The sequence below is a fragment of the Podarcis liolepis genome, assembly GCF_965112155.1.
Source record: "Podarcis liolepis genome assembly, chromosome: 13".
Classification (NCBI taxonomy): domain Eukaryota; kingdom Metazoa; phylum Chordata; class Lepidosauria; order Squamata; family Lacertidae; genus Podarcis; species Podarcis liolepis.
The window spans coordinates 30,606,086-30,662,008 of record NC_139573.1 but is presented as its reverse complement, the minus strand read 5'-3'; the positions used below and the strand labels follow the sequence as shown (position 1 = coordinate 30,662,008).

At 44.1% G+C, this 55,923-nt stretch overlaps 2 protein-coding genes and 1 long non-coding RNA gene across 5 annotated transcripts; 2 read left to right on the top strand and 1 right to left on the bottom strand.

Moving 5' to 3' along the window:
• Positions 1 to 3,136: 3,136 nt before the first annotated feature.
• LOC310692554 (uncharacterized protein) lies at positions 3,137 to 31,940 on the top strand. Its single transcript, XM_083473502.1, has 14 exons — positions 3,137 to 3,753; positions 5,444 to 5,526; positions 5,692 to 5,848; positions 7,083 to 7,265; positions 7,333 to 7,458; positions 9,825 to 10,042; positions 20,812 to 21,541; positions 22,536 to 22,618; positions 23,631 to 23,787; positions 25,758 to 25,919; positions 27,266 to 27,391; positions 28,462 to 28,676; positions 29,263 to 29,297; positions 31,585 to 31,940. Exons 1-14 carry the CDS (start codon positions 3,220 to 3,222, stop codon positions 31,686 to 31,688), a joined length of 2,913 nt encoding a protein of 970 aa, XP_083329628.1. The 5' UTR covers positions 3,137 to 3,219; the 3' UTR covers positions 31,689 to 31,940.
• Positions 31,941 to 33,834: 1,894 nt separating this feature from the next.
• Positions 33,835 to 41,436, bottom strand: LOC310690860. Of its 2 annotated transcripts, none has more exons than XR_014518223.1 (3): positions 40,955 to 41,436; positions 37,141 to 37,306; positions 33,835 to 34,299 (listed from the first exon to the last, which is right to left on the bottom strand). It is a non-coding gene; the product is annotated as an uncharacterized lncRNA (long non-coding RNA). The 2 variants fall into 2 exon arrangements; XR_014518224.1 differs by lacking the exon at positions 40,955 to 41,436 and adding an exon at positions 38,795 to 39,064 and having other exon boundaries at positions 34,061 to 34,299.
• Positions 36,913 to 52,047, top strand: KRT222 (keratin 222). 2 transcript variants are annotated; one of them, XM_083470267.1, is made up of 6 exons: positions 36,913 to 37,111; positions 44,535 to 44,663; positions 46,513 to 46,733; positions 47,169 to 47,248; positions 48,231 to 48,339; positions 49,640 to 52,047. In XM_083470267.1, exons 1-6 carry the CDS (start codon positions 37,016 to 37,018, stop codon positions 49,851 to 49,853), a joined length of 849 nt encoding a protein of 282 aa, XP_083326393.1. In that variant the 5' UTR covers positions 36,913 to 37,015; the 3' UTR covers positions 49,854 to 52,047. The 2 variants fall into 2 exon arrangements, with proteins under 2 accessions (XP_083326393.1, XP_083326392.1); XM_083470266.1 differs by having other exon boundaries at positions 36,917 to 37,111; positions 47,169 to 47,200.
• The last annotated feature ends 3,876 nt before the right edge of the window (positions 52,048 to 55,923 follow it).

Genomic DNA, 55,923 nt, shown 5'->3' with positions numbered 1-55,923 from the left:
TACCTTGGAAGTTGAATGTAATCCATTCTGGAAGTCTGTTCAACTTCCAAAACGTTCAGAAACCAAAGCGTGGCTTCTGATTGGCTGCAGGAAGCTCCTACAACCAATCGGAAGCCACGGAAGCCCCATTAGACGTTCGGGTTCCAAAGAACATTTGCAAACCGGAACAATCACTTCTGGGTTTGCTGTGTTCGGGGGTCAAATGTCCGATTACCAAGGCGCTCGGGATCCAAGGTACTACTGTATTGCTTTTCCACACTGCAGCTTTTCATAATCCAAGTGAGCTCCCCCCCCCCACACACACACACACTTCCCAGCAATCAACGATCTCTGCGGAAGTGCCCTGGGGCTGATTCACACTGAAATGCGGGCAGGTGCCCTTCTTGTACTGAGCAGTGCGAATTTGTTAAAAACGGAGAAAACAGCTTTATTCAGATTCACGACATGCTATTAAAATGAGGAGCAGCTGTTAAACACCGAGATGTGATTGTTACATGTCATTAGGACTGAAGCAGATTAAAGGCTGTCGACTCAAATCTTTACGGGTGCAGAAGGAGTCAAACACACGCTTATCGTTTTGCAAACACATGTAGGTGCGCTGATCAGCGCACAGCTCTCTCATCATCTCCAGGATGTTTATCCAGAAGAAGGGAGGAGGGAGAAGCCTCTTCTCAATAACTAGATGTGTTTCGACTTGCTAGCCTTCAGCAGCAGCGTAACTCAAGAGGTGTACACAAATCACAGCAGAGCAAATCATCTTATCTTCCAGGCTCGCAAATATCCGTTCGCTCCCTTGACAGAACAGCGCTTACGGCAAACCAGATGTCTTCATTGCAAGTGCATATCGCAGTTCAACGTGCCACAGCCCACCTGGGCACTCGTGGCAAACGTTCTGAGCCACAGGCTCGCCACGCTGCAATTTGGGCTTCAAGATGCATGTTGCAAGCTGCTTTCACTGTGGTTGCCTGGGCAATGGCCCTCGGCCTGTAGCAGAGGGAGAGGAACGGGCCAGAGCGAAAGAGGCACTAGATTGCTGTGGCTTCTACTCACCCTGCTGATGTTGCCACTTGCTCACCCTCCAGTAGAAATAGGCCAATCTGTCAATTTCTCACCGTTTTTCATTTTTACAATCTTAAGGACGGTTCTTCACTTTTCCATATCATTTTGCTTGGTTTTTTTTTCAAGGAAAACACTTCAGCATTTTAGTGCAAAGTAATCCAAATATGTTAGGGACGCAGGTGGCGCTGTGGGTAAAACCTCAGTGCCTAGGACTTGCTGATCGTATGGTCGGCGGTTCGAATCCCCGCGGCGGGGTGAGCTCCCGTCGTTCAGTCCCAGCTCCTGCCCACCTAGCAGTTCGAAAGCACCCCTAAGTGCAAGTAGATAAATAGGTACCGCTTTATAGCGGGAAGGTAAACGGCGTTTCTGTGCGCTGCGCTGGTGCTGGCTTGCCAGAGCAGCTTCGTCACGCTGGCCACGTGACCCAGAAGTGTCTTCGGACAGCGCTGGCTCCTGGCCTCTTAAGCAAGATGAGCGCGCAACCCCAGAGTTTTTTCTTGTTTTTTCTCTTTTTTTCTCTTTTTTCTCTTCTTATCTTTTTTTTCTTTTTTCTTTTTTCTTGGAATCTTACATTCAGTTCTCTACATTTTTGACATCAGTTTGCATTTTTTAAAAAAAGACCTCATGAAAATTTGTCAGCGTTGTAGTGCCAACTTATCATAATTTAAGCATCTTTGTATGAATCCCCCCCCCCAATATACACATTTGTGCAAAGCAATTTCCCCTAATATAATGCATTTGTGGTGGGGGTGTTTCACTAATATATATGCATTTCTATGCCCAGCTATATGCAATTTACTTGGCTGGAGCTCCGCATCGCAAAATTCGGAGAAGTATGAATTTAAAAGGATGCCGTGTTTCAGTTTGCCATCTTTCTTTCCCTCAGTTGTACTTTCTGCCGAAGATCTTGTGCAGCCCATTTTCACATTATCAAATGGAGGGGGGCAGCTGATAAGAAAGTGTCATTCCTAGCTCTCAGATTCTGGCCCCCAAAATGCGAACAAATATCTCAGTCCCACAGATAGCCGCAAACCCTTGAAAACCACTCGATTATTGTTCAACTGGGAAATGCCGTTCAAACCACTAAGCAATGTGATCATTATTTATCGATGCCCAAGAGAATATGTTTTGCCACATTATATAGTTAGGGGAAGGGGGAAAAACTGCACTGAAGTGAAGGTTTTGCAAAATAACAATAGGGTTCGGTTCAATTCCAAGTGCATTGGGATCAGAGGGTGAATCAAAAAGAATAATGTTTACTTTGGGATTGAACGTTTTAAAAGCCAAAGAGATGCAAAAGAGGGAATTTGATTGCTTTGTTCTTCTATATGCATGATGTTCTCAGAGAAGTGCTACTAAATCATTATTAGTACCCTGGTGATCCATATGTGAATTGACTTGCCCTCTTCTTAATCACAGATTAAAGAGAAATTCTTGAGCTTGCTAGTGTGAATTTATAAATCCAATCAGCTCCTGGGACTTGCAAAGACAGGCTATATAACAAATTAAGTTCTCAGATCAAAGTGGGGTTTTTTTAAAAAAACAAAAATAATAATCCAAGAAGCAATTAATAAATCAAGCAATTGGCAGCGTTGAACCAAACCATGACAAGCTATCTGAGATCCGTTTTTCTACTAGATTAAAACAGTATACAAAAGAACCCTCCCAAATTTAAGAGTTTAGTGCTTGTTTCGTTTATACATGTCGCTTTGCTTGGCGTCCTCTTTCAGTTGAGAGAGATTTTGCCTGGGGGCTTGAAATGTTGAAGAGAATGCAATATAATAACCAAACTTAAAAGAGAAAGAGGAGGTGGAGAGAAAAAGCCGAAAAAGGGTTTGCTCATCACAATTTCAAAGATAAAAAGGAAAGCAAAACATGTTTTGGCTCCATTCCATCTGGGATTCTGGCATAATATAATAACCCAAGGATACATATTTCTGCAGAGTTGGACCTGGTAACATTTTTTTTTTAATTAGACAGAACAATTATCTAATTATGAAGGCACTGACTTGGCAAAAGCATGCGCCGTGCCAGGACGGGGCGGAAACACACAGCTAACACCACATATAAGCCTTAAAAGCCCACCAACTCGACACACTCTTTCTAATCTGCTTGCCTTGCTTGTTTCACGGGACAGAATCTTCCTCTTGCTCAGACACCATGGCTCTCTCTGTCCACACTGGCTCTTCCCGACAGCTCTCCTCGTACAGTGTTGGCGGCGGGGGCGGTGGGGGGTCTGTTAGACTGTCTAGCGGCGTAGGGTTTAGCGGCGGCTCCAAATTTGCCGGAGGTTACTCAGCAGGTGGTTACGGAGGAGGAAGCCTGAGTGGAGGGTATGGAATGGGCTTGAGTGCAGGTCTGGGTGGTGGGTATGGAGGGGGCTTGGGTGGCGGTTTCGGGGGCGGCCTTGGCGGTGGCGGCGGTGGCTTTTCGAGCGGATTTGTGAGCAGCATGGGCGGCATGGGCGGCGGCTTTGGGGGAGGGGATGGGGGTCTCCTGAGTGGGGATGAGAAGCAGACCATGCAGAATCTCAACGACCGCCTGGCGAACTACCTGGGCAAAGTCCACGCTCTGGAGGAGGCCAACACAGAGCTGGAGCGCAAGATCAAGGAATGGTACGCAAAGTACAGCACTCCAGACACCAGCCGAGACTACAGCAAATATTTTAGCATCATCGAAGATCTTCGGAACCAAGTAAGTGATCGGGGTACTTATGCAAAGTTTTCTGACTTGGATCAATGCTTCGTCCAACAAGAACAACTTTCTGTGTTCCATATACAGTGGTACCTCAGGTTAAGAACTTAATTTGTTCCAGAGGTCTGTTCTTAACCTGAAAATGTTCTTAACCTGAGGTACCACTTTAGCTAATGGGGCCTCCTGCTGCTGCTGCGCCGCCGGAGCACGATTTCTGTTCTCATCCTGAAGCAAAGTTCTTAAACCGAGGTACTATTTCTGGGTTAGCGGAGTCTGTAACCTGAAGCACCTGTAACTTGAGGTACCACTGTATAGGAAAATAGAAAGCTGCCTTATAATGATTCCAACCATTGATATATCTACCTCAGCATTGTCTACACTGGCTGGCAGCAGCTTTCCAGGTTTTTAGCCAGAGGACATTCCCAGCCCTACCTGGAGATGCTGGGATTCGAACCTGGGACTGTCTGCATGCAGAGCAGATTGCTCTACCCACTGAGCTACGGCTCCTCCCCATTAAGTCTCAGAGGGAGTATAGTCTGCAATATTCCTCATAGTCTGCAATATTTCATTGGTGAATTGCCCCCCTTAGGCATCTGAACGTTACATGTGCTTTACTGGCAAGATCTTAATACCCTTCTCAGCAGAGCCTTAATCTCTGGATATGTGTCACTGTCCACACCCCTCCTATCACGTAATTAAATTTGCGAAGAAATTAAGCGAGTAGTAACCGATTATCACGAAAATTCATCAGCATCTTTGTGCGGATTTTGCCTAATATACACTTCCCTACAAAATGATTTCCCCTGATATAATTCATTTCTATGTGATTTTAACAAATGTGTGCATTTTTCATCATGCTTTTCCCTACTGTATGCATTTTCGTGGCTGGAGAACTGCAGTGAAAAATTCAATTAAGTGCAAAGTTTGAAGGATGGCTGTGTTTCAGTTTGCACCCTGCCTTGGAAAGTGCAGATTTGGTGGATTTGCCTTTAAATGTGGACTCAATCCAGTTTCTTCCCCCATCCCTAAAAAGGGGGGACATGGCAGAATGCATCAAATTACACATGATGAATTGGAAGTGGATGGGAAGACTTCCCCCTCCACCATCATCACTTTTATAACACCAGGACCTGGAAGCTGAATGGTGAGGGATTCAGGAACAGAGAAAGAATTCCTTCGTACAACACACTGCTATCGCAAGATGTGGCAAGTGTTGCCAACAGGGATGGTATTAAATAGGGGCTGGAGAAATTCATGGAGAAGAAGGCTATCAATGGCGAATATTCATGAAAGGTCTATAGTCATTGCCTGTACTCGCAAAGGCTGTGTGCCTCTGTATGCTGGTATCTGGGGAATCAGTAGGGAGAGTGTTGTTGCTCTCATGTCCTGCTTTGGGGCTTCCAAAGGCAGCTGGATAGCCACTATAGGAACAGAAGGCTAAACTAGACGAGCCTTTGGTCTCATCCCACAGGATTATTGCTGCATTCTTCTGGTTGCCTTTTGTGACTCCTCTTCCTTCTCCTCCCAATCTTCCTTTCTAAAAATGGTTTCAAAAGAAATGTCCGTGTCACTCCACTCTATGACCTTGGTGTAAAGTGTCCAAGAAGAGGAACTAGGGATGGTGGTGATGTTTGGTTGTTGTTTTCCCCTAAAAAGTACTGCAGCTATCTTTCCTATGTGTTCCTTACAGATTGTGAGACACACCATTGAGAATGCTGGGGTTGTTCTGCAAATCGACAATGCTCGGCTGGCTGCTGATGATTTCAAACTTAAGTAAGCATCAAATTCTGGGCAAGGGAAAGGAAGGAAACAGAAACCCCAGCACCTCTGTTGTGCACCTTGCTCCTGCCTCATTCCCAGCTTTTTGAAGGCCAGCAGGAAGCAGGAAACCATAATTTGCCACAATTCTGAAATCTCATTCTTACGTTATCTTTGAAGGTATGAGAACGAATTGTTCCTGCACCAGAGTGTGGAGAGTGACATCAATGGCCTGAGGAGAGTCCTGGATGACTTGACCATGACTAGGTCCGACCTCGAGTTGCAGATCGAAGGCTTGAATGAGGAGCTTGCCTACCTCAAGAAGAATCATGAAGAGGTAGATAGAAACATGCCTCTTAAAATGCTGTGCCGCATGGTAGCAAGAAGGAGAGATGCACTTTTAGCCTTGAATAGGGGTGTAAGAAGGCATCATTCCCAATTCCACCTTGCATTTGTCGCACACAGCACTGTTTCCTTTCTGCTGCAGTTCATCTTCCACCCCAAACTACATTATTCATCTCCTGATCCACCATGGCGGGATTATTAATGGACATAAATTGCATTGTCATTGTGTTATCCCACCATGTTCATTTCAATGCAAAGGAAAAACTATGCAAATTGGGCGTAATCAATTCCATATGATAGATGGATTTCCAACAAGTAAGAGAACATTGGCCATTTACACTCCCAGTTCTGTTTTCATTGGAATTCTCTGACACCCCGACCCTGGAAGCAAATAGTTTTAGCCTCACCAAGCCATATGGGAGAAACAGGGCCGACAACGCATATCTCACTCAACCCAGGCATGATGTGTGGGGCAGATCAGTGGCGAAAGGAAAACAGAGAGACAGAGCAAGAAGCTGTTCATCTAAAGGGAAGAAGGATGCCTTCTTATTTTGAAATCTTGCTTTTAGAGAAACTGCACTGTATTATTAGTGAAGATGGCAAAATAACATTAAAATAAACAAATGCATTGCTTTGAAGTGGTTAGAAATATATGCAGTGCTGACCGGATTTACCAAAGGGAAAGGCTCTCCTAATATGCATTAAAAGTGGTCTCAGACTGCTACCATATGGGAAAGTTTGTTTGCTTTCAGGGTATGGCTGCCATGCGTCCAGGTTTTCCCAGACACATCTGGGAATTGGACTGTCAAAATGGTGTCTGGGTGGATTTTTGCCAAATTGGCAAAATATCCAGGAAAACCCGAACGTATGGCAACTAGGGTGATTTTTAAAGGAAAATGCTTTAAAAAGCCAAAAATTTTACATGTTCCCCCCCAAAGCTCAACTTCTGGGAATATGTCAACCCTACTTTCAGAGCCAGCCCTACAGTTAGGCAGAGTGAGGCAACTTGTGGGGCGAATAGCAGCAGCGTCCCTACCCCCGTTGTTCCTCTGAGCCATTCACCTCTGTTAGATGGCAGAGCTGTGGATGCACATGACCTGTTCTGCTAAACTAGCCTGCTGCCTCCACTGTGGTGGAGGATACTATTCCATCACCAGGGATTGTTGCCTTTTCATGGTCTGGTTCATGCTACATGCTGCTAAAAACCCACTGGGCTTCTCTTGCAGGAACTGATGAGCTTCCGAGGGGTAACCAGCGGAGACGTCAACGTCGAAATGGACGCCGCTCCCGGAATTGACCTGACCAAGCTACTGAACGAGATGAGATCCCAGTATGAGGAGCTCGCGGACAAGAACAGGAGAGAGGCAGAAGAGCAGTTCAACAAGCAGGCAAGGGTGGTTCTGAACTCCGCCTAAAACCTTAGGCGATGGCCCGGTTATCGAGCCCACTTCATACTTCTTCTCCTTGGTCCTCCAGGTTGGAGCTCTCAGGCAGGAGATATCGGCCAACGTGGACCAGCTGAGCACGGGCAAGAGTGAAGTTACGGATCTGAGGCGCACGCTGCAAGGCCTGGAACTGGAACTGCAGGCTCAGCTTGCCATGGTAAGTGGATCACAGCAGCAGGAGGAGTTCTTTCAGAGGGTTTGTGCTACAGCTGTGTACATTAGGCTGCTTTCAAGATCTCTCCTGTGGTAAGGAGGTAAGTCATAGGATCAAAGAGTTGGAAGGGACCCAAAGAGTCCATGGATGCACCTACACTCCCCCCTCCTAGAACAGCAGTACATTATAACGTTCAGTTTACTGGAGTCGCTTGATAGGCACAGAATAGATGCCCAAAGAATGATTTCAACTTGAAGTGCAACAAAACTGAACTGCAAGATTTCACTTTCTGTTAGAAACGCAAGCAATCCTGCAAAAAGCGTCATCGTTTGCGGGAATTCGGAATCCCATCTAAGAGAAGAAGCAGTCGGACTCTTTTCCTCATCCATCTATATGCTACTATTATCCAGACTCTCATTATCACTTTGCAAGGGGGTGGAGCCTATAAATTTTCATGGCATTCCAGTGAGTGACATTATCGCTCCTGCTAGGGGCGGGGGGAGTCCCAAAGCTGCATTCCCCTGTTTTCCCCATCCACCACACCTCTGAAATACTGTGTTGTGTTCTTTAGAACCGGGCGTGCCAATTCCCATGTAGTGAGAGACGCCACCGTTTGGCACCGGAGCTTGTTTTGCAAGCCTTCCAGCAAATACTGGAATGGTATTTCAGCACTCCTGCTGAGCTGATCCATATATTGAGCCATCCCAAAGCGATAATGAGCCATCATCACATCAACATGTGTAGGAGGAAAAGGAGAACGTTCATCAGAGGAGTCACCTGGCTCAGAATGCTGCAGCACAGTTGCCAACAGCAGAAGAGTTTGAACCTAATATCCCACATTTCACTCCCCTTAAGGAGTCTCAAAACAGCTAACAATCTCCTTTCCCTTCCCTCTCCCACAACAAACACTGTGTGAGGTGAGTGAGGCTGAGAGACTTCAGAGAAGTGTGACTAGCCCAAGGTCACCCAGCAGCTGCATGTGGAGGAGTGGGGAAGCGAACCCAGTTCACCAGATTACGAGTCCACCACTCTTAACCACTACACCACACTGGCTCTCAGCAGGGAGACCCTGTCTGCATAGTGACGCCTCTGCTCAGAAGTTCAAGGTTTTAGCCCTTAGCAGCATATATGCCCACTCAGTCGCTTCAATCTGCAGAACTGACACGGTTACAGGTGCCACATATAATACCCATTCCACAGTGGTAAGAAATTGATCTTTTAGTGTGGAACTTTGGAACTCCTTGCCTATTGACGCCAGACAGGTGTCTTCTCTGTATTCTTTCTGTGACTATGCTTAGGCAAAGCTATCCAGACATGTAGAAGTTACATGTGTTTTATCTCTGTCTAGCTGTTGTTGGTTTAAAACAACTTTTAAAAGTTTTAAAATACTTGGGGGGATTTTAGCAGTTTTTATCAAGAATTTCAATGTTTTCTTTCATCTTTTTGTAAGCCACTTAGATGTTTTCTTGCCATTGCATTTGCGGTGCTTTGCACAATGTCTGCAGGAAATGTAATCTAGATGCAAGAAGGGGGGGACATAATTTGGGTTATGTCTGCAGTTTACTTAGACTTCCATCCTATACCCATTTATGTGAGAGTAAGCCCCACTGAACCTAATGGGATCTACCTCTGAGCAAATGTGTCTGGGGTTGCTGTGTTAGTCTTATAAATCTGCTGGCCTGTGTTAAAAAGATACAGAAGCAGAAAGCAACCAGTGTGGTGTAGTGGTTAAGAGCGGTAGTCTCGTAATCTGGGTAACCGGGTTCGCGTCTCCGCTCCTCCACATGCAGCTGCTGGGTGACCTTGGGCTAGTCACACTTCTCTGACGTCTCTCAGCCCCACTCACCTCACAGAGTGTTTGTTGTGGGGGAGGAAGGGAAAGGAGAATGTTAGCCACTTTGAGACTCCTTAGGGTAGTGATAAAGAGAGATATCAAATCCAAACTCTTCTTCTTCTCTTGGCTTTTGAATCATTCCAAAGAATCAGAGTTCTCACAGGGCTGTTTCAAGTGGAAGTCACTGCGTGAGTGAAAGGACTTCCGCTTGCACAACAGAGCTTCCCCTCCCTTTCCTCCCCATATTTTCACCCTGCACATCCTCCCAATCTGTTCTGGGGGTGTCCCCAACCCTCCAGAGCAGAGTTTGCAGGGGGGGCAATGCAAGAGAAGAGATAGCAGAAATTCCACCACACAAACAGACATCATTCCGCTTCCCCAATGACTTTGGTGGATATAACATTATGCTATTTATTGGATTCAACCCATGGGAGTGTTTAGAATAATCATTTTCTTTGCTGGAACTTCATCTCTGTTAATTTTGCTGCATTTTTACGCCCTTTTCTTTCTTCCTTCCTCTGCACCTTCGGAACAGAAACAATCCCTGGAAGGCACTTTGGCGGAAACAGAACGAAATTACTGCAACCAGCTTGCGCAATTACAGGGTCAGATCGCTGGCTTAGAGGAACAGCTTCTGCAGATTCGGGCTGAGATGGAGAACCAGAATGCAGAATACCAGCAGCTGTTAGGCATCAAGACACGCCTGGAGAAGGAGATAGAGACCTACCGCCGCCTACTGGACGGAGAAGGGGGGTAAGCGTTAGACATGACAGATAGCCAGATCTGACTCAGAACCAATTATGAGGCCCTGTAGATCTGACCAAAGGACAGTAGCTTCACAATAGCAATTTGCATAATATGGATGCATTCACTTCTACTGTACTGAATGGGAAACCTGCCATTTGTTAAATTAGACCAGATTGCACTTGTATTTAGAAAGCTTGCAGAGCTGGAGGTGATTCTAAATATCTGCCTGTGCAAAATGCAGAGGAAGACCTACGTTGGTCAAAATTTGCACACCGACTTTCCATATTTGGTAGAATCAATGTGCGGGGTTGGAATCTGGATCGCACCTACTGGCCCCACCCTTCAAGCTCCATGAGTTGAATGGGAGGGCTGGTCTGCACAGATCTCACATACACAGTGCATTGAAGACAGTGCCAGCCCATTCCAATCCTCCCTCCACGTACTGATTCTCATCTGCTTAGGGCTATAAAAAGAAATGATCTCCATTACGCATCTGAGCTGATTATAGGAGCCAACTCCTAGGAGTCAAGGTCCCTTCACGGCCCCCCTAAAATATTCGAGGGGCCACCAAATTGATGGGTATTGCCATTCAAATGGTGTGTGCCCCCCACATATCATGATTGATTATGCAGGACGGGACTCTCCTGCCCCCCCCCCCATATTTTATTCAAGTTGGCACCCCTGGAGCTGATTATCATCACATTATATTACCTGACTGTAGTAAATTGGTGGTCATGTTTACATTCTCTCTGAAAAATGATGCACAGTATACCACTAAAAAAACTTACATTTTTTTCCTTGACAGTGGTTTTGGGTCTTACGGATCTTCGAGCCACAGTAGTTCTATGAGTTACGGAGGCTCTGGCAAAGGTAATGACAGATATCTTTATATACATTAAAAATGCACAGCTGAAGGTATGACTGCAAACTTCTCAGTGATGCATAAAAGCACCCCCTCTTTCCCCGCCTGTTTCCCCCCTTGCGTCCCAAATTTCCTTGCCTGCCTCTTTCCCACATTTCAACAATACATCGCCTCTCTTAGTCCCCCAAACTATGCAAGGCTTTTCCAGTTCGCTCTTAGCAAAGCAGGTGAACTACAGCCCTTTCTTGTGGGTCCATCTTTTCTTCAACTCTGGGTCCACAGCCCAAGCCAATGTCACATGGGGGACATCTATGGTCAGCAGTAACCATAGACCACAATGGCAAAACATGTGGCTGTCAGGGAGGGCCATGCAACCTGCGTGGAGCAGGAGGGAGGTGGCCACAGGCATAACCCCACTTCCCTGTTGATGTGTGATGGTGTCTATCAGTTACCTAGTCTTGGAGCCTCCCTGCTGACGCCAATGTTGCTGCCGCTTACCTAGATGGGGTTCAGGCAGTGCAAAAACTAGTTCAGAGCTGCATTGTTCCGATCTGGTGCTCCTACAGGTGTGTCCACGTGGCTTCAACCACACAGCCCAACCCTGCTCCATCCCTCCATGTAAGCTGCAGTGACACCGGTGGCAGGAGGTCAACTTCCCCCCACCAAGAGCCTGCAAGGAGAAAGACAGTTGTGGAGAAGCAATTTGGGGAACAGAAAATGGGTGGGTAGGGAAGGTCGTCTTGCACCTCAAATTCACTCCCATCAACCCACATTCTAGGGAATTGGCAGCAACCCAGTGTTCCCAGTTGAGGATGCAAAGTCAGGCCCTATCTTGGGTGCTTGATGATTATCTGCTTGTATAAAAACAGGAGCGTGAAAAGCAATCATGCAAAGCACGTCAAGGACCTGCTATGAAGCCTTGTTCAAACACAATGTTTTAATTTTGCTTTCTTTCTTTTTTAAAAAAAAAAAATCCAGAGTCGACAAAAACAAGAATGGTTAAGACGATTGTGGAAGAAATGGTTGATGGCAGAGTCGTTTCGTCCCAGGTCAAATCAGTCGAAGAGAAGCCGACTAAATAACCATCAAGAATCCCTTTTTCCCACGTCATGGCAGAGCAGCAAGAAAGGAAGCCTTCAAGAGAAATCATTTCTTCTTTAGAAAAGCCTCTTTCTAGAAGTCCCTCACTTCTTTCCTCTCTTTTTTAAAACAAGTCATCAAAGCGCATTCTGAAATCTAGATTTCTTTTAGCTGTGGTAGTTCAATAAACCTTTTTTTACTGTTTGCATACCATACCTAGTTTCACACGGTTCCAACATTCTCTTACTGAAGTCATGAAGGGCAGTAAGAAGCTCAGTGTTTTAATAGTGTGCATTAATTTTATCTACAAACAAGCACATGCAAGCATAGAGATGATCTCTGCACAGCCACCATGAGAGAGGCAACCCTTCCTCCTTGCCCAAGCAATACTTCTCTCTGATCACTATTAACACCAAACTAATTAACATTAAGCACGAGGCTAGCCCTTAAGTGCAGGGTTTTTCCTTTCTCTTGTAACACCAAAGGATCAAGATCACAGTGGAAGTTGCAAAGAATTAAAGTCCCCTTAACCCCATGCCAGAGTCCCAATCTGGATTAAAGCCTCATGCCTAGTATTGGTAATAGGGAAAATATTACATTTAAGGGCAAACCATGTGATTGAAATAGTGTGTCGTTTGGCCCTGTGGTGTCAACAGATACTTACTAATTCCTTTAAATCCTTAGCTATGTTTGGCCCAAGACACAGGATCCATTGAGTATTTAAATTCAGGGAGAACTGAACAGGTGGCAGATATTTTGACAAGTAGCACACCCACAAGCCCATTTGTGCACTTGAGCATGTTCAGTACTGGTATGGAGTGGACAGGCCATTTTAGTAAAAGTAGAAGCAGACATCTAAAACATGGGTAGGCAAACTAAGGCCCGGGGGCCGGATCTGGCCCAATCACCTTCTAAATCCAGCCCGCGGACGGTCCAGGAATCAGTGTGTTTTTACATGAGTAGCATGTGTGCTTTTATTAAAAATGCACCTCTGGGTTATTTGTGGGGCATAGGAATTCGTTCATATTTTTTCCCCAAAATATAATCTGGCACCCCACAAGGTCTGAGGGACAGTGGACCAGCCCCCTGCTAAAAAGTTTGCTGACCCCTGATCTAAAACATCCTGTAACACTGCATACTTAAATCACAAACACTTTCCAAGCCAAGCGGAAGCTTTGCAGAGTCTCTACAGCTGTTTCTTGTGCACCATGTAATTGCTGCAAAGAGTGAACGGGAGAGCCGTCTCTGCAACGGGGGAGTCATGGAGACTAACACCTCACACTGCATGGTGTTCACAGTGACAAATGCCAGCATATGCATGGCAACCCCATTCACCATGACATAATTCCAATACAAAATACTATTGAGCAGCCAAGCTGTAGTGCAAATTTCCATATTAGTCGTTTCACCAAATGGCATTGACGTTGCTGCTTGGCTTAGTAGCATATGCAGCACATAGATGCCTCCACATCAATGGCTACTGGTCATGAGGGTGATGCTCTACATACCTCTACAGTTGCTTCTGAATGCCAGTTGCCACAGGAGAAGAGAGTGCTCTCGTGCTTGGGTCTTGCTTGTGGGTTTCCCACAGGCATCTGTAGGAAGAGAATGGTGGGCTAGATGGGCCTTTGGGCTGACCTAGCAGGCTCCTTTTACATTTACGTATCAATAAAGTGTCACTTAGCTATGTGGCACTCTGCAAAGACTAGAGACATGGAGATTGGAATCTGAAACAGACCCAGGGAGACAACAGAAGAAGGGAAGGTAGGAAGAGAAAATGTGATCATTTCAATTTCGCATGCATTGGCTTAGTTATAATGAAGCATCTTCCTCAAAAGCAATTGCCAAAGCAGCCGTTCTGTCATCTGTAAAAATCCTGGGCTTCCAGTAGCCACTGTTACAACACAGGTCACACCCAACTGTGGCCCTTTCTCTCTGGCGATCACCTGTAGCCGAGTAAGATTGTCTTCCATAAACACGGTTTTAACAGTGAGTCCGTAAGTGACTGTGGAGGCCAAGTCTGGATCCACACGTCCTTCCACAGTGGGGGCATAGGTTTTTGGGCAGGAGCTGATCGCGGTGTGGATTTGCCAAGCGTGCCTTCCTCTTAGCACATTTCTCCCTTGCGTCCTGAGTTCAAGCGTCTTCAAAGCCCATCACACCTTTGGTAAAGGCTGTTCTGCAACTGGAGCGCTCGCAGGCCAGTGTTTCCCAGTTGTTGGTATTCATACAACTTTTTTTAGATTTGCCTTGAGAGAGTCTTTCAACCTCTTTTGTTGACCACCAGCATTACGCTTTCCATTTTAAAGTTTGGAATAGAGTAAAAGAAAGGCAAAAGGGAAAGTGTCAGAAAGATATTTTTACACAATCCCAAAAGGGTCTGGTGAAGGGCTTCCTGGAACATGTTTTTAAGGCATGAGAAAACAACAGAGAGCAAGACTACAGCTTGCTCTCCTTCTCCTAAAAGGTTGGGCAAGATGACCCTTGGGACCCCTTCCAACACTACAATTCTATTCTTCAAAAGAAATAATTGTGATGATGTGAACCAACATGTGCCTGTCGAAGGGATACAGTTAATTAGTGTTTATTGGCCCTGATCCAGAACAGGAGCAAAAGGCTGTTATCATAGTTAACATCTTCTGTTAATTATAACGAGCCAAAGTTCTCAGAAAAGATGTCTGAGGGAGAGTTGGATCCTGCAGGTTTCCTTCTCGACAGGCAGAAAGAGAGGTCTGCATACAGAGGACAAGGCCCAGGGTCAGAGCCCGCCAAGGCAACCATGGAAAGCTTGGCAGCTAGTGCTGATCCACCACCAGTGGCGCTCCAAGTGGGGAAGGGCCAGGGTGTCCCACGGCCATTTCTGGGGAGACTGTGGCTCTGCAGAACACTACATCCCATCTCTGCTTGCTATCTTTAGGAAAGGGGTGAATAAGACTCTGGTCCACAGAGGTCTGATGCTGGAGCTGCTCCTGGTGGCTAGATTAGAAATTGTACATCAAATGAAGGGTCTTGTGACCTCTCTTTCAATGCTTGGTATGCAAAAAGGCCTGCCTCTTAGTAAGAAGTGGACTCAAAACTGCCAGGAAGCAAGGGGAGGAAGAAGCAAAAGGCAAGTTCTCTGAGATGTGGTTTCAATTTATTGTTTAATGCTCATAATAAAGATTAGATGCTCTAGCCTCTGAAAGTCTCATCTTTCCTTTTGGTTGGACTCAATAGTTTCAGCCAGACCTGCAATTTCAGGATGCTAATGAATTTTCTGCGCTGAATCATTGTCTGCCCTATTTTTGGTGTTACTAAGGCAATTTCGTTGTTTGCTTTTTTGTGAGAAGAGTTCAGTAAAACTTCAGTGGTTTTTTTTAATAAAAAATATCTCATACCTGTCTCAAGAACAAAAGCAGTGGGGTTGGTGTGAATTGGAAAGAAGGACACAAAAATCCATCTGCAAGTTGAACTAATTTCCGAAATACAAGAATGGTCTTGTATGTTCCCAACAGGAAGCAAGAAAGAGCAACCTATCGGAAACCCCTTGCCCCACAAAAAGAAAAAAAAACCCGGAACAAGTTTCTGAAAAATAAGCAAATGCTGGCTTTGCATAATTTGTTGTGATAGCCTAATTCAAATGATCTCTGTGCCGAATTATAATAAGCACAAATCTGTCAGGCCACAGAACCCAAGGAAATGTTCGCAGTTTCAGGAAAGGATTGGCTTTAATGCGCCAATACTGCTCCCTAGTGAACCGGTGGAGATGCTGTTGCTAAAATCCTCTCCCTCCTTCGCTCTAGGCTTTTTCTCACAGTACAGGCAACCACATTAAAGAGTTCGGCGCTGGCGAGATGCCGAGCGGCCGGTTTAATCTCTAGTGGGGGGGAGAGACCTGATTATAATAACAACTGCAGTTGAGTCAGAACATGGCTCTTATCGTACAACTTTGCAATCAAGTCAGTAACCACCTTTGATGGGGGCGGAGAAACTAATCAGAGTGGAATGACAGCATTCACTTTGGCAAGACAGACTATGAGTAGACTCGAAACACCAGCAGGATGCAACGAAGAGTTCTGTTAAGTGCATGCTTAAAAGGGCATGCTTTCAACTGTCTCCTCTTTTTCCTACACAAAAATAAGCTGTGTCCAAACCCCCCAAAATAACAATAATAACCCAGATCAGGCATGTGGTATGAGGGAGAGGGTGCAAACTCTTCTCTGTGTTGTTTTCCCAGCAAAAGTATTACAGATGAACAAATCTGTCAATATCAATTTCTTTTCGTTCCTCGTTCTTCCAGTCTTAAATCCAGTTCTTCCATATTTCTACATCAGTTTGCATTTTTTTAAAAAACCAAACAAAAGTCTTCATGAAAATGTGCCAGCATTTTGGTGTACATTGCTTCTAAAATATGCATTTTTGTACGCAAGTTTACCAAACACACGCATCTTTCTTTAAGCAAATTTCCTGAATGCACTTTTGTACATTAATTTCACTAATATATGTATTATGTTGCATGGTTTTCCCCAATATACACATTTCTGAGTTGGAGAACTGCATCTCAAAATTCAGAGAAGTGTGAATTTTGAAAGGTAGCTGTGTTTCAGTTCGTGCATAAATATTTTTCAGGAAGTGAAAATTACAAAAATAAAGTGTGAACCAATCTGAATTTCTCCTCCATCCCTACCTACTCTGTATAACAATCCCACAGGAGCTCCAGCTAAAGCAGATGTGGGGATCCTTTGTAAAACTGCTAGCACATTTGCAAAGCAAAGCAGGGTCTGGTATGGTTTCAAGCTGGATGGGGCACAGTGTGTTGAAATTCCTACATTGCAGAGGGTTGGGCTAGATGACCCTCGAGGTCACTTCAAACTCTTCAATTCTGTGATGGTGAACTACAACTCTCATCATCCTTGACCACTGGCTGTGCTTGCTGCAGCTGATGGGAGTTGTAGTTCAGTAACATCTGGCAGGGCAAATGATTCTCAAGCCTGAGCTGAAGCGTTGCTCTGAGAATTCTGAGCTACATGGGATATTGATATAACTAGTGGTGCCATCAGTGCGGGATTTTGAGGGTGCTCAGTGACAAAGTTTAGGGCACCACACAGCAGAAAGAGCAGCCAAACACAGCAAGACTATCTTACTACATTGTCAAGTGATTGAAGCAATAGGCATTATCATCTGTAAAACACACACCCAGCACAGCTGCTCACAAAACCTGTTAACTCCAGAGTCTAAAATTATACCACAACACTGGGCATAACTCTATTGTAGAAGCCTATATCTTCACCACACTGCTTAAAATACAGTGGTACCTTGGTTCTCAAACTTAATCCATTTGACTCCCAAAACGGTTCGAAAACCAAGGCTTCCTGCACTCAAGCAGAAGCTGCGTCAGATGTTCGGCTTCCGAAAAATGTTCACAAACCGGAACACTCACTTCTGGGTTTGCAGCGTTCAGAAGCCAATTTGTTCAGGAGCCAAGCTGTTTGAGTACCAAGGTACCGCTGTATTAATTTCTAAGAGGTTTTCTTTCAAGCTAGTGTTAGGAACATATAGAAGCGGGCACAGGATTGGCTTGTGCTTAAATTTAATGACACGTGAAGGAGAAAATGCTAGGGAAAAATGAGGAGGACAAGCTTTCTGAAGTAGGCAACAAGCAACAAAGCAGACACATTGAGAAATCCATTTGTAAATTCAAAACAGCAAGGCATTTCTCTGCTACTCCTGCTACTAAAGAATGGGCGCTGCCATTGTAGAAAAAGAAACTCCACTGTGTTTTGTTATTTAAGCTATTGATAATCCTTGGGTTTAAATATCCAGTGTGATCAAACTCAGTCACACTTTAATACAAATAAATTAAGAAAGGCTGTTATGGCCTGGCATCCAAGCTGTGGGAAGTGTACATAATGTACACAATGTTCCTGCAGATCCTTGTGAGTTTAAAAAGTGAGTTTAAAAAATGCTCACTGCCACACCAGGGGCAATTTTTTGGAGCATTTTTTAAACTCACTTTCCCACTTAGGAAGGGGTCCAGGGCAACTATCAAGCGGAAAGTAAAACGGAAAAGTAAAACAATCACTTCCCTGAGCATCAGCTATTTTGATTCTGTAGCAACTGGGAATTCGACTCCATTGAGGATTTTGCTCTTGATGTCACCTAGTTAAGTTCCAAGTGGGCAATCTGCTGTGAGAAAAATCAGAGAATCATAGAAGTGTAGAATTGGAAAGGACCCCAAGTCCCATCTAGTCCAGCCCCCTGCAATGCAGGAATCCCAGGTGAAGCATCCATGACAGATGTCCATCCAGCATCTGCTTAAAGACCTCCAGTGAAGAAGAGTCCACAACTCTCTTTCACACCAATGTGTGGCTCTCCTGTACTTCCCTGAAACAAGTGGGGTATGTAAAGAAAACGTTGAGGTCTAAAAAGAACGCACTGCCCAGTTATTCCATGTGGAATCATTACGAGTAATTAATCTGAATTTATGCCGTCCTCCTGATGCTGCCAGCTCACTTGCTGTGCCGCATCTTCAAGCGGTAAATCTAATTTAACTTAATGTACGGTAAGGTTTGCAGTTCGTAAGGACATAAGAAATGCCGAGCTGGCTCAGGCAAGAGGCTCATCTACTTCAGCATCCTGTCCTCACCATGGGGAGCCAGATCCATATAAGAAACCCACAAGGAGAACCCAATTGCAACATTACTCTCCATCCTTCTGATTCCCAGCAGGTAACATTCCGTGGCATGCCGTCTCCCACAGTGGAGGGAGGAGCATTAGTGTAAGAGGAACATAGAATCATGGAATTGTAAAGTTAGAAAAGTTCATCTAGAGCAGCCTTTCTCAACCTGTGGGTCCCCAGATGTTGTTGGACTACAACTCCCATCTCCCCTAGCTAGCAAGGCCAGAGCTCAGGGATGGTGGAAGTTGTAATCCAACAACATCTGGGGACCTACAGCTTGAGAACCACTGATCTAGTGCAATAGCTGCTGCCAGCTACGTACCTCTCCACTGAAAAGGACTTCCTTAATCTGGTTTGCTTAGTCTTCGATGTTTTGCCCTTGTGTTGCTCCAAATATTCACCATGGACTCCCATGTCCATTGAGGCACTCACAAAACAATGAAACCAACATCAGACACTTGCAGCTTTCCTATCGTTTTTAGGGAGTGAACAGCTCTTGGGTGCCTTCAGAATATTCCAGTTCCAAAGGAACGTCGTCCCTAACTCCCCATGGAACATGTGCCCCAGGAGCAAATCTGGGGTGGGGGGGGGCTTCAATTCTGTGTACATATACTTGGGAGTAAGTCCCAATGAACTCATTGAGACTTGAATCCAAGGAAAGATGCATAAGACTGTGCTGTAGGGATGGAGAGAAAATGTAGTTTCCGTTTGCATTTTAAGGCGAACCCACCAAACATGCACTTTCTGAAAAAATACATGAACCAAACTGCAGTCGTCTCATCGAAATTCACATTTCTCTGAATTTTGCAATGCAGTTCTCTAACCAAGTAACGTGTATTAAAATGCAAATGAGGCAATAGTGTGCATAAAAATGCACATGTTTGTGTAAAGAACATACAAAAATGCATTATATTGAAGGAAATTATTTTCCATAAATGTTATACTATGGAAAGTCACATAAAAACATGCATATTATGAGAAGTTTGCACTAAAAAGCTGGTGCATTTTTTAAAAAAAATTGCACACACACAAACCGATGTGAAAATATGGAAAACTAAACTTAAGACTGTAAATTTTTACTTGGGAATAAGTCCCACTGAAGTTAACAGAACTTATTTCTCAGAGCTGCACTTTTCACAAAAACCACAATTTTAATGTGTAGTCACAGTTCTTTTCCATGAGGGCCATAGGCATGCCTCTTGGAGCATTTTTGCACAGGATGCAAACATCTGTTTACCCACTTTTCATATCTGCACTTCAAACATCATACCTACACTGAGCAGAGAGCACATACATTCCAGCTGAAAAATGACTCTCCTCCACCTTCTATGTCACATAACTTTTTACAGGTATGCAGAAAGGAAGCGAAACAGCTCTTTCTGTGCTGTGGGTGAAACACCATTTTGTAACTCCCAGCTCTGCCACAGAAGCCCCCCATCTTGCAGAAACTCCCCATAAGAAACAGCAAGTGGGCATTCATTTGCCATTTTTAATGATAATGGGTGATGCTCCACATTGGGTTGTGTTAAACTTTTACTCAGAGCAGATTTGCTGAAAGTTGTTGGCCATGACTAGCTTGGGTCTGTTCAATTCAACAGGTCTACTCTGAGTAGAAGTTACTTGGATGCAGCCCATTGTGTCCCTCAGTTCAGGATATTTTGCGCCTCAGAGATGTTTGGAGAGGCTTTATAAGAAGTCCAGAAGTGTGGAAGAGTCTTTACAATGAGAAGCCTTCCATGTCCATATTCCTTCGGCAGCAAGGGGTTGCTACTGGTAAGCGTGAACGAAGCAAAAGGTTGAACGAAGCAAAAGAGAACATGATCCCATTAGAGCAGATATTCCCTCCACACAAAGAGAAAAATTGTGGCTGTAAGGCAAACTCTGAGGTCCGGCAGAAGTGCTGTTAAGTGAATGACAAGACATACAAACAAGCGCCTGTCACCTAGAGATTCGCTCTGGGAACACAGAGCGTTATGCCTAGGGGTCTAGGAGATGAAGGAGAGAAGAATTACTCATCCGCAATTACAATATCGTAATGAATTTTTAACTTTGTTCCACCCTACTCCACCCCCCGGCATAACAAACGCCCTTGAGGCACCAAACTGCAAATGGACACCGTGTTGAATTAGGAGGGGGGAGGCAGGGATGAAAAGCTGTTGAAACTGAGATCCGCTGAGTTGACAAGAAAAAAATAAATGCCACAGGTAGGAGGCATTACAAAAGCAACACCCTCACAACCCTATATATAAAAGGCAGAGGAAACCGCCCCGTTAGCACACTGCCTGTCTGTCTGTCTTTCCTGACTCTCCTTCGCCTTTTCCTCGCTGCTTTTTGGCATCCCTCAGCTAACATGTCTACTCGGATATCAACCTCCTCGAGGAGAATTTCTTCCTTTGTCAGTGGGGACGGAGGTGCCAAAATGGGCAGCGTTGGAGGAGGCAGTCTGTACGGTTTTGGCGGGGGGTCCATGGTCGCTCTAGGCAGTGGCTATGGAGGGCCTGCGTGTGGTGGGTTTGGTGGACCTGGCTTTGCAAGCGGAGTTGGCTTCGGCGGGGGGTCTGGCTTTGGTGGCGGGGCTGGCTTTGGCGGCGGGGCTGGCTTTGGTAGCGCCTCTGTGGGAGGCGGTGGCTACGGAGCCAGCTACCGCTCCAGCTCAGCGGTGTCCTTGGGCGGTGGCTATGGAGGGGCCGACAGCGTCTTCCTGGCTGGGGCTGAAAAGGAGACCATGCAGAACCTCAACAGCCGCCTGGCAAACTACCTGGAAAAGGTGCGCTCTCTGGAGGAGGCGAACGCCGAGCTCGAGCTGAAGATCCGCCACTGGTATGAGAAGAATGGGCCCGGGGCTCCTGGAGTGACCCGCGATTACAGCAAATATCACCAGATCATTGAGGATCTGCGCAACCAGGTGAGGAAACCAACGCTGGGTAGAAGCATCCCCTAAGTCACACCTAAACGAATGGAATCTGTGTGAGTGTGTGAGGGATTTGCTGTTGGACATCTCCCCTGCAATTCTGCACAGCTTGTTAAAGTGGCATTGGAGGAGCCAATTATGTACAAAACGAGATAATGTGCATATATGTGACTGTATACTAAAGCAAGCAGATCAAGATGACGAATTTTTAAAAATTGCTTTACTTGTTTTATCACTCATAAATGTATGCAGTGTAATCGGGGGGGGGGGGGAGTTCAACATGGAGGGTTTTTCTTTCTTTCTCAGCACTAGGAACCCAAATGCAAAATTATAATGGGATGAAACTGGCATAGGCATAGAAAGCTGCTTTATGCCCAGTCATTTCATTGGTCCAGGCAAGCCAGTAGCTTTGGCTCTCCGGGCTTTAGAGAGGAGCCTTACCTGTAGATACCAGAAAATGAACTCAGGGACATTTTTTACAAGTGAAGCACATGGTTACAATCCTCAGCTACAAGCCTCAATCTGCTTAAGCAGGATGAGGTGCCCAATCATTTAAAACTCTAATGAATGACATTTCTTCAGAACAATAACAGTCTGAATTACTGGTGCCTATTTCTGTTAGTGATAAAGGTCTTGTCCACATATTAATTCAACTGAAGGACTGGAATAGAAGCCAAATTAGTCTTGGTTTGTTTGTTTGTTTGTTTGTTTGTTTGTTTGTTTGTTTGATAATCAAGTTCATGTAACAAGGGAAATTCAGATGAAATTCAAGTGCTTTAGCTGAATAATTGTAAAAGCTAACATTGTCTATTCTTATTCTTCGTATTCAAAACATTGGGGAGATTTATTTTTCTTAAGTCAGTTTTTATTTGCACTACTCTACAAATCAACCCTGATTATGTACGAAATGCATTAGCTGTTAATCTGGAAGTGGGCATTTTCCCAACACAAAATAACCTTGTTTTATTCTTTTAATATTTCGTTCCAGATCGTCAATGTGACCATTGACAATGCCAATGTAGTCTTACAGATTGACAATGCCAGGCTGGCTGCTGATGACTTCAGACTGAAGTAAGCTAAATGCAAAACTTTTCTGCTTTTTTTTAAAAAAGCAAAATGTTGGTTCTTAAGTTTTTCACCCCACTCCTTTCAGTAGCATTGGGTCATTGGGGTCTACTTAATTCACCAATAATGTAATGCAAGTTGGAAATCAAAATCCCACCTCTAATGCTATGGTCTGTGATGGGCAGCTGTTAAAACTGGGCGAATTTGGTAATTATCAGCTATGTAGAAAAATGAGTAGAGATACACAATGCTACTTCTTCTGCTAGAGACAGTAAGACTATAGTGATACACATGATATCAAGTCCACCTTTTACCAACCCAAATGTTTGTTTGCTTTTGTCTCGATCCAGTGAAATAAAACAGTGCTGGGACGAGCTGGGTTTTGAAGCCCTGTCTCCCAGGTGCAGATCTAACAACTCATCTGCTGGCTCTTAGTAAATATCTGCTGTAATTATCTTAGAGTCCAAAGGGATCTCACCAGGGCATCTATCTAATCCCCTCCAGCTCCCAGCAGCCTTCCATGCCCCATCCCACATTGTTCGGAAGCTCCCATAAAGGATTTTGGGGTGATTTCAGAGGATGCAAAACCCTCCTTCTGTGTACTTTCTTGCAGGAGTGCCAGCTTCGCCCCGTGACTGTGGGTGTCCGAGGCCGTGGGTGTCATGCAGCATGCATGGCCCTGGCACCAAAATTTGTGGGTGCCCGGCCTCTTCATGGGGAATTTTGTGAGTGCTTAGGACCCCAGGAAGTTGGCACCTCTGCTTCCTTGAGTTAAGCTTCTCACTCTGGCCATTGAAAATTGAAGAACGGATAAGCTCACTGTAATGGACTTTGGGGCTATGGGGCTAAGGATCGGACTTTGTGCTGCATTCATTGTGTTTGTGTAAGCTACATAACCCAATGTTTCAAGCGCCTTCAATCCCGATCTTGCTGTTTTGTTTGCTGTCTTTACAAGCGGCTAATCTGAGCCATCTCCCGATATATCTCATAGCTTTGTATGCTCACTTGCCCCTTTCAGGTTTGAGAACGAGCTCTTCCTTCGCCAGAGTGTTGAAGGAGACATCAATGGTCTGCGCAGAGTGCTTGACGACTTGACCATGAACAGGTCCGACCTGGAATCACAGCTTGAAAGCCTCACAGAGGAACTAGCATACCTTAAGAAGAACCATGAAGAGGTAACCAAGTTTCGTTTCACCACCATCACCCCTTTTCAGGAGTCTTTCACCCTAATCCAGTCCAAAGGCAGGACTATGTGAGTCTTTGGGATGCAGGACAAGTGCCTAGCACAGTGCTGCAGATCAAAACGTTTGTTTAGACAAAAGGAAGCTCAAGTTCATTCTTCACTTAGCCCCAAAGCTTACTAGAGTACCTCCTGGGCAAGTCAACCTCTGCCTAACCGACCCCACAGAATTAATTCAATTATAATAGTCCACCTAAATCCAAGAATGAGGAACATCACAAATATTTCAACTTCTTGCATGAAGTCAATAGAAGAAGAACAGCATAATAATAATAATAATAATAATAATAATAAGTATTAAAACCAGCTTAGACAACCCTTCTTACAGTACCTGGTGTGGGCTTTCAAAAGCTTTCAGGAGGACGGAAGTGTAATTGTAAAGGCGAGGAGGTAAGACTTGTGAAATAATTCCACAGAAATTGTTGGGAAAGTGAGCAGGGACTAGCACAGAGTCCTGATTTTTCATCCGTGTTTATTGGTTGGGTTAGTTCATATCATGCCATACGGATATGAAATCCTGTTACATCACCTTGCAGAAAGAATGAATAAATTCCATCACTCACCTTCAGTCTCTGACCGCATTTGTTACATCACACCATTGTTCTTGAGCCCAAACGAGAAATCACGCCCTTATCAAAGACTCCATCTGAACTACCAGGAGATGACTATCTAAATTAAGTTCAAATTGTGCCATAAATTGCTTTAATGATTAGTGTGTGCTCTCTCCTAATGTCTACTCATCGCTATGCCTGTGTGGTCCAATGTTACTACACAAAGTTATGATACACAGGGCTCTGTGGGCCCCGTAGCTTAGACTGGGGCTCCCCCCCAAAAAATCTATAGGCATAGCATCGTTTTACACCTTCACTGTGTAAGGTAAAGCTGGCATATTTAGACTAGAATGGAGACGGGCGCTCCTGCAATTAACCCTCCGTTCTTTGGGAACACCCTTCCCTTGCTTAGATTCCTTTATGCCTAGTGGGTGCTCCGGGGCCAGGCAGGGAGAATGGATCTTCCTTCAGAGCTTCCCAGGCCCTAAGGCTAGTTTCGGTAAATGAGATGCAGATCATTTTCTCTGTGGTATTTATCCTGGGAACAAATCCAAGAAAAATAAAATTAAGGATAATGGTTTACCAACTTCTGAAGATGATGGCACTGGCTGTCATGAAAAGCTTAAGGTGGCTGTTTCATTGTCTCTACTTAGGATGGTGGTGTACAAGTTACATGGTTACAGGGGAATGGCCCGATACCTTGTGCATATGCTCAGAGAGATGGTTTCACAATTATTCATAGTACCTGGACAGAGCCCAAGTAAACTGAAATCAGGTCATTGGATTGAGCACTGGCTCGGCTGAAGGACCTGCCTAGTCCTTCTCTGAATACTCTCTTCACCAGATAATGCTTCAGTGCAGATGTTTTGGACTACAATATCCATCAACCCCATTGGTCAATGGTGAGAATGGACAATGGTTGGGGATGGTAGGAGTTGTAGTCCAAAATATCTGAAGAGCATGAGGTTGAGAAGGGGTTTCTTAGACCATCTGCCTAACAAGGACTGCCGTCTATTGCAAAAATATAAAAGGCTATTATGCTCGGTACAGCTGAGACTTTCAATCCAGGAAGCCTTTTGAGCACTTAACGAAAAATTCTATATAAAACCTATGCTGTTGTGGTCATTTCCTGTGTAATAAAGACACGTTTACACACTGACTTCAGAGGATATGGGACCCCCACACACATGATACTCAGAGGTACCATAAGAAGAGAAAGACAATGCTTGGAACATTTTGTATGAATTTTACTGTGGATGACGTCCTTCTAGATAAGAAGTTGATGAATCACTGTTTACTGACTTTACACTGCTTCGTCATCTCAAGTTAACCTGCTTCTAATATTCTTCCCCAGGAAATTAACTTGCTGAGAAGCAGCTCTACGGGTGACGTCACAGTGGAAATGAACGCGGCTCCAGGAATAGACTTGACTAAGCTGCTGAATGAAATGAGGGCGCAATATGAAGACCTCGCAGATCAAAATCGCAGAGAGGCGGAAGAACAGTTTCACAAAATGGTAAGATGGGCGGGCGGCTGCTGAAAGCAAATTCTATTTGTTTGTTTTTTTAAAAAAAATATTTATTAGAGTTTCCAATTTTTTACAAAACAAAAAGAAAAAAGCAAACATAAAAACATTAAATTCCACAACTTATTTTCTCATAACTTATTTCCCCGACCTCCTCATACCTCCCCTTCTTGTATATCCAGTTCAAATTATTTATACAGCAAATCCTTATCTCAAAGCATTACAGCTTAAAAAAAAGAAAAAAGAAAAAAGAAACACCTTATTTTCTCTCCAACATCTTAGATTGTTATAACTTTAAATTCTTGCTTACAAAAAGAAAACCATTTTATCATAATTACAGCTTGAAACCACTTAATTTCAATCCAACATCATTCAACATTACTTAATTTTACAATACTTTTGTAAATAGTCCTTAAATTTTTTCCAATCTTCTTCCGCCGACTCTTCTCCCTGGTCACGGATTCTGCTAGTCATTTCTGCCAGTCCCATACAGTCAATCAGCTTCATCTTGAAAGCAAATTCTATTTGATGCATTGCATCAAGCAATATTTGCAACAAATGCATAGGGGAGAGCGGGGAAGAATGTGCACAAGATGACCCTCACATATAAAAATGTATTCTGTTAGCGGAATGTTTGCAAAAACATGTACATTACTCAACAATGTATGCAAAAACCTGTTCATGCAAAGAAATACACATTAAATGCCGATGAATTTTCATGAGGATTTTTTTTAAATAGCAAATTGCTGCAGAAATATGGAGATTGGAAAATGAAAAAAGGAGAGAACCAGAATTAACATATCCTTCCTCCTCCCCCCCCCCCTTACCAGTAATACTGGACAGAATGAATCTGTATCAAATTCCTACATGCCAGAAGCACAGTTGTGACCAGTTGTGCATTGCCTCCCTCACAATGGGCAAAAAGAAGACCCATATTTGATGTCAAACAGCATAGGCTAATTTATATGTAAATTTAGAAATGATACCTATAATGTAAACACAAATGCAACAATGCATCACACCATAGTGGTAAAGGCTATGACCAGGTGATCTGCATGCCCACTCCATTGCTGTTAACTTTTCATTTTTCTTGCAAGGAATCCTATTCGGAATAAGCGAATTTCCCTTAAAAAAAGGGAAAGGTTGACAGCTATGGCCCACTCACCAAGTGCTAACTGTTGATGGGCAACTTCAAAGCCCCCTGATGAACTCCCTTCCTATTTTTTTTATCATTTAACTGGGCTTGAACTGGACAGCCCTTCAAATAGAAGACTGCCCTCTGTACAAGAGGAAAATATTTTGTGCCAAGTTACATCTTATTGATTTTTCTCCCACAGAGCCAACCACTGCAGCAACAGATCTACGATGATGCCGGCGCAGCAAACTCCGCCAGGAACGAGTTAATTGAGCTGAAACGCTCATTCCAGGCGTTGGAGATAGAGCTACAATCCCTTCTGGCTAAGGTATGTGTTTTGCATCTCCTTCCTTGGACTGCAGGGTATTGAAAGAAGACTGAGTTCTCTTTGGAGGGCTTGGCTTTTGAGATAAATGTCATTAAAAAAACAAACTGCTTCCAGATTCATAGTTTAAGGAGGAGTTATAGGCTGCAATCATAGAGAGTAGAAACCTCGAAGCAAAATCAATGCAGGCCCCAGAATCCTAGAAGCTCAGAGAACAGCAGGGTGCTTCTCCCAGGATGCTTGGCTGCCAGTATCCAACGCACTGCATCAGGATCAGAAATACTGATTTCTCTTCTATAGCCCTACACCTGTCTGTAGTTTCTAGGAAGTCCAAGGGTAGCCAATGTGGCACTTGCCAGATGTTGCTGGACAGGACTACAACCCTCATCATCTCTGACCATTGGCTATGTTGGCTGGGGCGGATGGGCGTTAGAATCCCAACATATAGAGGTCACCATGATGGCCACCCATGCTATAACCCAGTGTTTCCCAAACTTGAATCTCCAGCTGTTTTTGGACTACAATTCCCACTGTCCCTGACCACTGGTCCTGCAAGGTAAGGAGGATGGGAGTTGTAGCCCCCCAAAATAGCTAGAGGCCCAAGTTTAGGAAACATTGCTCTAACCATTGCAGCGTAGCTAACTATCTTAGGTTGCAATCCTATGCACCCTCACAGGGGAGTAAGCCCCATTGCTCACAGTGAGATGTACTTCTGAGTAAACATACCTAGAACAGCATGGTGAGTAGCTTAGAATTACTAGGGGAAACTGGAGTCTCCTACCCTGTTTGCTGTCCATAATTCAAGTCTGGCCATTGCATTTCAAATGGGAATCATACAGATTGCGTTTATGTTTGATACTAGGTTGATAAAATGCCCAAAAGCAAAACCAAAAAACCAAAAAACCAAAAAAAAAAAACAAACCATGTGTACAGCAATTTCCAGGGACAAACAAAATAGATATACCTCAGTTTTGGGGGAGCTGAACTTTACACTGGATGCTGAGCGAATGAAAATTTCCACCTTCATTAGCATGTAAGCAAGCCCTGCCTTCCTTTATTTCTCCCACCGACAGAAAGCTTCTCTGGAAGGCACCTTGCATGAAACCGAAGTCAACTACAGCACTCAGCTCTCACAGCTGCAGCACCAAGTGAGCAGCATCGAGGAGCAGCTGCAGCAGATCAGGTCTGAGACAGAGATGCAAAATTCAGAGTACCAACAACTGCTGGGTATCAAGACCCGACTGGAAATGGAAATTGAAACATACAGGCGCCTGCTTGATGGCGAGAGGTACGAGAATGATCTGAAAGTAAAGGGGAATCAAGCTGGGAGTTGCATGATGTTGGGTTCAAAGGGTCCCTTCCTCACCCTTTTTTTATTTTAAGCCAACGTGTTTGAAAAGGTGGAAGCAAATTTTAAGCATCAGCTGCTTCTTTTTCTGGTTTTTGTATGGTCGGGGAAGAGGTATAAGAGACTCGGAAGCTTGCTCCTAGTCCCTTAAACCCAAATATTCCAAAATAAAATTCGCAAAAGACCGCATTAAAAATTCAACATTCCCACTTGAACACAAAATCATCTCTCTGGTTCTCTACATATCACATTGACAAATGACAGATCACAGATGCAAAGTATTCTAGTTTTAATTGGGGGGGGGGAGACCATAAAAGATTCTGACCTGCTAAAGGTCATCCTTTGGTTCATTTTAAATACTGTGTGGGTGCCAGCAAGAAAGAATCCTCCAGGAATGTGAATGACACACCATGCAACTGTACTGAAATTATTACTGCTTCCACAACCACTTCCTAAAAATATTTTTTAAAAATCTGCCAGTTTCATAAGAGTATTAACAAGTTATCGTTTTGTTCCTTTTTGACAGTTTCCGCACTTACGAACCAAAAGTTCAAATCAGAGGTAATTTCAATTTATTATTTCAGAGTAATATTGTTTTGTATTTAAAAGGACAATGTATAAATCTGAAAATTGTGCCCTTCTTTCCATAACGGGGGGGGGGGGGAGAGAGAGAGAGAGAGACAAGCTTTAAGGTGGAACCAGAGGGAACCTAAGACTCTCTTTAGGTAGGACTGAAATATCTCCCCCCCCCACACACACACCTACCTAAAACCCTGGAGCTCTGCTGCAAGCGAGTGTAGACAGTACTGAACTAGCTATTCCAGTGGTCTGACTCAATATAAGGCAGTTTCCATGTTCTAGACTAGAGTCCCTTGCCCTGAGCTGTTGGCTATTTGGCTCTTCCACTGCCGTTCAAGGCTTCTTAAATACGAACCCTGAAATTTGGGGTCCCCTTCCAACTGAGGCCAAAGTTTCATACTCGTTTTGTACTGTTTTGCACCATGAACCCCACATTTTGTACCACCTCCCAAGCTGGGTAAGTTGATACATCAAACTGGGGCTCACCATTAACATCTAAAAACCCAGCATTGTCTGGTTCACTCCAAACTGGTGTTTGCACTTTTTTTGTACCACCACCACCACCCCAAGATGCTCAAAGCAGGGGCCATAGGTACCCCCCCAAAACCCAACATTGTTCGATTCACTGCAAAGCAGTGCCCGAATTTTGCAATAGTCTCAAACCCTTTTGCACCGCAAACCCCCCTGGTTTTGCCACCCCCAAGCTGAGTAATCCTTCAACATTTCTGAGAACAACCACAAGTAGCAGAGGCAGTAGACAAGTGACAGACATCCCTAGCCTCCCCCCCCCCCAAGGCATCAAATTGAACAATGTTGACTTAAGAGTATTTGCACTAGCCTTTATCCATACTGCCATGAGACCCTTTCACTTCATCAGCTTCAACTCAAGGAGTGTGTTCAGAATTAACATGCTACCAGAGAAGTGGGAATGGATTTCAAAGGCCTTCAGCTCCCTGTGGGCAGAAAACTAATTATCACTCACCACATTTAAAAAGAAAGAAAAAGAATTTAATAAAAAAAAAACAGTAAGCTCAGTTTGATAAAATGCACACCGTTGCAGAATAAGCCTGAAATTAAAAAAAGAAGAAGAGAAAAGCAAACATTGGGAGGGAACGTTCAGTTAGATTGTATTCCTTTGGTAATCTGCATTCTGTTGAGTTTACAGAAAATCATGTGCCTGAATCCAAATAAAGAGTCAACAGCAGAAGAACAGAATAATACTGTGCATAGAATTCCCAAATAGAGAGCCAGTGTGTTTAGTGGTCAGAGTGTCTGACCAGGTTTCAAATCCCCACTAGAACATGCAGCTCACTGGATTGTCTTGGACTGGTCACTGTCTCTCGCAAGGTTGCTGTGGGGATTAAATAACAAAGAGGGGGGGAAGAACGATGTAAGATACCTTGAGCTCCTTGGAGAACAAGGTGGGGATATAAATGCAATAAGTAAATGTATCCATTCGTGAGAAAGAAAGTCTGGGGGGAACGATTGCCCTGCCCTAATGTTCCCAGCAGTAAAAAGTGTGAGTACCAAACATTAGTCTCAACAAAAACATTCCCCTGGTCCACCTTCTTCAGATCCTGTGGCCAACATATGTTGCCAGGACCATGGCATATTTATTCATTCAGTGGCATATTCAACATGACTATTGTCCTGTCCCCACAAGGGATCTTTCTGCAGTCACTGTCTGGATGGCATTGTGAGATGGAACTGGCTGGCAGAGAAAGTGACTAAAAGCTGACCCAAGTCTGGAGAAACTTGCCAGGTTTCTGTTGGCCCGCAGTCACAAAGCATTACCGATTAGTTAAATTGCTGTGGGATGTAACAAGCAGTGCACATTGAAACCTCTGTTGTTTGCTTGAAACAATATGTGTCTGGGCAGGAAGAGGTAAAGGATGACGTTTCGATGGATGTTGCTATTCTATACTAATGGCCAGGTGTTTGCATAATGGGGTAAAGCAATTTTAGGAGTGGTTTCACTGCTATTACTCACTGCTGAATTGTTGCTGTTACAACTTTGTAGTTTAAATGATGTGTTGTTTTGTATGGTTGCTTATGTATTGGTTGTTAGCTGCCAAGAGCTCCAGACTGGAGGAAAGGCAAGATATAAACATCTTGAATGAAAGAGCAAATGAATTAATAAATCAATACTCGGTGCTTCTCCTCCAGCTCAACTCCAGTAGTTTCCCACGTGTTGGGAAAATAGGCCATGTGAACCTATTTAGCGATATTATCAATGGTTAACTCTATCATCATTTCATTCCTTTATCAGAGCCCCTCAAAACAAGGGTGGTGAAGACCATCGTTGAAGAAGTGGTGGATGGCAAAGTGGTCTCTTCTCAAGTGAAATCAGTTGAAGAAAGAGCAACGAAGTGAACAGCATGAAAAGCAGAGCAGGGAGCCCTTCAACTCAGGCGAGCAAGGGAATGCCCAAGTAGACGAAAACCTCCTGGAACCAGAGTCAATTGTAGCTTAGTAGCTTCTTGCAAATATGGGCTCTAGAGAGGGGGAAAATACCACTCAATATGCTTTCTTAAAACTTTACGGAGGTGTATGCTTTTAGAAATACTGAGAACTACATTCTGTTTACTGCCGCAATGCAATAAACTTTCTTACTGTTGCAAGTAATATCTGACTTTGACTAGAATATTTTCAACCCTGGTGATGTTCCCCTTGTCCTTTCTATTTCTATATTATTTGTTGTGTTGACATCTTACCTTTCATCCAAGGAGCCAAGGTGGCACACATGGATCTCTCACTCTCTTCACATTATCCTCAAAACATCCTTGTGAGGTGGATTAGGCCCAGAGGCAGTGATTGGTCCAAGTTCACCCCATGGGTTTTGTGTCCCTGGCACCCATGTCATAGTTCAACACTCTAACCCAATGTTTCTCAAACTTGGGTCTCCAGCTGCTTTTGGACTACAACTCCCATCATCCCTAGATAGCAAGATCAGTGGTCAGGGATGATGGGAATTGTAGTTCGAAAACAGTTGGAGACTCTGGTTTGGGAAACCCTCCTCTAAACATTATGTGACGCTGGGAGACCTGTGGCCCTCTAGGTGTTGTTGAATGACAACTCCCATCATCCCTGACTGTGAGCCATACTGACTGCCTCTGATAGGAGCTTGAGTCCAATTGTATATGGGGGCCACCAAGTTGGCTAAACACATTTGCTAGGGAGAAAGCCCAACTGAACACAGTGGGATTTGTTTCTTAGTAAATATCTTTAGCAAGATTGCTTAGCAAGTCAATTCATACTCTGCCTGGAATGGAGCCAATGTCTGTTTACTAAGGTTGTTTCTCACACACACCCAAGAGAAAGAGAGAGAGAGAATAATTCAGATATAGCACTCATATAATATAAAATAGTATGTAACAAGCTGTGGGTTAAACCACAGAGCCTAGGACTTGCCTTCTGATCAGAAGGTTGGCCGTTCGAATCCCCGCAACGGGGTGAGCTCCCGTTGCTTGGTCCCTGCTTCTGCCAACCTAGCAGTTTGAAAGCACGTCAGAGTGCAAGTAGATAAATAGGTACCGCTCCGGCAGGAAGGTAAACAGCGTTTCTGTGCGCTGCTCTGGTTCGCCAAAAGCGGCTTAGTCATGCTGGCCACATGACCCGGAAGCTGTACGCCGGCTCCCTCGGCCAATAAAGCGAGATGAGCGTTGCAACCCCAGAGTCGTCCGCGACTAGACCTAATGGTCAGGGGTCCCTTTACCTTTACCTTTTACCAAGCGTAAAGAGAGCAGACTGCTGTAGCCTCTTCCTAAAAGACAGTGCAGGTTTTCCATGAGCAGGAGCTGAGCATAAAAACATAAGAGCCTGCTGGATCAGGCCAATGGCCATCTAGTCCAATATTCTCACAGTGGCCACTGTGGGCGACCTGCAAACAGGACCTGATCACAAGGACGTTCTCCCCTCCTGTAGCTTCCAGCAACTGGAATTCCGAAGTATCACAGCCTCCAGCTGTGGCGGCAGAAGCATAGCCATCACGGCTAGGAGCCGTTGACAGCCCTCTGTTCCATGAATTTGTTCAACCTCTTTTAAAACCATCTAGGTTGATGGCCATCATTGCCCCTTGTGGGAGCAACTTCCCTAGTTGAACTGTACACTGCATGAAGAAGTACTTTTTTAAATGTGCCCCAAATCTTCCAACATTTAGCTTCGGTTCAACTCCCAGTGCGGGTGAACCAGCCACGCTCCCCTAAATCTGCCTCTGCTGGCTGGGCGAATGGAGTCCAACAACCTATGGAGGGGCACAGAACTGCTCCAATTCCCAGTGGGGAGGAGTTGCAATGAACTGTGTGGCCACCCACTCCCCACCGGGGGCGGGGGACTTAGTCCCCCATTGCCCAGGGGATCCTGGCCACGTCAGAGCCCGGCCAGCCAATCCGCCGGCTGGGGGGGCGTGGCAGGGACCATTTAATCTGCCTCTGCTGGCTGGGGCTAATGGAGTCCAACAACGTATGGAGAGCCACAGTTTATCCATCTCTGTTTAGAGAAGAATGTAAGGAAATCACTGCTGGAATAGACCACATGGCTGCCTAAGTGCAGAATCCTGGTCTCACAATTTCCAACCAGATGCTTATGGGAACATACTTATGGGAACATAGATCGTAGACCTCCACTCCCCCCTGCCCACTGTTGTTTTTTTTAAGCATTTCAGGTTTTAAAATCGGCACAAAGCTAGGAATGAGTGCTTCAGTCTACAGCACCAGCATCTTTTGAGCTCAGATTCAAAGGAATATAGTGTCTGGATTTTTATTTAATACTATCTTGTTTGAACACGCACATCAACGTCAAGCACAATTTCCAGCAGCATTCACTTGGCAGAAGCTTTGATAAATCTTTGCCTGGGTGATGCTATTTCAAAGCGTCAAAACTTTGAACTGCAAAAATTGACTGATCCTTATCTGGACCAGCTGAGTTCACATAGGAGGCATCCATCGTTAGCATCCTGTTGTGACATCAAGGTATGTAATCGTACCTAGGGCCGAGGAAACACAAGGGTACTTGTCACAGCTTGAAGAAACAAGAGCACTGTGTACATCTACGCAGAGCTCAAGTGTAGGAGTATAGATGCAGTCAATTAAGGAGTTTGCTAGGCTGAGATGGATGAAAACACACAGATTGCTTAGGGGGACCAAAGAATTGGTGGTTTAAAGAGCCTGTTTTGCTCAGTTCCGTGGTGCTTTGAATGTGAGCATCCTTGAGGATTTGGAATAAGCCAAAATGTGGGGTGTAAATAAAAATTAAAAAATATTCTAATCCAGTTAACATGTCAAACATGGAGTGAGGAAGATGTTGCTGGATTATAACTCCCAGTTGGAGCCTAAATTCCCTTCTTAAATTAATCTGGTGAATTCTCTTTGGGAAACATTAACGTAGATTTTTCTGCAGATCTTAATTTTCCTCTGGTATATTAATGTGGCCCCTCCACTGTTGTGGATAAAGTTGTGCTCTATCCAGGCTAGATTTTGCAACGTGTTGTGTACCAGACTATACTTAAAGGCAGTTCAGAAACTTCAGCTGCATCAATACACTGCAATCAGAATGCTGGCGATATCACATTGACATTAAAATAGCTACACTGGATTTCAGTGCCTTTCAAAGCATAAATCAGAGTGATTAACTTAACCGTCAAAGCTCCAGTAGGAACTTGTAGCTGGACTACAATTCCCATCATCCTTAACCTGTGTCTATTGCCAGCTGGGGCAAGAGGGATATGGCAACATCTGGAAGGTCACAGGGTCTCCATCATGCTCTAATGCAGGGTTTCCCAAAGTTGGGTCTCCAGTTGTTTTTCTGACTACAGCTCCCATCATCCCTTAACTAGCAGGACCAGTGGTCAGGAACGATGGGAATTGTAGTCCAAAAACAGGGGAGCGACCCAAGTTTGGGAAACCCTGCTCTAATGGGTTAGGACTTGAATACATGAATGCCTGTCTTCAGCCCAAATATCTCCATTAAAAGGAATTACCATATTTTTCCATGTATAAGACTATATTTTCTCGCATTTTTTTCAACTTTAAAATTGGGGGTCATCTTATACATGGATAGTATATATGGGAGACGGGCAACTGATGGAATCTCCAAAAATAGGGGGCATGTTGTACACGGAAAAATATGGTATTCAGATGCCCCCACCAGGTGGATTCAAATGTATGGCGACCAGGGTGAGGGAGTACTGGCCCCCAATTTGTATGATGCCCTTGTAAGACAACTGAGGGACGCACCAATTCCTGCATCATTTTTCTTGGAGACTTTTAATAATTCTTAAGTTTTGTAATTCTATGTTTTTACTTCCACTGTTTGGAAGGTTGAATTGAAACTGAAATTTAATTTTTGAGCGTGTTCGGTATAGAAAATAAATAAATAAATAAAAAGATATCTAAGCCATTATTTCATCACTCTGCTACATTTTATCATTTCATTGTAGGCCTATTATTTTGGTATGTTCCCTTGAATATCGATAAAGAAAAGCAACTCATAAATATTTTGAATAAATAAATAAAATCCCAGTGCCAATAAAATCCCTCCCAGAGCTGAACTGAGGCGTGAGGAAATTTGCTGATTCAAAACAAAATGTTGAAAATGAACTCTTTAAACCTATTGCGTTAGGTATGTGGGTTGCTTTGCTTCCAGAGAAATGTTTGTAGGATGTTGCATTATGTATTTAGCTTTCTTGGCTTCCAAAGAAAAGTGTGTAGGATGTTCGAGTTTCAACATCCCATATTCAACTTATTTATCATTCCTCATGAGGCCTTAAGGGCACAAAGTGTTAGATCATTTAGCTGCAGGAAAGCCAAGGCAATTATAAAGCAATTCACAATATAGTGATCTGGCATAAACAAATGGCGTCATTTAAAATCATTAATATAGTTTATTTATTTATTTATCTGTCTATCAAATTTAATTATATGCCACCCTCCCTCCCAAGCATAGCCCACAGAGGGGCAAGCATATCTGTAATAAAAATAAAATAAAAACTTGTTTAAAACATCAAAAAACAAAGAAACACAATAAAACATGTAACCAATCAGGCCTTTGGCTGATTCTACAGCCTTTTGAATGTGTCTGTGAGAAAGGGTGGGTGGGTGTGTGTGCGTGTGTGTGTGTGTGTGTGTGTGTGTGTGTGTTATTGCTTTGCTGTTTTGCTTTCGCTATTTCCTAGCAGTTCGAAAGCACGTCAAAGTGCAAGTAGATAATTAGGTACCGCTCTGGCGGGAAGGTAAACAGCTGCTCTGCTGTGGTTCGCCAAAAGCGGCTTAGTCATGCTGGCCACATGACCCAGAAGGTGTATGCTGGCTCCCTCGGCCAATAAAGCGAGATGAGCGCCACAACCCCAGAGTCAGCCACGACTGGACCTAATGGTCAGGGGTCCCTTTACCCTTTACCTTTATCCTGTATTTTATTCTGTCAAACGCCCTGCGATCTTAGGATGAAGGGCGGTATATATAAATCTAATAAATCAAATAAATCAAAAACAAATGGCCATTCTTCAATGCTGCTAAGAGAATAGAACTCTGCTGCTTTAAAATAAAAAAAATCAGTGTTTTCCTCCCTCCTCTCTCTCTCCCTCTCCCTCTCTGTTCTCACTCTTACTGCAGGCTGAGAATGCTTTGCTGCTGCTGCTGCTGCTGCTGCAGGCTTCTCGCCCTATCCATAAGGTTGAGTTAGCCAAGGTGGAGGATGGGAGCAGCATGGAACTGTCCCAGCTCCTCAATGAGATCAGGGCAAACTATGAAACGCTCATCACCAGAAGTCAGATAGAGACCATCCTCTCAGCAGGGACCCAGGTAATGATTATATACAGAAAGGCACCTACCCGAATAAGGAGGCAAGCCAATGTGTACTCAGTTCCTCTCTCAGCCTCTGTGAGGTACAGTATTTTCTTTTCCAATGCAGCCTTTTATTGGGGAAAGGGAATCGCGGTGTGTGTGTGTTATTCCGTTCTTTCTCCTCTCATACTGCAGTATATCTAGCCCGAAAAACTGCGGGGAAATACATGAAGGTATAAGAGTCGTGTCACCTTGCATCTATCTGTTTATGTACCGTAAATAGGATGGCAAAGGGTTTTTGTGATTCCCACCCCCTCACCCCAAATGAAATAGTACTCTTGGCTCATTTTGAGATGATTCTTTTTTTGTTGGGGGGGGGATAAAGTAGGCATCCTTTAGCAGTTGTGTATAGGAGCCATTTTAAGGTGGGTTAAGATTTCTAGCCACTTTTAAGGTTGTGGGAGCCTGTGCTTTAACCCTCGGGGTAATATTTACGGTGTCCCCCCAGAAAACGAGTGCCGTAGTGTTTTGCAATGCCTTGCCTTGTTCCAGCTCTCGTATTTATTAAAGGTTATCCGGTCACAATGACACCATTAGACATCCACACAGAAATAAACATCTGTGAATCACAGCTGGACAATTAGTCTGAGTACCGCAACACATCATAAACCAAGATATGTAAGCTAGTTGCAGGCTGATTTTATCACCCTGCTACACTTTAAATATGGTTATTTCTGAATGTATGGTCCTATTATTATCTCACGGCAAGCTTGCTTCTGGTGTAAGGTGATACTACTTGTATGTTCCAGCAGCTTTCAAATCCTGTCCCAAGAGGCTGGGATGGGTTACAACAACTTGTCCTCACAGCAGCCTGCTAGGTTAGGCCCAGAGGCACTGACATGCCTGTCCAGAGAGTTTCTCGGCAGAGCAGCAACTTGAACCTTGGTTTCCCCACATCTCAATGCACCAAGCTGCTCTGTGCAACATGTATGTGAACCACTGACAGCAACATAAGTTGTTGAAAACAAGGGACCCCTGACCACTAGGTACAGTCGTGGCTGACTCTGGGGTTGCAGCGCTCATCTCGCTTTATTGGCTGAGGGAGCCAGCGTACAGCTTCCGGGTCATGTGGCCAGCATGACTAACCCACTTCTGGCGAACCAGAGCAGTGCACGGAAATGCTGTTTACCTTCCCACCGGAGTGGTACCTATTTATCTACTTGCACTTTTGACATGCTTTCGGACTGCTAGGTTGGCAGGAGCAGGGACCGAGCAATGGAAGCTCACCCCATCGCAGGGATTTGAACCACCGACCCTCTGATCAGCAAGTCCTAGGCTTTGTGGTTTAACCCACAGCACCACCCGCGTCCTGAAATACCTATATACCATACCTATATACCAATGGTCCTGGGTCAACAGAAAAGCTGTAGGATAGGGCAGGGGTGAGGAACTTTCTTCAGGCCTCATACCCTCCAACTGTCCTCATAATTCTGCATCACTATCACTGCTGGGAAGGGGCTATTGTTGGTTTTGCATGTTAAGATTTTTATTAAAGTTTTTCAGGATGCAGACAACCCCTCCCCGTGCAAAGCCCAGCTAGCTCCAGTGCCCACCCTTGACCCCATAACCTCCTTGCCCCCACACCCCTCAACTCCAGCCCCCCACAGGCCTGTCTTCATCCTGCCAGCTACACACACACACCCAGCGCGTGTTCCTGCCCATGGTCTCCTCTAGCCGCCACTTTCTCTTCAGACCTGACCTGGCTCACTTTCTCCTTCTTGTTTTTATTTGGCCTGGTCAACTGGATGGGGACCCACCAGGTTGGAGAGTCACAGCCTCCCACAATGGGGACGGGGACGTCAGTGTCCCCGTTGCCTCGCTCCCCCTTCTCCTTCTCTACCCGCTACTTGTGCTGCTGATACTCTGCTGGCTGGCCGCTCTAGCTCCCTCGCTCGAACCCGGTGCAAGACTCTTCCTCCCCCCCCCCAACCCACCTACTACAACTCCCAGGAACAGCAGCAAAGGAGGTGACAGAAGAGGAGGTCTCAGTCAGCAACTCTCTCATCCCTGCTTCCCCCAGCGTGAAGCCATATCTGATTAGTGCACTTCAACAAAGATGGGGATTTCGGATTCTGTGTGAGAAAGTGAGAAGCCACAATGGCTTAAGGGTTTTCATGATGGTCCCGGCATTTTCAGGGCAGTTGGAGGCTATGAGGCCACATTCACTCGTGATCAACCTTCGGGGGGTGAGTGGTGCATGCCAGTGAGTCCTTTATCTCTCTCACATGAAATAGCTGAGGAAATAAGTTTGAGTACAGTGAGAAGGGAGAGACCCTGAAAGGAGTCAAAGTGGCTGTTTTAAAGCATCCCAGCTTCACTCAAACCTCTGCTGATGTTTAAAACTGCCATTTTCCTCTCAGAGTTGCTCCTCGCTTGCTTTACTGACTGCAACACGACCTGTTGTTTAAAACGGCCACTTTTTTTTTTCTCACAACGCTACCCCCTTCTCACTGTACTTAAACTTCTCCCTCTTTCATTCCTCAGCTACCTCATGTGAGAGAGACCAAGGAAGGAGAGGTCTCAAATATTCCATTGTAGTGTCACACACTGTATTTCACTCCTGGTGCCATGTGTTGTCTTCAGCACAAAGTTCCAGATTCCGTGTAATAATTTAGAATAGATATTTTATTAATAAGCCATATATGTGCATAAGCCATCAGCTGAACTTAACCTTCCCTAACTGAACAAGCTAACTGACAGCCTTGCTTTTAATAATCTATTTAACTTAAAAGATATAGTACCGTGCGTTTCACAATGGTTCACACGCAAAAGGGGCTGTTATTATAGGAGAGAGGATGAGTCGTGGAAAAGGGGTGGTCCGTGTTCAAGGTCGAGTTGAGGAGGGAAAGGGAGTGAAGGTGAAAATGGGGGTGTAAAGGGAGCTGCAAAAAAAAGGAGGGAGAAGGAGGCATGGGAAGGGGGTGAGCATGAAAGCTGGGGCATGAAGTGTCCGCAGAACAGGAGGGAAAAGTAGCTTCATAATCGGATGGAAGGTGACAAGGGTGCTAAGGCATTGCAATGTGTGGAAGAAGAAAGATGCATGGGTTTCCCATGAGGGTGGTTTGTGAGCAAGGGTCAGAGGCACAAAAAGAGGAGCAGGAGGAGGCATGGACATGAAGGTGAAGGTGAAGGTGAAGGTGAAGGTGAAGGTGAAAAGAGGTGCAAAGCAGGGCTACAGAATAAAGGGGAGAAGTGCCTTCAGAAATGGAACTGGAGAGGTGAAAAGTGAGCTTAATAGTTGCATGAGATGGAAAGGGGATTAATGGAAAGGGGAGAATGGCAGGCCGGGGGGGGGAGGTTGGCAAGTGTAGCCCCTAGTAAAGAACCGTAAGAAGGGACAGCAAATGGAGCCTTGGAGTTGCCTGCCAACAGCATCAAACTGAACAAACATACAGGTCACATTCATCCTCATATCATATTTCATGTTTCTGCCTGGATTGCAAGTATTTTTGTTTTTCTAAATGTGAACCTATATGTATACATATTAATTAGCTGCATATGCAAATTCCATGCATATATTTGACCTTTGTTGTGAGGATGTACTTCCTTCTTCTTCTTCTTCTTCTTCTTCTTCTTCTTCTTCTTCTTCTGGAAATGCATAAATAACCATCCTAAAGCATGAATTTCTTCTGCATATACCATGAACAGCACAAACCAGGCCTTAGATGACGTCCGCCATGCCTACAGTCACTCCCCTGTTATTTGGGGATGTGTCAAGCAAAGGCAATTTGTCATCTGGTAATGACAGAGTACATGCATTTCTTCAGAAGGAACAAAGCTAGGTATTTGTAAAAATATTACCTCAGAAGTATGTGTCAGTAGAAATCCACAACTTATGTCTGAACTAGTTGCCGACGATTATTTTCTAGCAGCCAGATGAGAAGTCAAATTCCAATATGATGCTTCAGCAGTGTTTATGCATTTTCAAACAGGTATCAGATCCATCGGGCTGAGTAAAATTATATAGCCCAGGCTTTATCTGGGTTAATAAATACATGAAATTATTATTAGGGTTTTTTTGTTGTTGTTTTTAAACCCATTTAATCTGTGATCCATTTTGCCGCTTTCAGACCATCATTTTCTTTCTTGTTTTTAAGGCTAACCTTTTTTGTCCTACATATATATTATGTATTCTCATTAAAGACTCAAATATTATATATTGTTCACATGTTCTAGTACAAATGGGGGGGTGGCTTTTGGCCAGGGGACTATTTTAATTCCCTGCCAATAAATGTAATTACAAAAATGAAGACAGAATGACAAGTTTTTCCAGAAGCACCTTGGGGGGGAAGAAGCAACATGAGCTTTCTGAATGTCACTGTTGAAGTGGAGCCATCAAGCATCCTTATCTGGGGTTAATTGTGCAAAGTACCTATTATCCCCCAAAGCCTCTGGAGTGCTATCTTATCTATGTCTACTATTGCCTCAGAATTGCTGCCTCCAGAATTGTCCCATAGTACCAAGGGCGCGTCTCATGCAGCGTGGGGCAACCGGGTACACCTGTCCTGAGCCTCTGAGGGCTACGTTGGCCTGGCTGTGTGTGCGCCAGGGGCCTGCTGAACTTACGCCATCATGCCAAGAATGCCTCCCATGTCCTCAGACAAGCTCTGGACATGCCTGGCCCCATATATATATGATTTATTGACCAGTGGGCTGTATTTTGTCAGGACTGACCCTCTCTGCAACAACACACCGACTGCATCACATTCCTCCTGTGTAGGTGCATGCCCAGTACTATTAAGGACAGAAAGGCACTATACAAATGATATTTTTTTTAAAAAAAAGTAAATAATATCTGGACCGCTATGATGTCACCAAATGTCTCACAGTTCTGTTGTTGGAAGACTTCCCTGCGCTGGCTTAACTCAAATAGGTAGATGAAGAAATGTGAGGTGTTGAAATTACCGTATTTCCTTGAATGTAATCCACACTTTTTTTGGCCAAATTCTGCCGTGAACATTAGTGTGTGCATTAGATTTGACGGTGCATTAGATTTGATTGCAAACTTGCTTGGATGGGGTGATCAAGTTCTGCCGAGTCCGCTTTTTTTCCTTTGGGCACCATGAAAAAAGACGAGCTCTTGCTAACTGGGAGGTCCGGTCGCTCTTTGCCACTCCGCTGCCACCGCTGCCATCCTTGCCACAGGAGGGGGAGAGCCACGTGGGTCAGCAGAAGCCTCTGGAGCCGGGTGAAGTGAGTCGGGGGCTCAGTGAGCATCACGGGAGTTTGCTTGTACAAACACACTGCCTTTCCCCTCGCCCCGCTCAGCACGCAAGCCGCTGATTCAAGATCGCCCTGTCTTGGTTCCCCCCCCCCCCCGCCGAACAAGGACTTGGCCTTACTGGTGAACAAGGTGAATGTTGCAGGAACTGGCCTTGTCATGCGAAAAGGAGTCTGGCTGCAGGCACAGTAGCCCATTTGCGCTGGGACGGTATTTGAGACGGAAAATGGCGGCTCTCAGGAGAGAAGATTGAACAGGCCTTGGGAGTGCACTTTTTGCCAATGCACATTACATTTGCAAGCAAATACCTTTTTGGGTTTCAAGGTTTTGAAAACTAGGGTGTGCATGAGATTTGAATAAATATAGTACGCAGGTTAGCAGATTCTTCATGTTGTCTGACCGAGTAGTGTTTCTGAATTATGGTCTTAATGAGCACTCTGGGATTCAAACCATTTGCCTCCCCCCGCCCCCAGTGATATCCAAGCAACTGACTCATAGACACCTTGACTGTATTTTGAACTTTCTCAAGAAGCTTCAGTGAGTCCTTAAGTCAGTGAGTCCTTAACAGTGTATTTCTGCATCCTAGAATTTTCTGGGAAGCCCTTAGAATTTCCCCCTAATTCCCATTGGAACAAAGCCAAATACTTTTCCATGTATAAGACTATTTTTCTTTCTTTAAAAATCATACTTAAAAGTGGGGGTTGTCTTAGACATGGGTAATGCATAGGGTGGACGTTTGATTGGTTGCTGCATCAATGGGTGGTGTTGATTGGCTGACGCTCCAGCAGTTGGGCTGGTGATTGGTTACAGATGCTTCAGGTTAGAGACGCTTCAGGTTACAGACTCCACTAACCCAGAAATAGTACCTCAGGTTAAGAACTTTGCTTCAGGATAAGAACAGAAATCGCACGGCGGCAGCACGGCAGCAGCGGGAGGCCCCATTAGCTAAAGTGATACCTCAGGTTAAGAACAGTTTCAGGTTAAGAACGGACCTCCAGAACGAATTAAGTTCTTAACCCGAGGTACCATTGTACTGTATATGGATGACATTTTATAAATAAGCAAACAATATTGTGGAGTAACCTCTGGAGTTGTGCCAATGTGTCCTTTGAAACATGCCAAGTCCCTCAACGGGAATTGTGCAATTAGTTCTTCTTGGGTCTTCTTTGAGCTTCAGTGTGTCTGTCTTGGCACATATCAGGTTGAGCTGCATGAAGGCATCTTGGTTTAAGCACTGGTACTAAAGATCCTGTGGTGAATGAAACCTGGCCTTGTAGCAGCTGCTGAGTTCTTCAAATCCTATCCACAGGAGCCACCATTAAATACAAGAGCAACGTCAGCCTTTCTGATGTGTTGGCGACCTAGTACTTGCTGCAGATTGTATGCAGGCAGAACATTCTCTCCCACCCCAATGTTAAGCCTGAAGTTAGGAGAAACACATGGAACGCCATGGCCCAGAGCAATCAGCATTCTGATCACCCTGAAACACTGCATCTATCAAGGATGATGGTGGCTGTAGCCTAACAATACCTGAAGAAACACAGGTTTCCCATCCCTGCAATAAAGAATAGTGGTGGGGGTCGCTTTGCAGTCATCCATAAATTCATCTTAATGTTTTGGTATGTAAGGTAGACGGCACACACTCACAGAGCTCTACAGCCCATCTTGTTATATCTAACAGTGTTTCCCAGACTTGGGTCTCCAGCTGCTTTTGGACTACAGTTCCCATCATCCCTGACCACCAGTCTCGCTAGTGAGGGATTATGGGAGTTGTAGTCCAAAAACAGCCGGAGACCCAAGTTTGGGAAACTCTGCTCTAGCATTTTGTTCTCAGTTTGTAGGCGGCAAGTCCCTTCTGTTACCATGTCCTGTGCTCAAAGTGGGGTGAGGTGGGTTAGAACATATGCCATTTCTTTTCAGGCAGACGTATGACCACCCCGTCCATTTTATTTTATTTTTGCTTTTGCTCCCAACTGTGAAATCATTCAACTCCCTTCAGAACCATCTTGTTTCAATGATAGTATAATAAAACGAAGAAGACTTGAATTGTGCACCGGGTGTGCTTTGTTTCAGGAACCTAAGACTCATTTACACAGCCAAATTTGAAATTTTCAGTGTGGGGCATCTTGAACTGATGTGGCCAATGCTTCCTCTTTGCAGCTAGAAGAAGCCACTAGTGAAAGAATGAGCAAAGACGAGGAAGCGCTAAAAGCAGCCAGGGCAGAGCTAAATGAAGCAAGACGCCAGTGGCACCATATGCAGATGGAAATTGATTCTCTCCATGCTGTGGTAAGTCTGATTGAGCAGCTGGGCTGTCTGTGCAGAGAGGAGGTGAAATTGCTTGCTGTTTTCCCTTGGGCTCACAGTATCCAAGGTAACTTTACAGACTCCATTTTCCAGGGACATCCCTGATTTAGAGAAGTCGGTTTCTGATTTGATCCTGGAATGTCCCACTTTTCCTTAGGATGTCCCTATTTTCATTGGAGAAATGTTGGAGGGTATGGAGTTATCCGACCTCCGAGCCGTCTGAAGGCAATCCTGTATAGGGAAGTGTTTTTTAATGTTTTATTATGTTTTGATATATGTTGTAAGCTTCCCAGAGTGGCTGGGGCAGCCCAGTAAGATGTGTGGGGTATAAATAGTAAAATTATCATTATGGAGTGGGACGTCCCTATTTTCATTGGAGAAATCTTGGAGGGTATGGCTTTATCTCTACCATTCCCAGCACTGTAGGCTGGGTCTGAGGTGAGCCTGGAATAAGACAGGAGTCAGGAAGAACAAAGGCAGCAAAAAGGGTCAAACAATAAGCTAGAAGTCAGGACCAGTTTGCTTCATGGCTAGATCATAGTTTACTGTATCAGGAACTCATATAGGGTGCTCCTGCCAGGCAACCCCAATAGTTCAGTCTGCTGCTGCATCTCTCTTCCGACTTTTATTCCTGATTTGTTGCTGCCTCCTTAGTCTACGGTGCCTACTACTTGTGATAAGTTCTATTTTCTTGTCACCTAGATTGTGAAAAGGATGGCCTGGGAGGAGATTGGCAAGGGAAAGGTCACATGGAGAAATGGGAAATGGAACCCATAATCCTCTATTGTTATCAGACAGCAACAGCAGCATTGTGGGAAAGGGAAACAATATTGTGGGATCTCCATAGTCAAATCCATTAGGACAGGCATAGGCAAACTTGGCCCTCCAGATGTTTTAGAACTACAACTCCCATCATCCCTAGCCAACAGGACCAGTGGTCAGGGGTGATGGGAGTTGTAGTCTCGAAACATCTGGAGGGCCGAGTTTGCCTATGCCTGCATTAGGACATGGGTGACTTCCCACAGCAAGCATGACCTTGTGCCATGCTCCTAGGGCAGCCATTTTGTGATTGGCGCCCACAGTACTTTCTCAAAATTCAAAATGTTTCCACTGGTCGCTGAAGGTTGGCAATTCCTGCATTAATAGATCTCATCCCTGTAGCCAAATATCTGCAATCAACCCTGATTGAATTTAACTACAGTAGAACCTCAGTTTTTGAATGTAATCCGTTCTGGAAGACCGTTTGACTTCCAAAACATTCGAAAACTGAAAACTCAATCACTGGCGGAGGAAGAGGAGTGTGGAGGGAACGCACCACCCCTGGCAGCGCAATCCCGGTGGGATGCCAGCACGGCTTCCCCCCGCCCATGCTGGGTGCCACACACCCTCAGGCGGCATGCCACACCTCCAGGACATGCGCCAGCCACGCCCCCACCTGCTCTCCACCCCCCAGTGCCGGAGCATGAAGCTCCGCCACTGAACTAAATACGGAAGCCTCAATACAATAGGGAAACTCAAAACGTAGCACGTTCAGCTTCTGAAAATAGTTCAAAAACCAGAACAGTTACTTCCAGGTTTTCAGTGTTCAAAAACTGAAACCTTCGCCTTCCGGGACGATCAAAAACCAAGGTTCCACTGTTTTATATTGCTCAGAATATAAAGGTTTGTGACAAATACTGATTTTATTAGTTTGAATTTAATTTAAAATGTAAAGTTGATTGTGTATGTGTGTTTTTTAAAAGTTATTTATCCCCTCCTTTGTTTTTTTTTAATGGTCCTGGGCTTTTTAGAAGTACATTCAGGAATTGAAACCAGTAATCTAATTTAACAGGAAAAGGGCCTGGAAAATTCTCTGCGCACCACAGAACAGCGGTACCAGACACAACTGAAGCACCTGGAAGCAGAGATTGAAGGCCTGGAGAGAGAGCTACACAAAGTGCGGCAAGGGATTGAAAAGCAGCTGCAGCAACACGAAATATTACTAAACACTAAGATGAGGCTTGAGCAAGAAATAGCTACGTACCGCAGTCTGCTGGAGAGGGAGGAGAAAAGGTACCCACATACAGGGATGGGCAATAGGTAGATCAAAATCTGCTGCTATTTCACAGTCAATCGATAAGTGTTCCCAATTCTGAATTGTTCAAAAGCAGCAGCAGTTAAAAACCTAAATCAGGTTGATCCAATGTATGTTTGCGGGGAAACCAGGAAGCTCTTGTATGAAAGGACTTTTGAGCTCAGTTCTGTTACTGAAAGCAGATTCCTGGATTTAATTTGTGCTCTGCCCCTTTATTCCAAGTGTACGTCAGCACAACAACCCCACAACTATTATTATAGTTGGTGGGTTGGTGGATATCGAAACCTGATATCCACCAACAAAACAAAAAATATCCAGCAAGCCTGAAGTCTGGCAGCCCCCGATTTAGAAGGCTCTAACCATAAGCAGGCCCATTCTACATTCTTACACTTTCTTCCTCTTTTTCTTTCAAGGTTTCATCGTTCTGCGTGCCAAGACAGAAAAGGCGACAAAAAGCGCACCACTAGCCAAATAGCGTTTATCTTACCTTCAGGTGAGTTTTCTTAAGACCTGGAATTAACATAAAAAGACAGCTCACCATTTAGGCAAAGCTGAATGTGAATCAGAACTTGTAGGAGTTTAAGAAAATAACCCACTGGGAAATAAGAGGCAACTCTGTAATTTTGGAAACTTCAAATGGGCAGAATAGGTTGGGCTAGGTGAGCACAATGTGTGGCACCTATTCTGAACCATTTGCTTTGGTTATCGGTGGGTTCCCAGGCTCATCTCAAAGTGATGGTGTTGACCTTTAAAAACCTGATTATTTCAGGCCACTCCCCAACCCCTAATTTGGGGCTCTATTTCATGGGCCATTTAAAAATATGTAGCTTTGTACTGTTATTTAGATTGCCTGGTGTTGCTTTGAATTGTGTTGCATTTCCAGGATACGTAAGCCGTTTTGTGTGAGCTATGCAGGGTATAACTAACATGCTATACAGTCGTACCTTGGTTTTCGGACAGCTTAGTTCTCGAACGTTTTGGCTCCCAGACGCCGTCAACTCGGAAGTGACTGTTCTGGTTTGCGAACTATTTTTGGAAGCTAAACCTCCGACGGGGCTTCCCCAGCTTCCGATTGGCTGCAGGAGCTTCCTGCAGCCAATCAGGAGCTGCGCTTTGGTTTCCAAACGTTTTGGAAGTCGAATGGACCTCCAGAATGGATTCCATTCGACTTCCAAGGTATGACTCTATAGCAATTCACACAGTGGTTGGTTTGTTTGTTTGTTTGTTTGTTTGTTTGTGACAACCATGTTCAGGCTGCCCCTTCTAATCCCTCATTTGGCTCCTTGGACTACACAAGAAATTCCTTACAAACACATAACCTCCTCTTCTCCGAACACCGCACATCCCCTTATGATCAACTAATTACAGTTTCTCATTTTCTAATTGGACCGGGGGAAAAGTCATATATGGTTACTGATGCCTGTTCCTGCATAACAGTGAAAATTGCATTTTCTTTTCTGTTTTAATTTATACAGCAAGTGAGCTAAAGGCGCACGAGATTGAAAAAGTGGAAATACTAACAAAGCAAGCAGTCTTAAATGGAAATGTTGCAAAAGAGAGCGCAGAGGCTTGTGGAACGATACAGTAAGTGAAACTGAACAGCGCAGAGCGCTTACAAGCAATAAGGAAATGTTCTCTGAGGCGGGTTGAGCTTAGGACCTTTTGGGGGGGGCAACTAATACTACCACCTCCATCCACAAGAGACAAAATCCGCCAGAAAAATATCCTGCAGAAGTTTAACTCAGTGAGTGGGAAATGTGCAAGGCATTGGCAATGTGGAACATTTGCCAGTTAAAGTAGCAACCTCAGCTTGCTTCATAGTAGGGATGCTTCTGATCAAGCACTCTGTATCATCTTGTTTTCAGACAACATAGGGGTACCCAGTGTGGATGGCTTAAGGTCCACTGTGGGGGTTTTTTTTGGATTATTGGTTGTGGTTTGTTTGAGAAGCAAACCACAGTACGCAGTCTGCATGACAACCAAACCCAGTTATAGTGGTTTGTTTCTCCCATAGCTATTGGAAAGGAACAAGGCAAGTGAAAATCGCAGATTCACAGTAAACCATTAACTAACCTGATGTTTACCAAGAAACTAGGCCAATGAGTGATGGACTATTTATTCAGATGTCTCACTGTGTTCAATAGCAGTCTACATCCATACCATACCATACCATACCATACCATACCATACCATACCATACCATACCATACCATACTATAAATTCAGAACACATTTAAAGCCCATTACACACACACACCCCGCCAAAATCCCAGGAACTGTAGTTTACCTCCTTAGAGCTACAGTTCCCAGTATTCTTTGGGGGAACCACATGTTTTAAATGTGCTTTAAATTTTTAGTGTTGATGTGTCCTGTATATAGGACTGGAGCCCAAATGTTAAAAGGCATTCACAGAGGCATATAGCGAACATTAATTAGTACAAAACAAAAGCAACCATTGGTACTAAAGGCAGCCTAAAAACTCAGTGCAGATCCTTAAATCGGTGTTGCTTAGTTCAAAAGAATTTCTCTCCGCCTTCAGTCCTGAAGAAGGTTGTGAGAGCAGATTTCCATGGGTATCTTTCTTTCCATAGTATGAAATCCTGGTTGATCATTTTTCTAGGGCAGCACTTCTGTTTGGCATAAGTTCATGTGTAGCAAATTGGGCCCCTTTTATTTTACAAGTAAAAAACTGCAGAAAGGTTGCAACTTGCCATCATGTTTCCTGAGGGATACAGATTTTAAAACCAGGCCCCATATTTCAGCTGACTAAACAAAAACTCCGTGTGTGGTCGGGTCATGCCATTTCCCATCACTTTGTGAAATCCTAGCTTGAAGGTCTGTTCCACACTCATTCATCAGTATAATGTTTAATTTATTGTTTCAGGACGGAGAAAGTAGATGAAGTGATTAAAGAATGGGAAGGCTCTTTCTTTAAAGACAACCCTCGCTTAAGGAAAAAATCAGTTTCTTTGCGGTTTGATCTCCACTTGGCAGCCACAGATGAAGGTTGTTTACAGACTAAACAGAAAGGCTTGCCTGATATCGAAGTGAGATTGGTTATGAGGCGGTCTTGCAGTATCCCATCCATCAAAACCTAAATCTGCATCACACTTACCCAAAGATTATTCATGGATGGGTTTCAGAAATAAATGGCAGTATGGACCTAGGTGGACCACATGGTTGTCTCCTGTCTGTCAATACTAGGAGTATATTCTTTCAGCTAATATATATTCCTATAATCCTGTAATTATTTTGAAGATGGCTCATGCGTCTATATGAGAGGAAGTTACGGGAATCCTGACAAACAGAATTCCTGTTAGTTAAAACACCTGATGAAATACCTCTCCCGCCTTTATTTTCCTCCAGAGAAGAATTATTTATTTTTATAATTTTCATCAGTTCAATGTTTAACGGGTTCAAAGACTTGTCTCTGCAGAACTAAACATCTACATTTGAAAGGACTTCCTCTGCCACAGGATTATAAGTGATTATAACTTGTCTGTAGTCATTTTTATCTCCGTCATTTTATATATTTTCACCAACACCCCTTAGTCACGGTTACCTCCCAAGAACTGGTAATACAAAAGCTTCAAGAGGGCAAATAGGCCTCAAGCCATTTAATTCCAAAGTAGTACAATTAACACTCACTGTGAAACTCACTGCCCTTGTTCTGTCAGAATGGGTAGATAATTTTTCACTTACCTGAGATTCTATATTCCACCATAGCTGGATTTCTTCCAACAGATAAACCATGAAAATATTTCCTGGAGTTAGTTTAAAATCTGATTTAAGCCATACCTTGCCACCGATAATGGCATTGGTACTCTTATGGACTTTTGTGAGGTTAAGCTCAGATGAGCCTGCAACTGAGGCAATAATAATTTCCCCACTAGAAACATGTTCAAACTGCCTCTGACCGCTGCCTCTCATTGCTCAGTCCCTACTGGCCAAAGTGGCTTGCTTCCGATCGGCTCAAGTCTTTCCTAGTGTGCCCAAGCCACCAGAGAGATGCCCTAATGGGCAAGGTTCTTGTTGAAAACATGAGAATACAGCCATCAGAAAGCTATTTGAGCTATCCATTGCATGGGCCATATAAATTATTTTTGAGTACAGTACGTTTCTTGCTGGCCTTTCACTGTGACTTGGAATTTTAGCAAGTGAAAGACTTCCTTGAAAGGAATGGACAGTTCCAGTACTGGGTTATTGGTTTTTTCCAGACCAGACATTTATTTCATACATGTTTTATTACTTTTCTTCTTCGCACCAAAAGACGCTATGCAGGTAAAATGTTTTCTGTATCGATTTTGCAAATTCCTGCCAGCTCATGAATGGTGTATATTTTCTTGTTGTCTCAATAACCTGAAATCATTATTTCGAGCCCCACATTGGGCAAAAGCTTCCTTCATTGCAGGAGGTTGGAGTAGATGACCCCCATGGCCCCTTCCAACGCTGCGATTCTGCAGCTCAGTGAAATCACGACTTCCTTGAACCCAGTGGCAAAACTCTTGATTTCAATACATCCAGGGCTTCAGCTGCTATGCTGTAGTTATTACAGTAGCAGGGATGAAGGTATCTTAAGTATAACAGTCACTTTATGATCTACGTGCCTATATTATCCTTATTCTTATTTAATTTATTACTTGTGTTTCGTCCTAAGCTCCCAGGGCAGGTTGCAACATCACGACACAATATTAAAAACTGTTTCGAACAATTTAACCATTGCAGAAATAAGGTGAGTCGTTAAAATAAACATCTCAAAAGCCAGGGCAAAGAGGTACAACTAGCATTTGCTAGAAGCTGTATAAAGAAGGTGCCACACAAGGAGTTTCGCAATTTAGGTCACAGCTGCCCCTGAGCATCTGAAGGTGGAAGAAATACCAAGATGGCTGCCTCTGCCAGTCTTAGCACCCAAGGGAGTCTCTAGGTATTTGGGGAAAGAGACATTTAGGGCTTTGCACACTAATATGCACACCTTGAACTGGGCCTGGAAACCATGTGGTCTGTCGTCATCGTATTAACAACTGGAGGTATCTGCTTCACAGTCAATCAAATGATTCTAAAAAGGGCTACAAGCTTGAAGCCAACCTTGTGCTCAAATCTCACATGAATGATGACGTTAAGCCAAAAAGCTGGAATCCTGGCCCTGGTACTCCATCATCCCATTTCAGCTACAGAAGCTCTGCACACAAGGTTATAAGCAACAACAAAAAATAATGATAATGGATTTTAACGGCTTTTTAAATGTATTGCCTGGTGAATTCGGCTCTTGGCTACAAAAGTTCACGCTACAGTGGTGCCCCGCAAGACGAATGCCTCGCAAGACGAAAAACTTGCTAGACGAAAGGGTTTTGCGGTTTTTGAGCTGCTTCGCAAGACGAATTTCCCTATGGGCTTGCTTTGCAAGACAAAAACGTCTTGCAAGTTTGTTTCCTTTTTCTTAACACCGTTAATACAGTTGTGACTTGACTTCGAGGAGCAACTCATAGAACGCGGTGTGGGAGCGTTTTTTGAGGTTTTTGGTGATTTTTGAAGCTTTTCCAAAACTTTTCCAACACCGTGCTTCGCAAGACGAAAAATTCGCTAGACGAAAAATCTCGCGGAACGAATTAATTTCGTCTTGCGAGGCACCACTGTACAATAAACAAGCCATTAGAGGGCCACCATGTGTCCTCGTCTTGCTTCAAAAGCTACACTGGCCAGAATTTTAGAGGGATATTTCAAGGTGGCTTTCTTCCACTTTTTATGTCATATTAACTTCCCAAAGCGGCATATTCCAGACTGAGGTTACAATTCTACACACATGCACACGGAGGAGCAAACCTTCATGAACTCTGTGAGGCTTACTTCTAAGTAGACATGTCTAAGGTTGCCCTGTAAATACCATTCCTGGCATCACCTCACTTGTGAAAGCATTCATTTCCATGTAAATCAGGGTGGGGAGTTTGTGTGGCATTACCTAACAATAATTCCCAGCACCCCTTTACCACTGGCCATGCTGGCTGGGAGCGATGGGAACGCCATTAGACCAATTTCTATTACACATTACATGAAGCAGAATGGCAAAATACCCGAACCTAGAGATCATGGTTATCCTTAGACCAGGATCCAAATGCTAGCACAGCTAAGGAGACTTTAGACAAGTGTTCCTTGAAGAGATAAGTGTTCCTTGAGCTAACGGAGAATGCCTACTTTTAAAACTGAGTTTCAAAATCTGACATATGAGAGGACTGTGGTTCAAAGATGGAGAAGAAAAATATGCCTGGGTGCATAGTGGCCTTTGATCATACCTAAAATAAGCATTTGGGTCCTGGCCATAGTCCCGTTTTATCGTAATGCTTGCTTATTTACCAGGAAAGAGCAGTATTTTTTTCCCCACTTACCTAGGATAGCATAACTTTTCTTGAAAAAAGGTGAAGGAAAAGGCATGGTTCAAACCCGTAACCTCCTGTATTCCTAGCAGACACCCGGGAGATTCATAATATTTTTCTGTCGAAGCAGAGGTATATCATGTGTATTCTTACTGCCATGGAAACTCAAAACAGCATCTTAGATAAGGCTAAGTTTCTTTCATTACTGCAGACTTCAAACTATTTTGTTGTTAGAAAGCTAAAAAAAAAACCTAATCCTGAAGAGGCATTTAAGTAAAACAATAACTGTGACCTTATGATGAAATTAGGTTGTGTGTGTTTTTAAGATTTCGAGGGCACTGCAGAGTGTCAAGATATCTTTGAGGATCCAGTTCAGTGTCTTCTTTATGTAGGTCTTCATCTGTAGCATGTAATTTTACTGGAGTGTCAACAGTTGCCTTATTACATACGGCATGCAAAGGCGGGGAAAATGACACAGCAAGTGTCAATGCTCCATTTAATTAACTTCCAACTTTTAGCAACATACAAAGCAAGCATTTCTACTGCTGGTTCTTGTGCTAGATCTTAAAATAAGTATGTCAGCTGTTAATGTTTAATCTTCATAAATTCTGATCTAAAATTGTTAATATTTGTTTACTTGGCATTATGAATGTAAAACTGATTTATTAATTGCCCTGTGCGCCTTTTTCTCCTCTCTCTCTCTCTTTCTCTCTTTTTTTTGTTTTTGGTTGATACTTAATTTGTACTTTTTACACTTGAATTTCAAAAAGGAGACTTAAAACTAATTTTTGAGCATTAAAAAACAAGATGGGGATATGACTTTACCAAAGTAAATGATACCATGATGATACAGATAATAAAACTGAGCCTGGCAAATCTTCTTTTCTTCTTCTTCTTTGGCGATCACTCGTAGCCGAGTAAGATTGTGTTCCATAAACACGGTTTTAACAATGAGTCCATAAGTGACTGTGGAGGCCAATTCTGGATCCACACGTCCTTCCACAGTGGGGACATCGGTTGTGGACATCATGGTATGGATTTGCCAGGCATGCCTTCCTCTTAGCACGTTTCTCCCTTGCATCCTGAGCTCGAGTGTCTTCAAAGCCCATGGCACCTTTGGTAAAGGCTGTTCTCCAACTAGAGCACTTGCAGGCCAGTGTTTCCCAGTTGTCAGTGTTTATACTACATTTTTTTATTTTTGCCTTGAGAGAGTCTTTAAACCTCTTTTGTTGACCACCAGCATTACATTTTCCATCTTTAAGTTTGGAATAGAGTAGTTGCTTTGGAAGACGATCATCAGGCATCCGCACAACATGATCAGTCCAATGAAGTTGATGTTGAAGAATCATTGCTTCAACACTGGTGATCTTTGCTTCTTCTAGTACAATTATATTAGTTCACCTGTCCTCCCAAGTGATGCGTAAAATTTTTTGGAGACACCGTTGATGGAATATTTTGAGGAGTTGGGAGATGGTATTTCACAAGCATATAGTAAGGTTGGTGGTACAATAGCTTTGTAAACAAGCATTTTGGTTTCCCTGAGAATGTCCCAGTCCTCACTCTGCACTTCAATCGGGAGAAAGCTGCACTCAGGCAATGCTGGATTTCAGCATCAATGTTCGCCCTTGTGGAAAGATAACTGCCTAGTTAGGAGGAGTGATCAACATTTTAAAACATTACACCATTGAGTTGGATTTGTGGCGCTGAAGAAGGGTTATTCTGTACTTGTTGGAGCAGCACTTTGGTTTTTGGGATGTTGAGTGATAAGGCAAGCTTTTCATAAGCTTCTGCAAAGATATTTAGGATGGTTTGGAGGTCATCCTCTGATCGTGCGCACACTACGTTGTCATCAGCATACTCAAGCTCTATGACGGAAGTTACGGTAACCTTACTCTTTGCTTTCAGCCGGCTCAGATTGAAGAGCTTTCCATCTGTTCGATATATGATTTCTACTCCGGTGGAGAGTTTCCCTTCGACAAAGTGTAGGGTCATGGCAATGAAAATAATGAGCCTGGCAAATATAAACTCAGTGTCATGCGGATCTTCCCAACACAGCGGTTGATGGTTACTATTCACATTCGAGGGTCAACCATTGTAGATGCTGAGTCACATTAAGTTTATTTCTGAAATATGTTGGTTGCCCTTCCAACAATTCAGCACATCTTGTAATAAAATAGCAAAAAATAAAGGCAGTAAAAATAAACTTGCAGAAACAGCAGAACCCAGCCTTTCCAAATAAAAAGACTTTCATGTGCCAGCACAAACTATGCAATGAAGGAGTAAGTCTGATCTCGGGGGGGGGGGGGGAGGGTGGAGAGGCAAAGCTTCCCAGAGTGGAGGCCACTCAGTGAAGCTTAGTCCATTATGGCAAATGGGGCATTGCCGCACCAACTTCAGTCTGCTGTCAGCCTTGTTACTTACAACAAATCAGGAGGTGGCTGTACTAGTCACTGACTGTGGATCCACCTGCCTGCTTTCAGCACCACCAGCCACCATCGGCACCAGCCACCACTGGTGCCACTGCAGCAAAGGCCCTGCACTGCACCCTATCAGGCAATCTACTAATAGTAAATGGTGGAACGTGGGCTCAGAAGAAGGCTGTTTCTTCAAAATGGCTGTTTTTGTTGTCAAAAAAAACAAGGAAAAGCATATGGGAGAAGGCGCTCACAAAAGTAAGCCATTTTGGGCTTTAAATGTGAGATCCAGCACTTTGAATTAAGCAGCCGCTATTACTGTGTTGAAACTGGAGTAAAACAATCTCTCTGTCATTCCAGAGATGAGTCTAGACTGAAATAAGTTT

Excerpts from the sequence above, each read along its gene's own strand:
- LOC310692554 (XM_083473502.1), top strand. The coding sequence starts at position 3,220 with ATGGCTCTCTCTGTCCACACTGGCTCTTCCCGACAGCTCTCCTCGTAC. Across the intron at positions 22,619-23,630 it reads GCTGATGACTTCAGACTGAA|GTTTGAGAACGAGCTCTTCC; the intron begins GTAAGCTAAATG and ends TGCCCCTTTCAG. Across the intron at positions 27,392-28,461 it reads TACAATCCCTTCTGGCTAAG|AAAGCTTCTCTGGAAGGCAC; the intron begins GTATGTGTTTTG and ends TCCCACCGACAG.
- KRT222 (XM_083470267.1), top strand. The coding sequence starts at position 37,016 with ATGGAACTGTCCCAGCTCCTCAATGAGATCAGGGCAAACTATGAAACG. Across the intron at positions 44,664-46,512 it reads TTGATTCTCTCCATGCTGTG|GAAAAGGGCCTGGAAAATTC; the intron begins GTAAGTCTGATT and ends CTAATTTAACAG. Across the intron at positions 47,249-48,230 it reads AGCGTTTATCTTACCTTCAG|CAAGTGAGCTAAAGGCGCAC; the intron begins GTGAGTTTTCTT and ends TAATTTATACAG.